The sequence below is a fragment of the Triticum aestivum genome, chromosome 6A (genome assembly GCF_018294505.1).
Source record: "Triticum aestivum cultivar Chinese Spring chromosome 6A, IWGSC CS RefSeq v2.1, whole genome shotgun sequence".
NCBI classification, from domain to species: Eukaryota; Viridiplantae; Streptophyta; class Magnoliopsida; order Poales; family Poaceae; genus Triticum; species Triticum aestivum.
Genome location: NC_057809.1, coordinates 202509624 through 202581712, shown reverse-complemented (window position 1 = coordinate 202581712; position 72089 = coordinate 202509624).

Sequence of the window (72089 nt, the reverse complement as noted above, 5' to 3'; positions counted from 1 at the left end):
GGCAAAGCATGCACAACCAATTCTAGCATCTATCAAGTAATTGGCGATGACTAGGTCATCTATATATGAGTATATTGACTTAGGAGTCAAATGAGAACATTTGATCATAGGTCATACTCATCGTTTTAAGCACAAATGGGGTTACCATTTTTACATAAAGCGTTGTTGTGTTCACACCATTAGAGTTGCTTTAGCTCAATTTTAGAGTAAAGCTCCCCCTAGATGTGAGATCCCCCCTAAGAGGGATGAACTAACCTTGGGTTTTGTCGATGATGACTTCATGTAGGTGTTGAAGATGTGGATGCTCAATGTTGATGTAGATCATTTGGAGCAATCCTTTGGAGTGAGTTGCACTTTCAATACCTACACGGGTTAGTCCCACAAGGAACAAACAAGGATATCCATAGACATAGAGTGATGCACACACAAGATGATGTCTATGAAAGCATTAGGTTACCTTGTCCCTTGTCTTACCAACAAGAGGGTTTGTGACTCCTTGAACTAGTGCAAGATGTGGAAGTTGATTGCACTTGTTCTTGCCAAAATGATAAGAGTGAAGTATGTTGGCGGAGTCACCCTCAAGAACTCTCTAGTTCTTCTTCTTCGGGATCCACATCATCTTGATGGGAATCCTTGGAGTTGTAGTCGTACTTGATGAAGTAGAACTTGATGTAGTCTTGGGAACCCACTTGACCAAGGCCTTGGGTGCTTCTTCAAATGCATCAATTTCCTCTTGAAGCTTATCCTTGCCTTTTTGCTTGTGGTCTTGTGGTGGAAGATCATCTTGAGCTTGTGTCCCTTTGAAGGAAGTAGGATCATACTTCTCTTGTTGAGGAACAAACTTCGTCTTGGGGTATTGATCTTCTTCCCACTCAACTCCATTGGCATTGAACTTTCGTTCAAAACCAACACCTTGGTTCTTCCGGTGCCTTCCTTGCTTGCGTACAATTTCCTCGAATTGCTTACTCCCGGCAAGGCTCTTGTAAACACCTTTCTCTATAATTCCCTTCAATAAGCTATTTTCTTGCTCAAGTGTAACTTGGCTAAGAGAATCATTAGTGGAATCAAGAGAACTACTAGAAGCAACAACATTAGATTTAGCATGATTATTGTTACTACTAGAGGAAGAATCTTTCTTGTTCTTGTTACTAGACTTGACTTGAGGCATGTAAGTGGATAAGAGTAAACGCTTGGCAATGTAAGAAGAACTTTTCTTGCGAAGATCATCATTGATTGCCTTTAAGAACTCATGCTCTTGCTCAAGGTTGAGCTTTTCAAAACGTAATTTCTCATGAGTCCTTAAAAGTTCTCGATGATCTCCTAAGATAGTTTCATGAGCTAACTTAAGAGTGTTTAGTTCTTTAGTTAGAAACTCAATCTTCTCCTTATCATTGTCATTCGTTTTATCTTGATTAGCATGATTAATTGACGTTTCATCATAGTATTCATCACTAGAGTTGTCAACAAGTAAATCATCATCACCTAACAAGTCATCTTCATCACTATTGAAATCAACATACTCGGGGTGTGATACCTTTGGGCCTTTAGCCATGAAGCATCTTCCAAGTCCTTCATTTGGTGAATCAAATATGTCGTAGGAGTTGGTTGACACAAGTGCTAGACCGGCAACACCTTCATCTTGAGTATATTCGGAGTCGGAGTGATAGCTTCTCTCGGAGTGATTGTCGGAGTCGGAGCCGGATACCCATTCACCAACATGAGCTTGATGTCTTCGTTTTGTGTAGCTCCTTGATGACTTGTCCTTCCTTTCCGAATCTTTGCTTCTCCGGGATGTTCTTCGTTCATAACGATCATCTCTACTCCTTCTCTCTCTTGATGGTGATTCTTCTCTTCTACTTCTTCTTTTTGGAGAATCTTCTCTTCTTTTGTAGGGTGCCGTACACTCATTGGAATAGTGTCCGGGTCTTCCACAATTGTAGCAATTTCGCTCTCGACTAGAAGATCTTTTGTCATTGTAGGACCTTGACTTGGAACTTCTCTCTTTGCTTCTACTCTTGTAGAACTTGTTGAAGTTCTTCACCATTAGGCTCAATTCTTCATTGAAGGTTTGTTTCTCACTTGATGATGTGGGAGCTTCACATGAGGCTTTGTAAGCACCACTTGACTTGTTATGGAGCTCCTCCTTATCCTTGAGTGACATCTCATGAGCAACAATTCTTCCAATGACTTCCGTTGGCTTGAGATCTTTGTAATTGGGCATCATTTGAATCAATGTGCATACGGTATCATATTTTCCGTCCAAAGCTCTTAGGATCTTCTTGATGATGAATTTGTCGGTCATCTCTTCACTTCCTAAGCCGGCGATCTCATTTGTGATAAGAGCAAGCCTAGAGTACATTTCAGCGACACCTTCACCATCCTTCATTTTGAACTTGTCAAGCTGACTTTGAAGCACATCCAACTTGGATTCCTTGACGGAGTCGGTACCTTCGTGCATATCAATCAAAGTATCCCAAATTTCCTTTGCATTCTCAAGACGGCTGATTTTGTTGAATTCTTCGGGGCACAATCCGTTGAAGAGGATATCACAAGCTTGAGCATTGTATTGCAGCATCTTCAACTCTTCCGTGGTAGCTTCACGATTTGGTTCTCTCCCATCAAAGAATTCACCTTGCAAGCCAATACACACAATAGCCCATACGGCGGGGTTATGTCCAAGAATATGCATTTTCATCTTATGCTTCCAACTAGCAAAATTAGTACCATCAAAGTAAGGACCTCTACGGTGGTAATTTCCCTTGCTAGACGCCATACTCTCCTAGGTTGTGAAACCAAGGCTATGACTTCCAAAAGCTATGAAAATCAAAGCAAATGGAGACCAAAGCTCTGATACCACTTGTAGGATCAAAAGTATGTCTAGAGGGGGGTCATTAGACTACTTGACAAAATAAAAACTTATCCTTTTCCCAATTTTAGTTCTTGGCAGATTTTAGCAACTTTGGACAAGTCAAGCAATCTTAACACAATTCAAGCAAGCATGCAAAGAGTATATGAGCAGCGGAAAGTAAAGCATGCAACTTGCAAGAATGTAAAGGGAAGGGTTTGGAGGATTCAAACGCAATGGAGACACGGATGTTTTTGTCGTGGTTCCAATAGGTGGTGCTATCATACATCCACGTTGATGGAGACTTCAACCCACGAAGGGTAACGGTTGCGTGAGTCCACGGAGGGCTCCACCCACGAAGGGTCCACGAAGAAGCAACCTTGTCTATCCCACCATGGCCGTCGCCCACGAAGGACTTGCCTCACTAGCGGTAGATCTTCACGAAGTAGGCGATCTCCTTGCCCTTACAAACTCCTTGGTTCAACTCCACAATCTTGTCGGAGGCTCCCAAGTGACACCTAGCCAATCTAGGAGACACCACTCTCCAAGAAGTAACAAATGGTGTGTTGATGATGAACTCCTTGCTCTTGTGCTTCAAAACATAGTCTCCCCAACACTCAACTCTCTCTCACAGGATATGGATTTGGTGGAAAGAAGATTTGAGTGGAAAGCAACTTGGGGAAGGCTAGAGATCAAGATTCATATGGTAAGAATGGAATATCTTGGCCTCAACACAAGTGTAGGTGGTTCTCTCTCAGAAAAAGTAAGTTGGAAGTGTAGGTTTGTTCTGATGGCTCTCTCCATGAATGAAGAGGTGGTGGAGGGGTATATATAGCCTCCACACAAAATCTAACCATTACACACAACTTGCCAATCTCGGTGGGACCGAATAGTTAAACTCGGTCGGACTGATTCAGCAAAGCTAGTGACCGTTAGGGTTTCGGTGGGACCGACATGCAACTCGGTAGGACCGATATGATTAGGGTTAGGGCATAACGTAATCTCGGTGAGACCGATTACACAAACTCGGTGAGACCGATTTTGGTAATAAGCTAACCAGAGAGTTGGTCAGGTAAACTCGGTGGGACCGATCGCTCATTTCGGTGAGACCGAAACATTACGAAGGGAAACAGAGAGTTTACATTGCAATCTCGGTGGGACCGATCACTCATCTCGGTAAGACCGAAATGTTATGAAGGGAAACAGAGAGATTACAATCCCATCTCGGTGAGACCGAGATCCCTATCGGTGAGACCGATTTGCCTAGGGTTTGTGGCAGTGGCTATGACATTTGAAACTCGGTGGCGCCGGGTAGAAAGAATCGGTGGGGACGAGTTTGACTTTTGGTTTAGGTCATATGTGGATGTGAGAAAGTAGTTGAGGGTTTTGGAGCATATTACTAAGCATTTTGAGCAAGAGCCTCATTAAACAACACCTCATCCCTCCTTGATAGTATTGGCTTTTCCTATAGACTCAATGTGATCTTGGATCACTAAAATAGAAAATGTAGAGTCTTGAGCTTTGAGCTTGAGCCAATCCTTTGTCCTTAGCATTTTGAGGGGTCCACTTTTCTCATCCATGCCATGCCAATCATTGAGCTTTCCTGAGATATTAATCTTGAAATAGCATTAGGTCAATGAGCTATATGTTGTTATGAATTACCAAAACCACCTAGGGATAGTTGCACTTTTAGTAGACATGACCGAGACTCATCTCCGCTCAATAACCAATAGCGGAACCTGGATGCCCATATTAGTTCCTACATATTCTACGAAGATCTTTATCGGTCAAACCTCATAACAACATACATTGTTCCCTTTGTCATCGGTATGTTTACTTGCCCGAGATTCGATCGTCGGTATCTAAATACCTAGTTCAATCTCGTTACCGACAAGTCTCTTTACTCGTTCCTTAATGTATCATCCTGCAACTAACTCATTAGTCACATTGCTTGCAAGGCTTATAGTGATGTGCATTACCGAGAGGGCCCATAGATACCTCTCCGACAATCGGAGTGACAAATTCTAATCTCAATCTATGCCAACTCAACAAACACCATCGGAGACACCTATAGAGCATCTTTATAGTCACCCAGTTACGTTGTGACATTTGATAGCACACTAAGTGTTCCTCCGGTATTCGGGAGTTGCATAATCTCATAGTCATAGGAACATGTATAAGTTATGGAGAAAGCAATAGCAATAAACTAAACGATCATAGTGCTAAGCTAACGGATGGGTCAAGTCAATCACATCATTCTCTAATGATGTGATCCCATTCATCAAATGACAACTCATGTCTATGGTTAGGAAACTTAACCATCTTTGATTAACGAGCTAGTCAAGCAGAGGCATACTAGTGACACTCTGTTTGTTTATGTATTCACACATGTACTAAGTTTCCAGTTAATACAATTCTAGCATCAATAATAAACATTTATCATGATATAAGGAAATATAAATAACAACTTTATTATTGCCTCTAGGGCATATTTCCTTCAGTCTCCCACTTGCACTAGAGTCAATAATCTAGTTCACATCGTTATGTGATTAGTTCACATCTTCATGTTTCTAATACCCAAAGGGTTTACTAGAGTCAATGATCTAGTTCACATCGCTACGTGATTAACACCCAAAGAGTGATCATGTTTTGCTTGTGAGAGAAGTTTAGTCTACGGGTCTGCAACATTCAGATCCATAAGTATTTTGCAAATTTCTATGTCTACAATACTCTACACAGAGCTACTCTAGCTAATTGCTCCCACTTTCAATATGTATCTAGATCGAGACTTAGAGTCATCTAGATCGGTGTCAAAAGCTTTTATCGACGTAACTCTTTACCACGAACTCTTTTATCACCTCCATAATCGAGAAATATTTCCTTAGTCCTCTAAGGATAATTTTGACTGTTGTCCAGTGATCTACTCCTAGATCACTATTGTACTCCCTTGCCAAAATCATGCTAAGGTATACAATAGGTCTGGTACACAACATAGCATACTTTATAGAACCTATGACTGAGGCATAGGGAATGACTTTTCATTCTCTTTCTATTTTTTGCTGTGGTCGGGTTTTGAGTCTTTACTCAACTTCACACCTTGCAACACAGGCAAGAATTCCTTCTTTGACTGATCTATTTTGAACTCCTTCAAAATCTTGTCAAGGTATGTACTCATTGAAAAAACTTATCAAGCATCTTGATCTATATCTATAGATCTTGATGCTCAATATGTAAGCAGCTTTACCGAGGTCTTTGTTTGAAAAACTCCTTTCAAACACTCCTTTATGCTTTCTAGAAAATTCTACATTATTTCCGATCAATAATATGGCATTCACATATATTTATCAAAAATTATGTAGTGCTCCCACTCACTTTATTGTAAATACAGGCTTCACCACAAGTCTGTATAAAACTATATGCTTTGATCACACTATCAAAGCATATATTCCAACTCCGAGATGCTTGCACCAGTCCATAAATGGATCGCTGGAGCTTGCACACTTTGTTAGCACCTTTTGGATTGACAAAACCTTTTGGTTGCATCATATACAACTCTTCTTTAAGATATACATTAAGGAATGCAGTTTTGACATCCATTTGCCAAATTTCATAAAATGCGGCAACTGCTAACATGATTCGGACAGACATTTAAGCATCGGTACGAGTGAGAAAATCTCATCGTAGTCAACACCTTGAACTTGTCAAAAACCTTTGCGACAATTTGAGCTTTGTAGACAGTAATACTACTATCAGCGTCTGTCTTCCTCTTGAAGATCCATTTATTCTGAATGGCTCACCGATCATTAGGCAAGTCAATCAAAGTCCATATTTTTTTCTCATACATGGATCCCATCTTAGATTTCATGGCCTTAAGCCATTTCGCAGAATCTGGGCTCATGATCGCTTACTCATAGTTCCTAGGTTCGTCATGGTCAAGTAACATGACCTCCAAAACAGGATTACCGTACCACTCTGGTGCGGATCTTACTCTGGTTGACCTACGATGTTCGGTGGTAACTTGATCTGAAGTTTCATGATCATCATCATTAGCTTCCTCACTAATTGGTGTAGGAATCACTCGAACTAATTTCTGTGATGAACTACTTTCCAATTCGGGAGAAGGTACAATTACCTCATCAAGTTCTACTATCCTCCCACTCACTTCTTTCAAGAGAAACTCCTTCTCTAGAAAGGATCCACTCTTAGCAACAAAGATCTTGCCTTCGGATCTATGATAGAAGGTGTACCCAACAGTTTCTTTTGGGTATCCTATGAAGACACACTTCTTCGATTTGGGTTTGAGCTTATCAGGCTGAAATTTTTTCACATAAGCATCGCAACCCTAAACTATAAGAAACGACAGCTTAGGTTTCTAGCTAAACCACAGTTCATATGGTGTCATCTCAACGTATTTTTAGATGGTGCCCTATTTAACGTGAATGCAGCTGTCTATAATGCATAACCCAAAATGTAGTGGTAAATCGGTGAGAGACATCATAGATCGCACCATATCTAATAAAGTACGGTTGCGATGTTCGGACACACCATTACGCTGTGGTGTTCCAGGTGGCATGAGTTGCAAAACTATTCCTCGTTGTTTCAAATGAAGGCCAAACTCGTAACTCAAATATTTCGTCTCTGCGATCAGATCGCAGGAACTTTATTTTCTTGTTACTATGATTCTCCACTTCACTCTGAAATTCTTTGAACTTTTCAAATGTTTTAGACTTGTGTTTCATTAAGTAGATATACTCATATCTGCTCAAATCATCTGTGAAGGTCAGAAAATAACGATACCTGTCGTGAGCCTCAACACTCATCGGACCGCATACATCGGTATGTATTATTTCCAATAAGTCAGTGGCTCGCTCCATTGTTCTGGAGAATGGAGTCTTAGTCATCTTGCCCATGAGGCATGGTTCACAAGCATCAAATGATTCATAATCAAGTGATTCCAAAAAGTCCATCCGCATGGAGTTTCTTCATGCGCTTTACACCAATGTGACCTAAACGGAAGTGCCACAAGTATGTTGCACTATCATTATCAACTTTTATCTTTTGGCATCAATATTATGAATATGTGTATCACTACGATCGAGATTCAATAAACCATTTATATTATGTGTATGACCATAGAAGGTTTTATTCATGTAAACAGAACAACAATTATTCTTTGACTTAAATGAATAACTGTATTGCAATAAACATGATCCAATCATATTCATGCTCAATGCAAATACCAAATAACATTTATTTTAGGTTCAACACTAATCCTGAAGGTAAAAGGAGTGTGCGATTGTGATCTTATTAACCTTGGAATCATTTCCAACAAACATCGTCACCTTGCCCTTAACTAGTCTCTGTTCATTTTGCAACTCCTGTTTCGAGTTACTAATCTTAGCAACTGAACCGGTATCAAATACCCTGGGGTTAGTATGAACACTAGTAAAGTACACATCAATAATATGTATATCAAATATACTTTTGTTCACTTTGCCATCCTTCTTATCCGCCAAGTATTTGGGGTAGTTCCGCTTCCAGTGACCATTCCCTTTGCAGTAGAAGCACTCAGTTTTAGGCTTAGGTCTAGCTTTGGGCTTCTTCATGGGAGTGGCAACTTGCTTGCCATTCTTCTTGATGTTACTTTTCTTTCCCTTGCCCTTTTAGTTGAAACTAGTGGTCTTGTCAACCATCAACACTTGATGCTTTTTCTTGATTTCTACCTTCTCCAATTTCAGCATCACGAAGAGCTTGGCAATCGTTTCCATTATCCCTTGCATATTATAGTTCATCACGAAGTTCTAGTAACTTGGTGATAGTGACTAGAGAACTGTCTCAATCACTAACTTATCTAGAAGATTAACTCCCACTTGATTCAAGTGATCGTAGTACTCAGACATTCTGAGCACATGCTCACTAGCTGAGCTATTCTCCTGCATCTTGTAGGCAAAGTACTTGTCAGAGGTCTCATACCTCTTAACACAGGCATGAGTCTGAAATACCAATTTCAGCTCTTGGAACATCTCATATGCTCCGTGGCAATCAAAACGTTTTTGAAGTCCCGGTTCTAAGTCGTAAAGTATGGCGCACTAAACTATCAAGTAGTCATCATACCGAGCTTGTCAAACGTTCATAACGTCTGCATCTGCTCCTGCAAAAGGTCCATCACCTAGTGGTGCATCAAGGACATAATTCTTTTGTGCAGCAATGAGGATAATCCTTAGATAACGAATCCAGTCCGCATCATTGCTGCTACTATCTTTCAACATAGTTTTCTCTAGGATCATATCATAAATAAAACGAGGAGCTATACGCGAGCTATTGATATACAACATAGATATGCAAAAACTACCAGGACTAAGTTCATGATAATTTAAAGTTCAATTAACCATATTACTTAAGAACTCCCACTTAGATTGACATCCCTCTAATCATCTAAGTGATCATGTGATCCATATCAACTAAACCATGTCCGATCATCACGTGAGATGGAGTAGCTTTCAATGGTGAACATCACTATGTTGATCAGATCTACTATATGATTCATGGTCGACCTTTCGGTCTCAGTGTTCTGAGGCCATATCTGCATATGCTAGGCTCGTCAAGTTTAACCCGAATATTCTGCGTGTGCAAAACTGGCTTCCACCCGTTGTATGTGAATGTAGAGCTTACCACACCCGATCATCACGTGGTGTCTCAGCACGACGAACTGTCGTAATGGTGCATACTCAGGGGGAACACTTATACCTTGAAATTTTAGTAAGGGGTCATCTCATAATGCTACCGTCGTACTAAGCAAAATAGGATGCATGAAAGATAAACATCACATGCAATCAAAATATGTGACATTATATGGCCATCATCATCTTGTGCCTTTGATCTCCATCTTCAAAGTACCGTCATGATCTCCATCGTCACAGGCATGACACCATGATCTCCATCATCTTAATCTTTATCAATGTGTCGTCACATGGTCGTCTCGCCAACTATTGCTATCGCATAGCGATAAAGTAAATCAATTATATGGTGCTTGCATCTTATGCAATAAAGGGACAACCATAAGGCTCTCGCCAGTTGCCGACAACTTTAACAAAACATGATCATCTTATACAACAATTTATATCTCATCATGTCTTGACCATATCACATCACAACATGCCCTGCAAAAATCAGTTAGACGTCCTCTACTTTGTTATTGCAAGTTTTACGTGGCTGCTACGGCTTAGCAAGAACCGTTCTTACCTACGGCATAAAAACCACAACGTGGTATGGTGATTGCTTTTTGATCTTCAGAAAGAACCCTGTTCATTTAATCCGATTCAACTAAAGTTGGAGAAACTGACACCCGCCAGCCACCTGTGTGCAAAGCACGTCGGTAGAACCAGTCTCATGAACGTGGTCATGTAATGTTGGTCCAGGCCGCTTCATCCAACAATACCGCCGAATCAAGAAACAACTAGTGACGACAAGCAATATGTATATACCCACGCCCACAACTCCTTTGTGTTCTACTCGTGCATATAACATCTACACATAGACCTGGCTCGCATGCCACCGTTGGGGAATGTAGTATTTCAAAAAAATTGCCTACGCACATGCAAGATCCATCTAGGTGATGCATAGCAAAGAGTGGGGAGAGTGTGTCCATGTACCCTCGTAAACTGAAAGCGGAAGCGTTTAGTAACGCAGTTGATGTAGTTGAATGTCTTCGCGATCCAACCAATCCAAGTACCGAATGCACGGCACCTCCGCGATCTGCACACGTTCAGCTCGATGATGTCCCTCGTACTCTTGATCCAGCTGAGGTTGAGGGAGAGTTTCGTCAGCACGACAGCGTGATGATAGTGATGATGAAGTTACTGACCAGGGCTTCGCCTAAGCACTACACCGATATGACCGAGGTGGAAATCTGTGGAGGGGGCACCGCACACGGCTAAGACAACTGTCAAATTGTGCGTCTATGGAGTGCCCCCCTCCCTCGTATATAAAGGAGTGGAGGAGGGGAGGGTCGGCCCTCTCATGGCGTGCCCAAGGGGGGGATTCCTACTCCCAGTAGGAGTAGGTTTCCCCTTCCTAGTAGGAGTAGGAGAAGAAGGAAGAGAGAGAGAGAGGGAAGGAAAGGGCCCCCCACCCAATTCGGATTGGGCTTGGGGGAGGGCGCCCTCCACCTGGCTGCCTCCTCCTCTCTCCCACTATGGCCCAATAAGGCCCATTCATTCCCTGGGGGGTTCCAGTAACCCCCGGTACTCCGGTAAATGCCCGAACTCATCCGGAACCATTCCGATGTCCAAACATAGCCTTCCAATATATCGATCTTTATGTATCGACCATTTTGAGACTCCTTGTCATGTTCGTGATCACATACGGGACTCCGAACTACCTTCGGTACATCAAAACACATAAACTCATAATACCGATCGTCATCGAACGTTAAGCGTGCGGACCCTACGGGTTCGAGAACTATGTAGACATGATCGAGACTCATCTCCGGTCAATAACCAATAGCAGAACCTAGATGCTCATATTGGTTCCTACATATTCTACGAAGATCTTTATCGGTCAAACCGCATAACAACATACGTTGTTCCCTTTGTCATCGGTATGTTTACATGCCCAAGATTCTATCGTCGGTATCTCAATACCTAGTTCAATCTCGTTGCCGGGAAGTCTCTTTACTCGTTCTGTAATGTATCATCCCGCAACTAACTCATTAGTCACATTGCTTGCAAGGCTTATAGTGATGTGCATTACCGAGAGGGCCCAGAGATACCTCTCCGGCAATCGGAGTGACAAATCCTAATCTCGATCTATGCCAACTCAACAAACACCATCGGAGACACCTGTAGAGCATCTTTATAGTCACCCAATTACGTTGTGACATTTGATAGCACACTAAGTGTTCCTCCGGTATTCGGGAGTTGCATAATCTCATAGTCATAGGAACATGTATAAGTTATGGAGAAAGCAATAGCAATAAACTAAACGATCATAGTGCTAAGCTAACGGATGGGTCAAGTCAATCACATCATTCTCTAATGATGTGATCCCATTCATCAAATGACAACTCATGTCTATGATTAGGAAACTTAACCATCTTTGATTAATGAGCTAGTCAAGTAGAGGCATACTAGTGACACTCTGTTTGTTTATGTATTCACACATGTACTAAGTTTCATGTTAATAAAGCTCTAGCATGAATAATAAACATTTATCATGATATAAGGAAATATAAATAAAAAACTTTATTATTGCCTCTAGGGCATATTTCCTTCAGATTTCCCCCTCCGAGAGGGAAGTTCCCCCGACGGAATCACTCCGCCAGAGGGCAAAAGTGCTCCTGCCCAAGTTATGCCTCGAGATGGTGGCGCTCCATCCCGAAAGTCTTCTCTAATTTTTTCTATATCAAAATGCCTTATATACCAGAAGATGGGCACCGGAGGTGGGCCTGGATGAGCACAACCCACTAGGGCGCTTTTGTGCTCCCTGGCATGCCCAGGTGGGTTGTGCCCACCTGGTGGGCCCCCTCTGGTACTTATTGGCTCCAATATTTCTCATATATTCCATAATAAATATCTGTAAAGTTTCAGCTTGTTTGGAGTTGTGCAGATAGGTGGCCTGATGTAGCTTTTCTAGGTCCAGATTTCCAACTGTCGGTGTTCTCCCTCATTGTGTGTACCTTGCATATTATGAGAGAAAAGGCATTAAAATTACTCAAAAAGCATTATTATGCATAAAAACATCATAAATAATAGTAGAAAAACATGATGCAAATTGGACTTATCGACTCCCCGAAGCTTAGACCTCGCTTGTCCTCAAGCGAAAACCAAAATCGAAAAACATGTCCACATGCTTAGAGAGAGAGGTGTCGACAAAAACAAAATACAGACATATAAGCATCATGTAGATTATTATAACATCGACAAACTTAAACATAAGATTTTCATCATAGAACTTTTATCATAGACTTCTCATGAATAAGTAACAAATCATCACACTATCGAAGTATAAAGCATAAACTCTATTAGAAACCAACAAACCATGTTCTCAGTCAACTTTGCAACTACAATTCATCATCTTTTCAGGAAGGGTCACGTATTGGAGCCTTTAGGCAAGTTCACATACTCAACCATCATTTAGTCTTCTATGATTGCTAACACTCACCGCATACACATGAGCAAAATGTTTCAACCGGACACATAGAAAGACAGGGGCTTATAGTTTCGCCTCCCAACGTATTCACCTCAAGGGTGATGTCAACAATAATAATTTATGCCACCCATATTCAACTGGACATATGTGCCTAGATCTTTCCTCACTACATGATGCTTGCCAAAGGAGAAAAATAAAAGGGAATAGGGAGAAACTTTGACTCTTGCATAAAAGTAAATACATAAAAGTAAAAGATAGGCCCTTCGCCGAGGGAAGCAGATGTTGCCATGCGCTTATTTGTTTGTATGCTCAACCCCTTAGTGCAAAAGAACATCACATTGTATTGCCCCTTGTGATGGCAACCTTTATTATGCAGTCTGTCGCTTTTATTATTTACCATCACAAGTTCGTACAATGCTCAATTTTCTCTTACACTAAATGATCTCACACTTTTAGAAGCAATTTTTATTGCCTTATTGCACCGATGACAACTTAGTTGAAGTATCTGACTCAATCCTTAGGTAGGTATGGTGGACACTTGAAAATAATATTTGGGTTTAAGGGTTTTTGGATGCACAAGTAGTATCTATACTAAGTGCGGAATTTTGGCTAGCAAAGACGGGGGGCAAGCATCACATGTTGAAGGATCTATGACAATATAACTTCTATGTGAATATGAACAAACATAAATCATTAAGTTGTCTTCCTTGTCCAACGTCAACAATTTTGGCATATAATATTTTGATGGGGGCTCTGATATGTCTCCAACGTATCTATAATTTTTGATTGTTCCATGCTATTATATTACCAACCTTGGATGTTTTATATGCCATTACATGCTATTTTATATGATTTTTGGGACTAACCTATTAACCTAGAGCCCAGTGCCAGTTTCTGTTTTTTCCTTGTTTTAGAGTATCGCAGAAAAGGAAAATCAAACGGAGTCCAATTGACCTGAAACTTCACGGAACTTATTTTTGGAAAGAAAGCAATACAGGAGACTTGGAGTGCACGTCAGGGGATCAACGAGGAAGCCACGAGGCAGGGAGGCGCGCCCACCCCCCTGGGCACACCCTCCACCCTCGTGGGCCCCTCGTGGCTCCCCTGATGTATTCCTTCCGCCTATATATATCCATATACCCTAAAACGATCGGGGAGCACGATAGATCGGGAGTTCCGCCGCCAGAAGCCTCCATAGCCACCGAAAACCAATCTAGACCCGTTTCAGCACCCTGCCGGAGGGGGCAATCCCTCTCCGATGGCCATCTTCATCATCGCGGTGCTCTCCATGACGAGGAGGGAGTCGTTCTCCCTCTAGGCTGAGGGTATGTACCAGTAGCTATGTGTTTGATCTCTCTCTCTCTCTCTCTCGTGTTCTTGAGGTGGTACGATCTTGATGTATCGCGAGCTTTGCTATTATAGTTGGATCTTATGATGTTTCTTCCCCTCTACTCTCTTGTAACGGATTGAGTTTCCCCTTTGAAGTTATTTTATCGGATTGAGTCTTTAAAGATTTGAGAACACTTGATGTATGTCTTGCCGTGCGTATCTATGGTGACAATGGGATATCACGTGATTCACTTGATGTATGTTTTGGTGATCAACTTGCGGGTTCCGCCCATGAACCTATGCGTAGGGGTTGGCACACGTTTTCGTCATGATTCTCTGGTAGAAACTTTGGGGCACTCTTTGAGGTTCTATGTGATTTGTTGAATAGATGAATCTGAGATTGTGTGATGCATATCGTATAATCATACCCACGGATACTTGAGGTGACATTGGAGTATCTAGGTGACATTAGGGTTTTGGTTGATTTGTGTCTTAAGGTGTTATTCTAGTACGAACTCTAGGGATGTTTGTGACACTTATAGGAATAGCCCAACGGATTGATTGGAAAGAATAACTTTGAGGTGGTTTCGTACCCTACCATAATCTCTTCGTTTGTTCTCCGCTATTAGTGACTTTGGAGCGACTCTTTGTTGCATGTTGAGGGATAGTTATATGATCCAATTATGTTATTATTGTTGAGGGAACTTGCACTAGTGAAAGTATGAACCCTAGGCCTTGTTTCAATGCATTGCAATACCATTTACACTCACTTTTACCATTAGTTACCTTGCTGTTTTTATAATTTCAGATTACAAATACCATTATCTACTATCCATATTGCACTTGTATCACCATCTCTTCGCCGAACTAGTGCACCTATACAATTTACCATTGTATTGGGTGTGTTGGGGACACAAGAGACTCTTTGTTATTTTGTTGCAGGGTTGCTTGAGAGAGACCATCTTCATCCTACGCCTCCTACGGATTGATAAACCTTAGGTCATCCACTTGAGGAAAATCTGCTACTGTCCTACAAACCTCTGCACTTGGAGGCCCAACAACGTCTACAAGAAGAAGGTTGTGTAGTAGACATCAGGCTCACAATCACAAAAGATTTCTAGGATAGTATATTTATATGTGAATCTTCTCTTCCCTTATTAATTCTTTCATGAGTTGCATCATTGACCAATGCTATGTTTGTCAATCTCTAATAAAATTTTCTACTTGTACTTTTCCTTATCTGGTGTCATTACCTACCATAAGATTGGCATATGATATTTTTCATTTATTTCCTTTCTTTTTATTGGAACATGAAAGTAAAGAAAGCAAAAACTCAAACTAAACTTTATTATATATCTCGCACACAATTACAATGATAGATCACTAAGCAAACTCTCTAAAAGAAAGGATCGAACTAAACTTTTATTCATCTAAAGCAAAAGATAACTATGGATCGAACTAAGATAAGTAAAGGCAAAAAGATAGTGGGGTGATACGACACCGGGGCACCTCCCCCAAGCTTGGCGGAAGCCAAAAGGGGAGTGCCCATACCCGATACTCAATTTTCTTTTGGTGATGAAGAAGGTGGTGGTGATAAAGTAGAGGGGGTCTTGTCCTCGGGTTTCCATGGCAGAGGTCCACCATCACAGGAGGAAGAATGAGTCTCACGCCTGCAACTGGCAGCCAAACTCATACCTTTAAACCTCACCTCATATTCAAAGACTTGGTTTTGGAGATCGTAGATCTGGCTTTGGAGGAAGTTGATTTGCTCTTTGAGGGTGAATACGATGTCCTTCATGGACTTGCCATCCACCTTGAGATCACGGGTGAAGTCCGTGATCATGAGGTGATTAGCATTGAGTCCACGCTCCACCATCCCCTTGCACCGGAAGACCTCCTGCTCCATAGCTTCAACCCTGGCCTCCATGGTTCATGCCCCCTTGGGACCTTGCACATCGCGGATGTGCAGCACCCCTTCATGCATCTGGATGACCTGAGGGTGCTGCACCACCTCCCGCAAATATAGATTGATGAGGTTCTTGAAGAACTTGTCCTTGGAGGAGCTTGAAGCGTCCATGGTGGATGGGATCTGATAGAAAACATCAAGGAAAAGAAAACAGAAGATTTCTCCATGATACAGCGGTCAATAGGTTCGAGGGGTATATAAAGATTTTTTATCTTGGGGACCAAGCAAGCTGTAGAAAAACGGAGTCCGGAAGGTACCCGAGGTGGGCAGAACCCACATGGGCGCGCCTGGCTTGCAAGGCGCGCCCTAGTGTCTTGTGCCCACCAGGGCGCACTTCCTGGTAGTTTCTTATTTTCCTAATTTTTGTTATATTCCAAAACTGACAGAAAATATTTTTGCATATTTTTCGGAGTCCGTTTACTTACCGTATCACATACCTCCTCTTTTTAACGATTCTGGAGTGTTCCTGAAGGACTCTTTTATGTGTTCTTTCGGTGTCATAGTTTGGATAATATTACTTTCAACATTAATTGGCGTACCTGAGATATAATGTTTTATTCGTTGCTCATTACAACCTTCGAGTTAGTACCTTCAACATTATTTATTTTGATAGCTCCAGACTGATAAACCTCCTTGATAACATAGGATCCTTCCCATTTGGAGAGGAGTTTTCCTGCAAAGAATCTGAAACGAGAGTTGTACAAAAGAACATATTCTCCAACTTTGAACTCATGCTTTTGGATTCTTTTATCATGCCATCTTTTAACTTTTTCTTTAAGTAGCTTGGCATTTTCATAAGCTTGGGTTCTCCATTCATCTAATGAGCTAATATCAAATAACCTCTTTTCATCGGCAAGTTTAAAATCATAGTTGAGTTCTTTAATTGCCCAATATGCTTTATGTTCTAACTCAAGAGGCAAATGACAAGCTTTTCCATAAACCATTTTATAAGGAGATATACCCATAGGATTTTTTATATGTTGTTCTATAAGCCCAAAGTGCATCATCTAATTTCTTAGGCCAATTCTTCTGGGACCTATTGACAGTATTTTGAAAAATTAATTTTGTTTCTCTATTGCTAAGTTCAACTTGACCACTAGACTAAGGATGATAGGGTGATGCAATTCTATGGTTAACATCATACTTGGCAAGCATTTTACGGAAAGCACCATGAATAAAGTGTGAACCACCATCAGTCATTAAATATCTGGGGACCCCAAACCTTGGAAAAATAACTTCCTTAAGCATTTTAATAGAGGTGTTGTGATCAGCACTACTGGTTGGAATAGCTTCTACCCACTTAGTGACATAATCAACAGCAACAAAAATAGGTGTATACCCATTAGAGGAAGGAAAAGGTCCCATGTAATCAAATGCCCTAACATCAAATGGTTCAATATCAAGTGAATAATTCATACGCATTTCTTGACGCTTACAGATATTACCTATTCTTTGACATTCATCACAAGACAAGACGAACTTACGAGCATCCTTGAAAAGAGTAGGCCAATAAAATCCAGATTGCAATACCTTGTGAGCAGTTCTGTCTTCCGCATGATGCCCTCCATAAGCTTCAGAGTGACATTTCATTAGGATTTGGCCCTGTTCATGCTCAGGTACACAACGTCTAATAATACCATCTACTCCTTCTTTATAAAGATGTGGGTCATCCCAAAAGTAGTGTCTTAAATCATAGAAGAATTTTTTTTTCTTTTGTTGGTATGTAAAGCTAGGTGGTAAATATTTAGCAACAATGTAATTAGCATAGTCAGCATACCAAGGAGTGTTATGAGAAACATTTATTGCAGCTAACTGCTCATCGGGAAAACTATCATCAATAGGTAATGGGTCATCAAGCACATTTTCAAGCCTAGACAAGTTATCAGCTACGGGGTTCTTAGTTCCTTTTCTATCAGTGATATGTAAATCAAATTCTTGTAGCAAGAGAACCCATCGAATAAGTCTAGGTTTAGCATCTTTTTCCCAAAAGATATTTAATAGCAGCATGATCGCTGTGAACAATTAGTTTCGAATCAACAATGTAAGATCTAAATTTATCACAAGCAAACACCACTACTAGAAATTCATTTTCAGTAGTTGCATAATTTCTTTGAGCATTGTCTAGAGTTTTACTAGCATAATGAATAACATTTAGTTTCTTATCAACTCTTTGTCCTAGAACAACACCGACAACATAATCACTAGCATCACACATAATTTCAAAAGGCAAGTTCCAATCAGGTGGTTGAATGGTACGTCTCCAACGTATCTATAATTTTTTATTGTTCCATGCTATTATATTATCTGTTTTGGATGTTTTATATGCATTAATATGCTATTTTATATGATTTTCGGGACTAACCTATTAACCTAGAGCCCAGTGCCAGTTTATGTTTTTCCTTCTTTTAGAGTTTCACAGAAAAGGAATACCAAATGGAGTCCAAACGGAATAAAACTTTTGTGATGATCTTTCTTGGACCAGAAGACACCCAGGAGACTTGGAGTGCAAGTCGGAAGAGCCACGAGGCGGTCACAAGGGTGGAGGGCGCGCCCCCAACCTTGTGGGCCCCTCATAGACCTCCTGATCTAGATCTTCCTCCTATATATACTCTTGTACCCCAAAAACATCCAGGGGAGCCATGAAACCACTTTTCCACCGCCGCAACCTTCTGTACCCATGAGATCCCATCTAGGGGCCTTTTCCGGCATCCTGCCGGAGGGGGATTCGATCATGGAGGGCTTCTACATCAACACCATTGCCTCTCCTATGAAGCGTGAGTAGTTTACTTCAGACCTACGGGTCCATAACTAGTAGCTAGATGGCTTTCTCTCTCTCTCTCTCTCTCTCTCTCTCTCTCTCTCTCTCTTCGATTCTCAATACCAAGTTCTCCTCGATGTTCTTGGAGATCTATTCGATGTAATACTCTTTTGCAGTGTGTTTGCCGAGATCCGATGAATTGTGGATTTATGATCAGCTTATCTATGGCTATTATTTGAATCTCCTCTAAATTCTTTTATGCATGTTTTGATATCTTTGCAGGCCTCTTCGAAATATTGATTTGGTTTGGCCAACTAGGTTGGTTTTTCTTGCAATGGGAGAAGTCCTTAGCTTTGGGTTCAATCTTGCGGTGCTCGATCCTAGTGACAAAAGGGGAACCGACATGTATTGTCTGGTTGCCATCAAGGATAACAAGATGGGGTTTTCATCATATTGCTTGAGTTAATCCCGCTACATCGTGTCATCTTACTTAATGCGTTGCTCTGTTCTTATGAACTTAATACTCTAGATGCAGGCAGGAGTCGGTCGATGTGTGGACTAATAGTAGTAGATGCAGAATCGTTTCGGTCTACTTGACACGGACATGATGCCTATATTCATGATCATTGCCTTAGATATTGTCATAACTTTGCGCTTTTCTATCAATTGCTCGGCAGTAATTTGTTCACCCATCGTAATAATTCCTTTCTTGAGAGAAGCCACTAGTGAAACCTATGGCCCCCGGGTCTATTTTCCATCATATATGTTTCCGATCTACAATTCAAGTTTCCTATTTACTTTCTTTTGCAATCTTTTACTTTCCGTTCCATAAACCAAAAATACCAAAAATATTACTTTACCGTTTACCCATCTCTATCAGATCTCACTTTGTGAATAACCGTGAAGGGATTGACAACCCCTTTGTCGCGTTGGTTGCAAGTTGGTGTTTGTTTATGCAGGTATTCGGTGGCTTGTCGTCTTGTCTCCTACTGGATTGATACCTTGGTTCTCAAACTGAGGGAACTTACACTACTTTGCTGCATCACTCTTTCCTCTTCAAGGGTAAAACCAATGCAAGCTCAAGAGGTAGCAAGAAGGATTTCTGGCGCTGTTGCCAGGGAGATCTACGCCAAGCCAAGACATACCAAGTAACCATCATAAACTATCATCCCTTGCATTACATTATTTGCCATTCGCCTCTCGTTTTCCTCTCCCCCACTTCTAAAATGATTTTTGAAAATATTTACCTTTTCTTCGCCCTTCTTCCATTCGTCTTCTTCGTTTGCCTTTTGTGTGCTCATGTGTTGGATTACTTGCTTTGTCATGATGGCTCAAGATAAAACCAAATTGTGTGACTTTTCCAATACCAACAACAATGATTTTATTAGTACTCTGATTGCTCCTGATGCTAATGCGGAATCTTGTGAAATTAATACCGTTTTACTGAATCTTGTTATGAAAGATCAATTTTCCAGCCTTCCCAATGAAGATGTCGCATCCCATCTTAATAATTTCGTTGCTTTATGCGATATGCAAAATAAAAATATATGGATAATGATATTGTTAAGTTGAAGATATTTCCGTTCTCGCTTAGGGATCGCGCTAAAACTTGGTTTTCATTTTTGCCTAAAAATAGTATTGATTCATGGAATAAGTGTAAAGATACCTTTATTTCCAAGTACTTTCCTCCCGCTAAGATCATCTCCCTTAGGAAGGATATTATGAATTTTAAGCAACTTGATCATGAACATGTTGCACAATCTTGGGAGAGGGTGAAATTGATGATTAGAAATTTCCCTATTCATGGTTTGAATTTGTGGATGATTATACAAAATTTTTATGCCGGATTGAATATTGCTTCTAAAAATCTTTTAGATTCGGCCGCGAGAGGCACTTTTATGGAAATTACTTTATGAGAAGCTACTAAACTCCTAGATAATATTATGGTTAATTATTCTCATTGGTATACCAAAAGATCTTCCACTAGTAAAAAAGTGCATGCGATTGAAGAAATAATGTTTTGAGTGGAAAGATGGATGAGCTTATGAAATTGTTTGCTAATAAGAGTGCTCCTATTGATCCTCATGATATGCCTTTGTCTACTTTGATTGAAAACAATAATGAATCTATGGATGTTAATTTTGTTGGTAGGAACAATTTTGGTAATAACACGTATAGAGGTAATTTTCCTAGGCCGTTTCCTAGTAATTCCTATAATAATTATGGTAATTCCTACAAAAATTCTTATGGAAATTATAATAATATGCCCTCTGATTTTGATAATAGTGTTAAATAATTTATTAGTTCGCAAAAGAATTTCAATGCTTTGATTGAAGTAAAATTACTTAAGATTGATGATTTGGCTAGAAACGTGGATATAATTTCTCTTGATGTTGATTCTTTGAAACTTAGATATATTCCACCTAAGCATGATATCAATGAGTATCTCAAAGCCATGAGAATTTCCATTGATGAGTGCAAAGAAGGAACCGCTAAGATGCGTGCTAGGAAAGATTGGTTTATAAAAGCGTGTTCTTCTAGTTTCCGTGAAAATAATGATGAAGATCTTAAAGTGATTGATTTGACTCCTATTTAATATTTGTTTTCAAATGTTAATCTTGATAAAGATGGGACTGGAGATGAGTCAACTTTAGTTAGAAGGCGTGCCAATGATTCGGAGTTTTTAGATCTTGATGCAAAAATTGATAAAAGTGGGGTTGGAGAGGTCAAAGCTTTAGATATAAATGAACCCACTCTCTTGGATTTCAAGGAATTTAATTACGATAACTGTTCTTTAATATATTGTATTTACTTCTTGCAATCCATGTTGAATTCTCCTCATACTTATAATCAAAACAAAGCTTTTACTAAGCATATCGTTGATGCTATAATGAAATCTTTTATAGAAAAGCTTGAATTGGAAGTTTCTGTCCCTAGAAAACTTTATGATGAGTGGGAACCTACTATTAAGATTAAAATTAAAGATTATGAATGCTATGCTTTTGTGTGATTTGGGTGCTAGTGTTTCCACGATTCTGAAAACTTTATGTGATGTGTTAGTCTTCCGTGAATTTGATGATTATTCCTTAAATTTGCATCTTGCGGATTCCACTATTAAGAAACCTGCGGGAAGAATTAATGATGTTGTTATTGTTGCTAATAGGAATTATGTGCCCGTAGATTTCATTGTTCTTGAAATAGATTGCAATCCTACATGTCCTATTATTCTTGGTAGACCTTTCCTTTGAACGATTAGTGCAATTATTGATATGAAAGAAGGAAACATTAGATTTCAATTTACTTTAACGAAAGGCATGGAACACTTCCCTAGAAAGAAAATTAAATTGCCTTATGAATCTATTATGAGATTCACTTATGGATTGCATGCCAAAGATGATAATACTTAGAACTATTCGTGTTTTTATGCCTAGCTAGGGGCGTTAAACAATAGCGCTTGTTGGGAGGCAACCCAATTTTATTTTTGTTCTTGCTTTTTAGGTCCCGTTTAGCAATAAAATTTTCATCTAGCCTTTGGTTAGATGTGGTTTCGTGTTTTAATTAGTGTTTGTGCCAAGTAAGACCTTTGGGATAGCTTATGGTAATAGTTGATTTGATCCTTCTGAAAAATAGAAACTTTTGCACCTAGAAGATTAGTTTTAATTTTTAATAGAAGCGTGATAAAATACTGATTATTTTTGCAGAGGATTTATAAACACATTATATAGGACTTCCTAATTTATCAAAAAATTTGAAGTTAAATAAGTATTCGAAATATCCACATTGCTACAGACCGTTCTGTTTTTGACAGATTCTGTTTTTCGTGTGTTGTTTGCTTATTTTGATGCATCTATGGCTAGTATCGGGGGGTATGAACCATGGAAAAGTTGGAATATAGTAGATAATACACCAATATAAATAAATAATGAGATCACAACAGTACCAAAAGTGGTGATTTATTTTCCTATACTAACGGAGCTTACGAGATTTTCTGTTGGAGTTTTGTGTTGTGAAGTTTTCAACTTTTGGGTAAGGATTTGATGGACTATGGAATAAGGAGTGGCAAGAGCCTAAGATTGGGGATTCCCAAGGCACCCCAAGGTAATATTCAAGTATGTAAAAAATCCTAAGCTTGGGGATGCCCCGGGAAGGCATCCCCTCTTTCATCTTCATCTATCGGTAACTATACTTGAGGCTATATTTTTATTCACCACATGATATGTGTTTTGCTTGGAGCGTCTTGTATGATTTGAGTCTTTGCTTTTTAGTTTTCCACAATCATCCTTTCTGTACACACCTTTTGGGAGAGACATGCATGAATCGTGATTTATTAGAATGCTCTATGTGCTTCACTTATATCTTTTGAGCTAGGCAATTTTGCTCTAGTGCTTCACTTATATCTTTTTAGAGCACGGCGGTGGTTTTATTTTATATAAATTGATGAACTCTCGTACTTCACTTATATTATTTTGAGAGTCTTTAGAACAGCATGGTAATTTGCTTTGGTTATACAATTAGTCCTAATATGATAGGTGATACGTCTCCAACGTATCTATAATTTTTGATTGTTCCATGCTATTATATTATCTGTTTTGGATGTTTATGGGCTTTATTATACACTTTTATATTATTTTTGGGACTAACCTATTAACCGAAGGCCCAGCCCAAATTCTTGTTTTCTTGCCTATTTCAGTGTTTCAAAGAAAAGGAATATCAAACGGAGTGCAAACGGAATGAAACCTTTGGGAGGGTTATTTTTTGAATGGAAGCAATCCAGGAGACTTGGAGTAGACGTCAGGGAAGCTTCGAGGAAGCCACGAGGCAGGGAGGCGTGCCCTACCCCCTAGGCATGCCCCCACCCTCGTGGGCCCCTCGTGGCTCCCCTGACCGACTTCTTTCGCCTATATATATCAATATACCCTAAAAACATCAGAGAGCGGAATAGATCGGGAGTTCCGCCGCCAGAAGCCTACGTAGCCACCGAAAACCAATCTAGACCCATTCTGGCACCCTGCCGGAGGTGGGAATCCCTCTCTGGTGGCCATCTTCATCATCCCGGCGCTCTCCATGACGAGGAGGGAGTAGTCCACCCTCGGGGCTGAGGGTATGTACCAGTAGCTATGTGTTTGATCTCTCTCTCTCTCTCTCGTGTTCTTGAGGTGGTACGATCTTGATGTATCGCGAGCTGTGCTATTATAGTTGGATCTTATGATGTTTCTCCCCCTCTACTCTCTTGTAATGGATTGAGTTTTCCCTTTGAAGTTATCTTATCGGACTGAGTCTTTAAGGATTTGAGAACACTTGATGTATGTCTTGCATGTGCTTATCTGTGGTGACAATGGGATATCACGTGATCCACTTGATGTATGTTTTGGTGATCAACTTGCGAGTTTCGTGAACTTATGCATAGGGGTTGGCACACGTTTTCGTCTTGACTCTCTGGTAGAAACTTTGGGGCACTCTTTAAAGTTCTTTGTGTTGGATGAATAGATGAATCTGAGATTGTGTGATGCATATCGTATAATCATACCCACGGATACTTGAGGTGACATTGGAGTATCTAGGTGACATTAGGGTTTTGGTTGATTTGTGTCTTAAGGTGTTATTCTAGTACGAACTCTATGATAGATTGAATGGAAAGAACAGCTTCGTGTTATTTTACTATGGACTCTTGAATAGATTGATCAGAAAGGATAACTTTGAGGTGGTTTCGTACCCTACCATAATCTCTTCGTTTGTTCTCTGTTATTGATGACTTTGGAGTGACTCTTTGTTGCATGTTGAGGGATAGTTATATGATCCAATTATGTTATTATTGTTGAGAGGACTTGCACTAGTGAAAGTATGAATCCTAGGCCTTGTTTCAACACATTGCAATACTGTTTATGCTCACTTTTACCACTTTCTACCTTGCTGTTTTTATGTTTTCAGATTGCAAAAACCATCATCTACCATCCATATTGCACTTGTATCATCATCTCTTCGCCAAACTAGTGCACCTATACAATTTACCATTGTATTGGGTGTGTTGGGGACACAAGAGACTCTTTGTTATTTGGTTGCGGGGTTGTTTGAGAGAGACCATCTTCATCCTACGCCTCCCATGGATTGATAAACCTTAGGTCATCAACTTGAGGGAAATTTGCTACTGTCCTACAAACCTCTGCACTTGGAGGCCCAACAACGTCTGTAAGAAGAAGGTTGTGTAGTAGACATCAACAGGCATCCAAGAGGGATATAATAAAAACTTTCATATAAAGTGCATTGAATACTATGAGAAGTTTGATTCCTTATGATTGTTTTGAGACATGAAGATGGTGATATTAGAGTCATGCTAGTGAGTAGTTATGAATTTGATAAATACTTGTGTTAAAGTTTGTGAGTCCCGTAGCATGCACGTATGGTGAACCGTTATGTGATGAAGTCGGAGCATGATTTATTTATTGATTGTCTTCCTTATGAGTGGCGGTCGGGGACGAGTGATGGTCTTTTCCTACCAATCTATCCCCCAGGGAGCATGCACGTAGTACTTTGTTTTGATGACTAATAGATTTTGCAATAAGTATGTGAGTTCTTTATGACTAATGTTGAGTCCATGGATTATACGCACTCTCACCTTTCCGCAATTGCTAGCCTCTCTAGTACCGCGTAACTTTCGCTGGTATCATAAACCCACCACATATCGTTCCTCAAAACAGCCACCATACCTACCTATTATGGCATTTCCATAGCCATTACGAGATATATTCCCATGCAACTTTCCACTGTTCCGTTTATTATGACACGCTCCATCATTGTCGTATTGATTTGCATGATCATGTAGTTGACATCGTATTTGTGGAAAAGCCACCTTTCATCATTTTTTATACATGCCACTCTTGATTCATTGCACATTCTGGTACACCACCAGAGGCATGCATATAGAGTCATATTTTGTTTTAAGTATCAAGTTGTAATTCTTGAGTTGTAAGTAAATAAAAGTGTGATGATCTTCATTATTAGAGCATTGTCCCATGTGAGGAAAGGATGATGGAGACTATGATTCCCCCACAAGTCGGGATGAGACTCTGGACAAAAAATAAAATAAAATAAAATAAAAGAGGCAAAAAATGAGAGAAGGCCCAAATTAAAAAAATAAGAGAAAAGAGAGAAGGGACAATGTTACTATCCTTTTGCCACACTTGTGCTTCAAAGTAGCACCATGATCTTCATGATAGAGAGTCTCCTATGATATCCTTTCATATACTAGTGTGAATTTTTTATTATAGAACTTGGCTTGTATATTCCAATGATGGGCTTTCTCAAATTGCCCTAGGTCTTCGTGAGCAAGCGTTTTGCTCGTGTGTATGCGGTGAGTGTTATAAATCATAGAAGATTATATGATGGTTGAGTATGTGGAGCTCTTACTTAAACTCTGTTGAATAAGTTGAATTGCATTTGCTTGGTGACTGAGAACATAGGTTGTTGAGTATCAAGAGAATTCATTGTTCGAACCTTAACATGTGAATTGGTTGCTACTTTAAACATGAGAAATTTTATAAGAAAAGAGTTGTTGTCATGATGCTAGGAAAAGTGATTGAAATTATCATTGATCAAACTTATGCACTTTGCTAGCATTCACAATTCATAAATTATTTCTTTTATCATTTACCTACTCGAAAACCCTCAGGTTAACCTAGATTAGAAGTTCCGCCGCCGCAAGGCTCTGTAGCCACCAAAAACCAAACTAGACCCTTTCCGGCACCCTGCTGGAGGGGGGAATCATCTCCGGTGGTCATCATCCCGACGGCCACCACGATGAGGAGGGAGTAGTCCACCCTCGGGGCTGAGGGTTTGTACCAGTAGCTATGTGTTTAATCTCTCTCTCTCTCTCTCTCGTGTTCTTGAGATGTCACGATCTTGATGTATCGCGGGCTTTGTTAATAGGGTTAATTATCCTTTTGCCCTCAGTGGTGTCCATGTGCTCAGTTTTGCCCTCAGATGCGAATTGTCCTCAGTTTTGCCCCTAGTCCGAGCACAGCAACTATGATGAGGCCAAACGGCCATATTTGAGTCCATTCCGTCCGCCGGCGTTGGTGGTTGTGGGTCCGGAGCTTACACGTGGGACCGCGTGGACGTGGGTCCAGAGCTGACATGTAGGCCCGTGCAACTAAATCCCCAAATCATTGGCAACCCATCCGCCCGGTCGGCTGTCCTGCGCCGCCACCGCCACCTGCGCCGCGGCCAGCACCTGCCCCGCCACCAGCTGCACGGCCTGCTCCACCGCTACCTCCATGCGCCTATGCTCCATGGCTACCTGTGACGCCCACCACCTTCTTGCGACGCCACGGGTGGGGCGCCCGCCACCTGCTCGATCCGCGGCGCAGCCTCCTTCCGTGCGCCCGGCCGGAGCGCTCAAAGGTGGGGGGCTGCTGGAGCTATTTAAACTAGGAGGAAGAACCCTAGGGCGAAATGGTGAGCAGCGGCGACCCCGGAGTATTTGGCGAGGCAGGCATCGGGCCGGAGATCCGCCGCGTCCATGACTGGGTTCCCAAGGGGTAAGTCTCGCCTCTTTTTTAGATTGAGCTTAGTTGTGCATTTGAACACTCGATTCGAGTAGGTTTGCCCAATTAGTGTGCTGATTGCGTCTTTGTTTTTCGCCGGTTAGGATGGAGTTGCGGTTTGCTTTCATGGTGCACATTAGAAGGGACCGGTACATGTTTGATGCAAAGGATAAGAAGAAATACCAAGGAGGTTTTGATTATCGGTTTCCAATGGCTAGTAATTGGAGTTTCAGACAATTTGGGGAGGTAATTTGTAGCCAATATCCTTGGGGTTTGCTTGATGAAGTGGTATACAAATACTATGATGGGGAAAAGAATTGGGTGACAGTTAGTAATGATGAAGAGCTAGCTACCATGTTTGTTAGGCATAAAGAGAAAGATAATTTTCATGTGAGCTGCAAGTTGATGTGCTTGAGCAGGCATTTGGACCTAGGATGGCGGGTGCAACATCTCGGGGAGAACCAAGTCGTCGTAATGGCATCTCTAGCCAGAACAGTTCAGTTGGTGCATGGCGACGTGGTGGCTCGACAAGTGTGGGCAACAGCAGTAGGGTCCCCCTTGAAGTGGAGCCTGATGGCTACAATTCTGGGGTTGATGAAGAAAAGCTATATTCTGATGTTATTCGGAATTTACGATGGGCACCTCGGACTGAAAATCAAGATGAGGCTCACAATGCAGTCCGTGTGGATGATGACGCGATGGGTGAGGACGAAGACCTTGCAGCTGTTGAATGGGACCCTTTGAACCCTCATATGGAAGAAGGTACAGTTTTTGCATCCATGAATGAGTGTAGAAATGCACTTGTGACATACTGCATCAAGGTAGAACGTACTTTCAAAGTTGACAAGAGTGATCAAGTACGTTACAGAGTGCACTGTCCGACTGAAGGTTGTACATGGAGGCTGCTTGCATCTAAAATGCGGAATAGCACTAATGTTCAGGTCAAAGTGAACCCTTTTAAGCACACATGCCAGGAATCAACCCTTAGGAAGGATACAATCAGTAGAGCCAAGTCAAGATGGGTGGCAGAAGAAGTAAAGAAGTGGGTGAAAGAAAACCAGCAAGTGGGTCCAAAGGAATTGCAGAAGAACATCAAAGATAAGTTCAAGATAGATTTACCATACATGAGGTTGTTCAATGGTAAACAACATGCTATGGATTCTATTTATGGTAACTGGCAGGAAAGTTTTCAATTGTTGTATTCATTCAAAGGTGAAGTGGAGAGGACAAGCCCAGGTAGTATTGTAGATATTGATCACCACACCGTGGAGTACACATTCAGGGGAGTGACAAAGACCAAGGAATGCTTTAGGAGGGTTTTTGTCTGCTTTGAGGCTTGTCGCCGGGGTTTTTTGGCAGGCTGCAGGCCTTATTTGGCTATTGATGCCACTTTTCTCACAGGGAGGTTTAAAGGACAGTTAGTAGCAGCTTGTGCAGTTGATGCACATAGTTTTGTATTTCCAGTTGCCTATGGTGTGCTGGAGACAGAGTCTGAGGAGAGCTGGACTTGGTTTTTGCATAATCTCCGCCGGGCTATTGCACATCCCAATGGGTTGGTCATTCATACAGATGCCTGCAAAGGTTTAGAAGTGGCCGTGGACAATGTGTTCCCTGGAGTAGAGCATAGGGAATGCATGCGTCACCTTGCTGCAAATTTCATGAAGAAATTCAAAGGAAAGGTGTATACCGACAATTTATGGCCAGCATCTTTGACATGCAGTGTGAAGAAGCACAACTACCACTTGAGGCAGTTATACATGAATCCCAAAGTGAAAGAATACTTGGAAACACACCACTCCAAGTTATGGGCCAGAAGCCAATTCAGTGAAGTGAGCAAAGTTGACTATGTGCACAATAATCTAGCAGAGTCTTTCAACTCAACGATCCGGAAACTAAAGGGTCATTATGTGGTGGATTTGCTTGATAGGATAAGGATAGAATACATGCAGAAATTTCATTATCGTGCAGGAATAGCCGAGGCAAAATTCATGGGCCACATTATCATCCTTGCCGTGATGAATGAACTGAAGCAGAAGACAATAGGCTTGGAAATGAACATGACTCTTTGCTCGGGTACCACAATAGAGATATCATATTTGGATAAAGAGAAGAGGGAATGGAGATATCTAGTGGATTTAGAAGCTAGAACTTGCAGTTGTAGGCAATGGCAGATACTGGGTTGCCATGCATTCATGCCTTTTTTTCATCACTTCTCTCCCAGGTCCAGCATGGAACATACAGCAGCATGTGCATGATTACTACTCTGTTGCAAGGTTCAAAGCCACATATGCTTATGCCTTGCCTGCTATGGAGGGAAAACAACAATGGGACATGGTGGACCCTGGATTCAAGCTTTGCGCTCCAATTCTGAAGAGAGCAGCAGGTAGACCAAGGAAGAGTCGAATCAGACCTCGCAGCGAAGGAGCTGGACTTGGAGCAAGGAAGCGTAAGTGCACAAGGTGTGGTGGGTCTGATCATTTTGGTAAGTATTGTGATAACACAGTAGATCCAGCGTTCGAAGAGAGTTTCGATGAAGGCTTCGATGAAAATGTTGGTCAGCAGCCGGTTGCCTCAACAGATGATGAAAATGATGGTCAACAGCCGGTTGCATCAGATGAGGATTTTGACGAGGTTCCAAATGATGATGGTCAACAGCCGCATGATTTTGACGATGATCCAAAATATCCTCCAAATAATGATTCAAGTGAGGCTCCAAATGGTGATCCAAGTGAGGCTCTAAATGGTGATCATGGTGATCCAAGTGAGGCTCCAAATGATGATCCAAGTGAGGCTCCAAATGGTGACCAACCTTCTGTTGTTGTGAGTTCTGCTAGGTATGTAAATCTTGCAAGGGTCAAATACTACTGTACATCTATCACTTGACATGATCTCATTACCGTTTATGTTTTGCACAGCTCTATGGTAGGTTTGAAGAAGACGCGCAACGTACCGACAACCAAGAGAAGAAGAGAAGAAACAATGAGCACAAGGTGCACGAGGAGCAAAGTGATGGCAAGAAGCTCAAGGAACAGACAGAAGCCCCAACGCTATCTATGAATAATTATGAAACATTATGAATAAGGGATGATGTTGTATTATGAAACATTTATCACTTGACATGTTGTATTTCTGTTGGATGATGTTGGACCTATGTTAGAAGTATGTTTGACATGATGTTTAAATATCTGTTGGATGATGTTTGAATGAGCACATGGTTTTTCCTTTTTTGATTTTTTTGAATTTTGTTTTGCTCATTTAAATTCTGGTCAAACCTAACTTTGACCAAGATTTAAATAAGTCTAAAACATCAAAATGAAAAACTAAGCCTGGATACTTCTTAGTCAATCCAAAATGAAGTTGTGGTGAGCTTTTTGAAATTTTCATGAAAAATGTGCTAAAAAGAGGGGTCCAAAGGTAGGGTAAACGGCCTCATTTCTAAGCAAAAAAATTTCGACCTTGTCTAAATCAGCCAAATAACTTTCCTACACATATATTCTATATGTACAGACTATGTGCGCTGGTTTTTCCATTTTTTGATTTTTTTAAATTTGTTTTGCTCATTTGAATTCTGGTCAAACTTAACTTTGACCAAGATTTAAACAAGTGTAAAACATCAAAATGAAAAACTAAGCCTGGATCCTTCTTAGTCACTCCAAAATGAAGCTGTGGTTAGTTTTTTGAAATTTTCATGTTCATTTCCCCAAAACACTTCTCTTCACTTCATACAAGAGAGTTTGAGATACTCGAGATATCATACAATACACATGAACTTATCATTTAAATGTATGTAAAGCTTGTTTATCAACTTAAATCGTTAGTATATGACATAAGAAGACTATGTGCGCAGGTTTTTTATTTTTCTGATTTTTATTTAATTTATTATGCTCATTTGAAATCTGGTCAAACATAGCTTTGACTGCTCCAAATCCCTCCCAAACCCCGCTAACCCTAGCGTTGAACAAGGACTGTTCATCTAACCCTAGCGGCGATCAAGGGCCGTCAATCTAACCCTTCTAGAAGGAATCTGCGGGGAGGAGGGGGGCGATCCACGAGATGCAATCTGATTGGCTGGGAGACCCATTGTTTTTTTAACAAATACCGGGCGCGCTGGATGGACCGTTGGGCCATCTCATGCTCTGGGCCTAATACCGCAGTAAATAGCCCGTCTCAGCCTTTCCAGGCCTTGCATGCATGGAGGCGGCGACGTGGGTTTGCATGCGCGGGAGGCGGCGACGTGCATGCATGCGAGCGAGGCGAGCGAGGCGCGCTAGGTGAGCTAGGCTAGCAAGGCGAGCTAGGTGGTTCAGTGTAGTGGTTCAGGGCAGCGATTCACATGCACCGCCCGGTCAAAGAGCTATGCAGTGATTCAGATGCACGCACGCGCCCCATGCATCGTTTTGTGCAAAAATTTAAGTGTGCAAAACGTAACGGATACACACACGCGTTCGGATTCACACACGCACCGTTCTCATCCTTTCTCTCTTCCTCTCCCATGCACAACCTATAAATGGGGTGCGTCTCTTCCTCTCCCACCCACAAGCCAAATCCGATCCTCTCCAACTTCAAACACCCAAGCGACCGAGCCCTCCCCAAGCGAGACCAAGTGAAGATGCAGTTCAACGGGCCGACCTTCAACCGTCCGCCTGTCGTGCCGGAGCTGCGCTACCCACCGGGCGTGCTCGTGGAGAGGGAGCTCCGTGTGTGGGCTATTTCAAGGTGGAGGGGTTCCGTCGAACTCACCCGCGCCTTCCTCGGAGCCGGCTATGCCCACCTCCCATGGGGCTCGCCAAGGATGTTCACCCTCAACGAGGTTCGTGACCGCGGCGGCATCCTCCTACTGCTCACGGTCACCTTCACCAACCCGTTTGACGCGCGCGAGCTCCTCGGCCAAGTCTTTTGGTGCGGCTGCGAGGCCATCTTCTTCACCGTCTACAACATCTACACCAACTACGAGCGCATCTTCCCCGCTCCAGGCCAGATGCACTCCCTTCCCTACGACGAGGAGGAGGAGGTGTGAAGATGAAGACGGTGTTGAAGGGGCGCGCGCGGCCAAGGTGGAAGAAGAAGGTCAAGATGAAGATGTTCAAGCCCGGAGTCAAGCTCGTCATGTTTTGTTTTTTATTTTGTTGCTTTTCTATGTCGTGTCGTGTCGTGTCATGTTTCGTCATGTGTCTGTGAACTGTCCGTGAACTTATCATAGTTATTGCAATGGTACGGTGTGTTCCATCTTATCTAAGTTATTAGGGTTTATTATGTGTGTTAAAAAATGTCCGTGCCCAAACATATCATTTCTTCCCTAAACAAGTCATGAAGTTCGAGAACTTGTGGTTTTCATTAATGAAAATCGGAGGGGGTGAGAAGCCCTCTATTTCATTCAAACAAAAAGTCATGAACTAACATGCAAATTTATTCCCTTTAAATCCTAAACCAAGTGCCACTCTAACCCTAAACCAAGTGCCACTCTAACCAAAATCATGTGGTAGTGCAACATACATTTTCAACCTTCCAACCCTCCAAAATTTAAGTGCAAAACAATGGAAAACCACTCTCACGCGTGTGCAAACATTCACGGTCTCACTATTTTTTTAAAAAAATTCACAATCTCACTATGTATACCTTCCTTCCCTATCCATGTCAAAGTCTTGCCATCTGTCCTAGCGGTTACCAGCACAGCCCTAAACACCACAAACCCACGCGGTCCTGGGTTCGAGTCCCCAGCCGCACCAATTTTTTGTGCATTTTCCACCCTTCATTTTTTTAGACAAATTATGTTTTTCTCAATGTAATGCCCTTAAAAATTGTTCATTTATTTTGGCACCTGGCGTAAACCTCTACCAGAGCTGAGGCACATTTTCCATGACATTTTGGTCTTTGATTTAAATCACGGTGTATTTGAATTGGATTAATTAACAGATCCAAAAAAATTCTAACCTTAATTGTTTGGCTATGGAATAATTCAATTAGCTTCCACAAAAAGTTCCAGCATTATGATTTACTGCCTAAATTAAATCAGAATAGAAAACAGAAAAATACGCAAGAGAACCCCCGAATGGGCCTAATTGGATGCAGTTGGCCCATTAGTCTAGCCTGCACTTGGCTCTACGCTCTGAATTTGGCCCAAGAGCAACCATTTTTTTGGACAGAAAGGCAGAGCAGAGAGCTGCATTTCATTGATCAAAAGTTTCTGAATTCCTAATTTCTTCACTTTTTTCCAACATATTTAATGTTGGTCACTTCTTCTCTTTTTGTTTCAACATTTAAACAACTTTAACCAACATTTAAACTAGGTGGATTTCTCAAACAATTTCAAGATTACAAATTCCTCCATAATTCATGCCTTTCCATACATTTTCAACATTACAACCAGTGCGATTACCATACCTACAAATGCCCAAAAGTATTTGCAAATGGGTATTGGTAGTGCTTGATCTTCAAGCTTCCTAACCTTCTTCTTCAACATCCTAAGCTCAACAGCTAGCTCTTTGTCAGTGCGTGCTTCGCCCTCCATCCCTTCTTCCGGAGCTTGTGGTGCGGCCACTACCGTTCGTGGCAGCATGCGCAACCATTCTTCATGCTCTTCTTGCAGTTCATTCATCAGAGTCTTGGCCAGAGCATCGACCCAAAGAAAGAAGCATGTCACCTGCATGAACACCAAACAGATCAACCCATTGCTCAAAGATCCCGACCAAGAAAATGGTGCAATTTCCCCGATTCTTACCCCATTCTCGCTGCACACGTAGAACGGACGATTCTGGTTCCTTGGTGTCTGAGAAACCCTCCAATCAACGCCCGCCCGGCACCGCGGACAGACGAAGACAGGCATGTCCACACGCGCCCGGCTCTGCATCCGCGAGGTGGCACGGGAGCTTGAGGAAGACATGAAGCTCGGAGCCGAAGGGATCTCAACGCCGCCGCGCCCTCCACTGCTAGCTTCCCACCGCCACGCCCTCCACAGCTAGCTTCCCGCCACCGTGCTCTCTCTCTCTCGCCGTGGTCACTGCCGTGCTCTCTGTCGCCGTGGTCACCGCTGTTGTCGCCCGCTTATATAGCACACCCGCTAACGGCTCTCTACTCAATGGCTCTCTGCTGGGTCCCACAAGCCACGCGTGCAACGGTCTGAATAAAATTGGCCGTTTTTGTCGCCTGGTCCCACCTGTAAGGGCCGAGTCAAAAGGTTGACCTGACGGAGACGGCAGAGTTCATGGAACGAGTCGGTGCGCACGGACTAGGGGCAAAACTGAGCACAATTCGCATCTGAGGGCAAAACTGAGTACATGGACACCACTGAGGGCAAAAGGATAATTAACCCTTGTTAATATAGTCGGATCATATGGTGTTTTCCCCTCTCTATCTTGTTGTGATGAATTGAGTTTTTCCCTTTGAGATTTCGTTGTTGTCGGATTGAATACTTCTATGGATTTGAGAACACTTGATATATGTCTTGCAATTGAATACTCATGGTGACGATGGGGTATCGTATTGATTCACTTGATATGTGTTTTGGCACTCAACTCGCGGATTCCCGAGGTGACATTGGGGTAATCTATGCGCAGGGGTTGATGCATGCTCTTGTATTTGTTTCTCCGGTAGAAATCTTGGGGCACTCTTTGAAGTTCTTTGTGTTGGATTGAATATTATGAATATGAATTTTCTTTGGTGTTATTTTAGTACGAACTCTTGGTTAGATCGATTGGAAAGAATAGCTTCGTGTTATTTTAGTACGAACTCTAGGATAGATTGATCGGAAAGAATAGCTTTGAGGTGGTTTCGTACCCTACAGACAATTCTGTCTTATGTTCTCCGCTAGATATGAACTTTAGAGTGATTCTTCGTTGCGCGTTGAGGGATGGTTATATGATCCAATTATATTAGCACTATTGAGAGATTGCACTAGTGAAAGTACATACCATAGGCCTTGTTTTTAAGCATTGTAATACCGTTTTTGTGCCCGTTTACTATTTGCTACCTTGTTGTTTTTATTTATTCAGATTATAAAAATATATTTCTACCATCCATATTATACTTGTATCACCATCTCTTCACCAAACTAGTGCACCTATACAAATTACCATTGTATTTTGTGTGTTGGGGACACAAGAGACTTTTTATTATTTGGTTGCAGGGTTGTTTGAGAGAGACAACTTCATCCTACGCCTCCCACGGATTGATAAACTTTAGGTCACCCACTTGAGGGAAAATTGTTACTGTCCTACAAAACTCCGCGCTTGGAGGCCCAACACGTGTCTACAAGAATAAAGTTGTGTAGTAGACATCAAGCTCTTTTTTGGCGCCGTTGCCGAGGAGGTGAGTGCTTGAAGGTATATCTTTAGATCTTGCAATTGAATCTTTTAGTTTCTTGTTTTATCGCTAGTTTGGTTTATAAAAAGAAAATTACAAAAAATGGAATTGAGGTTGCATCATATTATTGGTCATCTTTATAATATGTTTCTTGAAAATGATGGTTCGGAAAATTGTGCTCAATTGATAGAAGAAGAATTCTATAAAATATTTGGCACAAAATCTTTCAATGACGAGCATGATTGCAATGTTGTTGGTATGAACTCTATGAATATCCATGATGCTAATGATATGCAAAGCCATAAGCTTGGGGATGCTATATTTGATGAAGATGATATTTTTAGTTCCCCAAGTTTTGATGAGAAAATTTATTATGATGATTGCATGCCTCCTATTTATGATGATTATATTGATGAAAGTGGATTTGGAGAGGTGATGACTTTATTTAATGATGAATCCACTATTTTGGAAGAGGTTGCATTTGATTATGACAAAAAAGTTCCTATATATGATAATCATGGTGATGAAATTTATGCTATATTGAATAATGATAACCATGAAACTTGTCATCATCATTTTAATTTCCCATCTCATGAGAGTTATTTTGTTGAGTTTGCTCCCACTACTATGAATGAGAATAAATTTGCTTGTGTGGAGAGTAAGAAAATTTCTATGCTTGTGGATCATGAAAAGAATGCTTTATGTGATAGTTATATTGTTGAATTCATTCATGATGCTACTAAAAATTGTTATGAGAGAGGAACATATGCTTCTACATATCTCAACAATATCAAGTTTCCCCTCTTTCTGTTGAAAGTTTTGATGTCATGCTTGTTTTACCTTCCTATGCTAGTTGATTCGTGTTCCCATAATTTGTTTGCTCAAAAAATCCTGATGCATAGGAAGTGGGTTAGGATTAAATGTGCTAGTCATATGATTCATGATGCTCTCTTTATGTTTCAATTATTATCTTTTATGTGATCATCATTGAAATAATCATGCCTAGCTAAAAGGCATTAAAGAAAAGCACTTGTTGGGAGACAACCCAACATTTACCCCTACTGGTTTTATGTGTTCACATGATTAGGCTACTATAGTAATCATGTTTTATTGCTTTCGTTTCAATTAAGTGACAAGTAAGACCTTTGGGATGGCTTACGGTGATAGTCGATTTGATCTTGCTGAAAACAGAAACGTTTGCGCTCGGGAAAACAATTCTCATTTTTAACAGAAGCGTGATAAAATGCTGATTCTTTTTGAAGATGATTAATAGACAAATTACCCAGGTTTTACTGTTTTTTTCAGAATTTTTGGAGTAGCAGAAGTATGGTTGGAGTACAGATTACTACAGACTGTTCTGTTTTTGACAAATTATGTTTTCAATGCATAGTTTGCTTGTTTTATAATTTACATGGCTTATATTGCTCAATATAAATTGTGGAAATGAAATGCTATAGTAGGCCTGAGAACAATTATGAATCTTGCCTTTTACAATACCAAAAGTGAATTGGTTTGCTCTTTATCATACTAACCTATCTCACAAAGTTCCGTTAAGTTTTGTGTGATTGAAGTTTTCAAGTTTTGGGTGAGATGTCGATATGAGGAGAATAAGGAGTGACAAGACCCTAAGCTTGGGGATGCCCAAGGCACCCCAAGGTAATATTCAAGGAAGATCCAAGCAACTAAGCTTGGGGATGTCCAAGGCACCCCAAGGTAATATTCAAGGAAGATCCGAGTAACTAAGCTTGGGGATGCCCCGGAAGGCATCCCCTCTTTCGTCTTCAACATTATCGGTAACCTCACTTGGAACTATGTCTTCATTCGTCACATGATATGAGTTTTACTTGGAGCGTCATTTTATTTTGTTAGGATTTTCTTGCTGTTGTTTAGAATAATGTTTTTCATCTTTTATTTCAATAAAAGTGGCAGGTATAGCCTTCATCATGCTTATTTTGCAAGCCTACATGTTGCTGTTTCAAAACAGAAAGTTTATCGATGTTGCAAAACTTTCCTAGAAAAGTCAGAATGTGATAAAATGTTGAAATTTTTTGCAAAATGATCTCTGAGAAATTTTCTACAGTGTGGAAAATTTCCATAACTTTTGGAGTTAGGGAAGTATTGACACTCTTGCATTCTTTACAGACTGTACTGTTTTGGCAGATTGCTATTATGCTTGCATTGTTTACATATGTTTGCTTGTTTAATGATTCTATTTGAGGATAGGACTATTAAATGTGCAGAGGCATTTAGTATGCAATGTTGAATAATAATTTTAGTGATTTTCTACAGTAGAGAATGATAAGATTTTTGCATTGGTTTATACTAACTTATCTCACGAGTTCTTGTTGAGTTTTGTGTGGATGAAGCTTTTGAGATTTAGGAAAATAGTGATATGAGAAAAATTAAGGAGACACAAAAGCTCAAGCTTGGTGATGCCCAAGGCACTCCAAGATAATATTTCAAGAAGTCTCAAGCATCTAAGCTTGGGGATGCCCCGGTAGGCATCCCACCTTTCTTCTTCAACAATTATCGGTTGAGCCTAAGTTTTTGCTTCTTCACATGATGTGTGCTATTCTTGGAATGTCATTTTATTTTCATTTTGCTTGTTGTTTTAATAAAATACTTAGATCTAAAAGTTTTTAAATAAAATAGAGTCCTCAAATAGTTACCAGCGAGGCTAGGTAAGCGGCATTCACATCCCGTCAACGAAGCTCTTTTCTATGTCATTTACTCTTGTGCTTCACTTATATCCTATGAGTAAATTGTTGAATAAATTGAATGTCAGGAAGTTGAAATCATATCATGCCTACTGGTAGCTTCACATTGGGTTTAGAAAGTGAAATCTTTTGGGGCTTGACAATCACAATATTGGTCATACAAGCAATTCACGCATAATTAGTATAAGGAAGAGAACTTTCACATATAAATACACTATCATGAAAATATTTTGTGATTGTGAGCCCCAGTCAAAATATTATATGCCAAAATTGTTGACATTGGACAAGGAAGACAACATAATGGTTTATGGTTGTTCATATTCACATAGAAGTTATATTGTCATAGATCCTTCAACATGTGGTGCTTGCCCCCCATCTTTGCTAGTCAAAAATTCCGCACCAAGTAGAGATACTACTTGTGCATCCAAAAAACCCTTAAACCCAAATCTTATCTTCAAGAGTCCACCATACCTACCTAAAGATTGAGCAAGATCCTTCAAGTAAGCTGTCATCGGTGCAATAAGGCAATAAAAATTGCTTCTAAATGTGTTAGATCATTTAGTGTAAGAGAAAATTGAGCGTTGTACGAACTTGTGATGGCAAAGAATAAAAGCGACTGACTGCATAATAAAGGTTGCTATCATAAGGGGCAACATAACATGACGTTCTTTTGCACTAAGGGGTTGAGCATACAAACAAATAAGCGCATGGCAACCTCTGCTTCCCTTGGCGAAGGGCCTATCTTTTACTTCTATGTATTTACTTTCATGCAAGAGTCAAAGTTTTTCCCTCTATTCATTTTTTATTTTTCTCTTTTGGCAAGCGTCTTGTGGTGAGGAAAGATCTAGGCACATATATCCAGTTGGATATGGGTAGCATGAGTTATTATTGTTGACATCACCCTTGAGGTGAATACGTTGGGAGGCAAAAATATAAGCCCCTATCTTTCTATGTGTCCGGTTGAAATGTTTTGCTCGTGTGAATGTGGTGAGTGTTAGCAATCATAGAAGACTATATGATGGTTGAGTATGTGGAGCTCTTACTTAAACTCTGTTGAATAAGTTGAATTGCAATTGCTTGGTTACTGAGAACATAGGTTGTTGAGTATCAAGAGAATTCATTGTTTAAATTCAAACACAGGATCACCTTTAGGTGGAGGAGGACCTCCTAGAGTTTCAATATGCAAATTGTGTTTAAGCAGAGGACATTGTTCAAAGAAAATCTTATCTATTTCACTTCTTTCATGCATATGTAAATCATTTTCATGGTCAAGCAGATATTGTTCTATAGGATCAGTAGGAGGCACAACAATAGAAGCAAGACTAATTATTTCGTCCTTACTAGGCAATTCTTTTTCATGAAGCTTTCTACTAAACTTGGAAAAATTAAACTCATGAGAATCATCACCAAAGCTAACACCGACAATTTGTTTCTCACAATCAATTTTAGCATTAATGGTGTTCAAGAAAGGTCTACCAAAGATAATGGGACAAAAGTCATCTTGTGGGGAACCAAAAACAAGAAAATCAGTAGGGTACTTTATTTTCCCACACAAGACTTCAACATCTCTAACAATCCCAATTGGTGATATAGTATCTCTATTAGCAAGTTTAATAGTAACATCAATGTCTTCTATCTCTGCGGGTGCTATGTCATTCATAATTGCTTGATATAAGGTATAGGGAATAGCACTCATGCTAGCACCTATGTCACATAAACCATGATAACAGTGATCTCCTATTTTAACTGAGACAACGAGCATGCCAACAACGGGTCTATGATTATCCATTCTATCGAGCTTGACAATTCTAGTAGCTTCATTACAGAAGTAAATAACATGCACATCTACATTTTATTCCAAGAGATCCTTAACCATAGCAACACTAGGTTCTAGTTTGATTTGTTCGTCAGGTTTGGGTGTTCTAATATAAATTTTGTTAACCATGGTTGAAACTTAGCATGTTCCTTTATCCTGACAGGGAAAGGTGGTTTCTCAATATAAGCAGTAGGAACAACTGGGTCAACATTATAAAGTATAGTTTCTTCTTTAGCTAGTTTCGGTTCTTTAATCTCTTCTTTAATAGGTGGGTGATATTTAAACCACTTCTCCTTAGGGAGGTCAACATGAGTAGCAAATGATTCACAAAAAGAGGCTACTATCTCAGAGTCAAGTCCATATTTAGTGCTAAACTTTGGAAAAGCATCGGTATTCATAAAAGATTTAACACAATCATACTTAAGCTTAATACCTGACTCTTTACCTTCATCAAGCTCCCAATCTTCGGAGTTGCGTTTAATTCTTTCCAAAAGATCCCACCAGAATTCAATAGTCTTCTTCATAAAAGAACCAGTTCAAGAAGTATCGAGCATGGATTGATCATTACGAGAAAGTCGAGCATAAAAATACTGAATAATAATTTCTCTTGAGAGCTCATGATTGGGGCACGAATATAACATTGACTTAAGCCTCCCCCAAGCTAGAGAGATACTTTCTCTTTCACGAGGACAAAAATTATATATGTAATTTTGATCACAATGAACTAGACGCATAGGATAAATTTTGGTGAAATTCCAATTTCAATCGATTCCAATTCCAAGATCCAATATCATCGCATAGCTTATACCATGCCAATGTTTTTCCCTTCAAAGATAAAGGGAAAACCTTATTTTTAACTTCATCTCTGGGTAAACCTGCAAGCTTAAAGAGTCCACAAATTTCTTCCACATATATCAGATGCATATCAGGATGTTCGGTTCCATCTCCTGCATAAGGCTTAGCTAGAAGTTGTTCTATCATACCCGAAGGAATTTCATATTCAATATTTTTAGTAGGTGCAGTAGGTTGAGGGGTAGATAATTGTGGTTCCGGTCGAGGTGAAGATACCCCGAAACCCCCCCCCCCCCTCAAAGGATTGTTTTCCATAGTAACAAGTGAGAATAAATTTCAGCATACTATATAAATGTTTCCTTACCAATTTCCACTTACCAAAGGCTCTTCACTCCCCGACAATGGCGCAAAAAAATTCCCTTGATGACCCACAAGTATAGGGTATCAATTGTAGCTCTTTTCAATAAGCAAGAGTGTCGAACCCAACGAGGAGCAGAAGGAACTGACAAGGGGTTTTCAGCAAGGTAGTGTCTGCAAGGGCTGCAATTGTAAGTAACAGAGTAGTTTGATAGCAAGATATTTTGTAACGAGCAAGTAATGATAATAGTAACAAAAGTGCATCAAGGTAGCCCAATCCTTTTGAGACAAAGGACATGCCAAAACGGTCTCTTATAGTAAGCAAAGCGTTCTTGAGGATACACGGGAATTTCATCTAGTCACTTTCATCATGTTGATTCAATTTGTGTTCGCTACTTTGATAATTTGATATGTGGGTGGACCGATGCTTAGGTTCTGTTATTACTTGAACAAACCTCCTACTTATGATTAACCCCCTCGCAAGCATCCGCAACTACGAGAAAAGTATTAAAGATAAATCCTAACCATAGCATTGAACTTTTGGATCCAATCGGTCCCTTACGAAATAACACATAAACTAGGGTTTAAGCTTCTGTCACTCTCGCAACCCATCATCTAATACCTACTCCACAATGCATTCCCTTATGCCCAAATATGGTGAAGTGTCATGTAGTCGACGTTCACATGACACCACTAAGGGAATCACAACATACATACTATCAAAATATCGAACACATATCAAGTTCACATGATTACTTGCAACATGATTTCTCCCATGACCTCAAGAACGAAAGTAACTACTCACAAATGATAAACATGCTCAAGATCAGAGGGGTATTAAATAGCATAATGGATCCGAACATATAATCTTCCACCAAATAAACCATATAGTAATCAACTACAAGATATAATCAACACTACTAGTCACCCACAAGCACCAATCTATAGTTCCGGTACAAAGATTGAACACAAGAGATGAACTAGGGTTTGAGAGGAGATGGTGTTGTTGTAGATGTTGATGAAGATTGCCCTCCCCAAGATGGGAGAGTTGTTGGTGATGATGATGACGATGATTTCCCCCTCCGGGAGGGAAGTTCCCCCGGCGGAATCACTCCGTCGGAGGCAAAAGTGCTCCTGCCCAAGTTCCACCTCAAGACGGCGGCGCTCCGTCCCAAAAGTCCTCTCTAATTTTTTCTAGATCAAAATGACTTATATACCAGAAGATGGACACCGGAGGTGGGCCTGGATGAGCACAACCCACCAGGGCGCACCTGGGCTCCCTGGCGCGCCCAGGTGGGTTGTGCTCGCCTGGTGGGTCCCTTCTGGTACTTATTGGCTCCAATATTTCTCAAATATTCCATAAAAATCTCCATAAAGTTTCAGCTTGTTTGGAGTTGTGCAGAATAGGTGGTCTGACATAGTTTTTCCAGGTCCAGATTTCTAGCTGCCGGAATTCTCCCTCTTTGTGTGTACCTTGCATATTATGAGAGAAAAGGCGTTAGAATTACTTCAAAAAGCATTATTATGCATAAAAGCATCATAAATAACAGTAGAAAAACATGATGCAAAATGGACGTATCACAGCGGCAGGCATCGTATTGCAGTTGTCCATCTCGTCGGTAGGCTCCTCCTCCTCCTCTGCCTCTTACTGAGCGCGCTCGGCAGAGGAGAGGTTGCCAGAAGTAGTACAAAGCCCCTCCATAGTAGTAGTATTTAGGGGCTATTTTGTTCAGTTCATCTGACTATAGATGTGGTGGAACTGTACAACATACTTAAAATTAGCTAGTATATATAGTTGAACTAGCTATTTCAGTACGCGGTTGGCAATAGTTGGGGAAAAGTTTGGTCGGTTCAGTTTTCGAGTTGAACTGTTCGTATGAATTAAGAACGACTGCTTAATCTATGAATGAAATCTATGCTTAATTACTGAATTTTAGTTGCAAAATTTTGATAGTGCTAGTGATTTTTAGCTGTATATTTTGACAAATCGCAATGTTACAAGGATTGACAAATGGCAATGTTACTAGATCAACAAATGTCAATCGTTCCGGTTTGGCAAATGGCAACATACCCAATATGACAGATGCAAATCTTACCAAATTGTTTGTATGTGGTTGCACACGGGTCATCCAAAACAACCGTTTGCGTTGAAGGGATGCACAAATCCTTCTCGGCGCATTTTCTCTTGGCTTCCTGGGGAAGCTGTCGGTTTGTATACGGGTGTTCTAACTAAAACGTTTGCAATCAAGAGCTGCAAAAATCCTGCTCTGTGCATTTTCCATTTGCTTCCTGGGGAAGCTGTCGGTTTGCATACGAGTGTTCTAACTAAAATGTTTGCGATGAGTGTTTATAATTAAAAGCCGTATTAAGCTGCGGCTTGGGTGCCATTAATGGAGAGGATGCAAGCAAGGCATGCAGCCATGGAAGTCAAAGGGCTCGCTTCCCAGTGAGCTTGCGCGGTGTACAGCTCGCGCGCTTCGCGGTGAGCCTGCGCATTGGAGTACAGCTCGCACGCCCCCCGTTAGTCAAGCACCTATCCACACGACACCTCCTAGCCATTAAAAGAGTGAGGCATGGCGTCACATGAATGGTTAACAGAACGCATACGATTTAAATTATACAAAATGTTTGAGATGTTATAGTGGCAGCTATTTGTTTCAAAATGCCTTTGTTGGATGTTATTTGAGTGCGCCTTCTCTCAAAATGGACATGAAAAATACCATAGCATGTCGGGTGCCATTCCATGATAGCATGCCAAGTTTCATGAATTTCAGATGAGTTTTGGATTTACTAGAATTTAAAAACAAAGTATCTCAACATTTTGCCGGCAATCAACAGTGCCCTGGTGTTTGAAATTCATTGCCATTTTTTGCATGGAACCTAAGCATGCACCCAGGAACACAAATTTGATTTTTCAACCAATTTATATGCATTGGAGCATGTGCATGTAGTTCGAATTTGAATTATGCACATAAAATGCCTACAAAACCCAGTTAATGTATACAAATGTCCAAACGAACCCCAAGAAATTCCAAAATTTAACAAAACACTCCTGTTGTTCTATGTTGACACTAGTAATTTTTTGAAAGCAATAAGAGGCAACGGATATTGTTTCGTCCCCAAAGGAGGCACGTTCCCTACCGAAAACATCACGCTTGTTGTGAGAAGCTCTGGTTTGTGAGACGCTTATACCCAAACCTGCCCCAAATGGGACAAAAAATTTACCACGGCATGTTGATGCCACTCCATGATAGCATGCCAAGTTTCATGAATTTCAAATGAGTTTTGGATTTACTAGAATTTAAAAACCAGGTATCTCAGTGTTTGCGGCCGAGTGACGGTGGCAGGGTGTTTGACATTCATTCCCATTTCTTGCATGGGACCTAAGCATGCAACCAAGGACACATATTTGATTTTTCAACCAATTTATATGCACTGGAGCATGTGCATGTACTTCAAATTTTAATTATGCACATAAAATGCCTAGAAAACCCAGTTAATGCATAAAAATGTCCAAACGAACCCCGAAAAATTCCAAAATTTAACACATCACTCCTGTTGTTCTATGTTGACACTAGATATTTTTTGAAAGCAATAAGAGGAAATAGATATCATTTCGTCCCCAAAGGTGGCACCTTCCCTACCGAAACCATCAGGCTTGTTGTGAGAAGCTCTGGTTTGTGAGAAGATTATACCCAAACCTGCCCCAAATGGGATAAATTTTTTACCACGGCATGTTGATGCCGCTCCATGATAGCATGCCAAGTTTCATGAATTTCAGACGAGTTTTGGATTTACTAGAATTTAAAAACCAGATATCTCAATGTTTGCGGCCGAGTGACGGTGGCAGGGTGTTTGACATTCATTCCCATTTCTTGCATGGGACCTAAGCATGCAACCAAGGACGCAGATTTGACTTTTCAACCAATTTATATGCATTGGAGCATGTGCATGTAGTTCGAATTTGAATTATGCACATAAAATGCCTAGAAAACCCAATTAATGTATAAAAATGTCCAAAGGAACCCCGAAAAATTCGAAAATTTAACACAACAGTCCTGTTATTTTATGTTGAAGCTAGATTTTTTTTGAAAGCAATAAGAGGCAACGGATATCGTTTCGTCCCCAAAGGTGGCACGTTCCCTACCGAAGCCATCATGCTTGTTGTGAGAAGCTCTGGTTTGTGAGAAGATTATACCCAAACCTGCCCCAAATGGGACAAATTTTTTACCATGGCATGTTGATGCCGCTCCATGATAGCATGCCAAGTTTCATGAATTTCAGACGAGTTTTGGATTTACTAGAATTTAAAAACCAGGCATCTCAATGTTTGCGGCCGAGTGACGGTGGCAGGGTGTTTGACATTCATTCCCATTCCTTGCATGGGACCTAAGCATGCAACCAAGGACGCGGATTTGATTTTTCAACCAATTTATATGCACTGGAGAATGTGCATGTAGTTCATGTTGGAAATATGCCCTAGAGGCAATAATAAATTAGTTATTATTATATTTCCTTGTTCATGATAATCGTTTATTATCCATGCTAGAATTGTATTGATAGGAAACTCAGATACATGTGTGGATACATAGACAACACCATGTCCCTAGTAAGCCTCTAGTTGACTAGCTCGTTGATCAATAGATGGTTATGGTTTCCTGACCATGGACATCGGATGTCGTTGATAACGGGATCACATCATTAGGAGAATGATGTGATGGACAAGACCCAATCCTAAGCCTAGCACAAGATCATGTAGTTCGTATGCTAAAGCTTTTCTAATGTCAAGTATCATTTCCTTAGACCATGAGATTGTGCAACTCCCGGATACCGTAGGAATGCTTTGGGTGTGCCAAACGTCACAACGTAACTGGGTGGCTATAAAGGTGCACTACGGGTATCTCCGAAAGTGTCTGTTGGGTTGGCACGAATCGAGACTGGGATTTGTCACTCCGTGTAAACGGAGAGGTATCTCTGGGCCCACTCGGCAGGACATCATCATAATGTGCACAATGTGATCAAGGAGTTGATCACGGGATGATGTGTTACGGAACGAGTAAAGAGACTTGCTGGCAACGAGATTGAACAAGGTATCGGGATACCGATGATCGAATCTCGGGCAAGTATCGTACCGATAGACAAAGGGAATTGTATACGGGATTGATTAAGTCATTGACATCGTGGTTCATCCGATGAGATCATCGTGGAACATGTGGGAGCCAACATGGGTATCCAGATCCCGCTGTTGGTTATTGGCCGGAGAGTCGTCTCGGTCATGTCTGCGTGTCTCCCGAACCCGTAGGGTCTACACACTTAAGGTTCGGTGACGCTAGGGTTATAGAGATATTAGTATGCGGTAACCCGAAAGTTGTTTGGTGTCCCGGATGAGATCCCGGATGTCACGAGGAGTTCCGGAATGGTCCGGAGGTAAAGATTTATATATGGGAAGTCTTGTTTTGGTCGCCGGAAAAGTTTCGCGCATTATCGGTATTGTACCGGGAGTGCCGAAAGGGGTCCGGGGGTCCACCAAGGGGGTCCACCTGCCCTGGGGGGCCACATGGGCTGTAGGGGTGTGCGCCTTGGCCTATATGGGCCAAGGGCACCAGCCCCAAGAGGCCCATGCGCCAAGAGATAAGGAAAAGGAAGAGTCCTAAAGGGGAAGGCACCTCCTAGGTGCCTTGGGGAGGATGGACTCCTCCCTGGCCGCACCCTTCCTTGGAGGAAGGGGCAAGGCTACACCCCCCCTCTCCCTTGGCCCTATATATAGTGGGGGGGAAGGGAGGGAAGCCTAACCTAAGCCCTGGCGCCTCCCTCTCCCTCCCATGACACATCTCCCTCCTCCCGCAGCGCTTGGCGAAGCCCTGTTGGAATCCCGCTACTTCCACCACCACGCCGTCGTGCTGCTGGATCTCCATCAACCTCTCCTCCCCCCTTGCTGGATCAAGAAGGAGGATATGTCGCTGCTCCGTACATGTGTTGAATGCGGAGGTGCCGTCCGTTCGGCGCTAGGATCATCGGTGATTTGGATCACGACGAGTACGACTCCATCAACCCCGTTCTCTTGAACGCTTCCGCGCGCGATCTACAAGGGTATGTAGATCCACTCCTCCCTCATTGCTAGATGACTCCATAGATTGATCTTGGTGACACGTAGGAAAATTTTGAATTATTGCTACGTTCCCCAACAGTTCAAATTTGAATTATGCACACAAAATGCCTAGAAAACCCAGTTAATGTATACAAATGTCCAAACGACCCCCGAAAAATTCCAAAATTTAACACAACAGTCCTGTTGTTTTATGTTGATGCTAGATTTTTTTGAAATCAATAAGAGGCAATGGGTATCGTTTCGTCCCCAAAGGTGGCATGTTCCCTACCGAAAACTATCAGGCTTGTTGTGAGAAGCTCTGGTTTGTGAGAAGCTTATACCCAAACCTGCCCCAAATGGGATAATTTTTTATCACATCATGTTGATGCCGCTCCATGATAGCATGCCAAGTTTCATGAATTTTAGATGAGTTTTGGATTTACTAGAATTTAAAAACCAGGTATCTCAATGTTTGCGGCCGAGTGACGGTGGCAGGGTGTTTGACATTCATTCTCATTTCTTTCATGGGACCTAAGCATGCAACCAATGACACATATTTGATTTTTCAACCAATTTATATGCACTGGAGCATGTGCATGTAGTTCAAATTTGAATTATGCACATAAAATGCCTAGAAATCCCAGTTAATGTATACAAATGTCCAAACGAACCCCGAAAAATTCCAAAATTTAACACAACACTCCTGTTGTTCTATGTTGACACTAGAGGTGTGGGTGTGTTGTAGCCTCCTTTGTGTACCCAAATTGTGCAATGACGTGGATGACCACTGTAACAAGGAAAATTCGAACCAAAATTTTTGACGTTCAAACTCATCACACACGGGTTAAGCTATCTGAATCATTTCTAATGTTCACATATCATACACAGTTCTGAATAAGGGACCGTGTCTGATGAGACTTTGCGCGCCAGTTTTTTCACTGAATTGATTCCAAAATTTCGGCTTCCGCGGAAATATCTACCTTCCCGCCCCCTCCCCCTTACCAAAAGACACATTTCCCCTATTTCTGCCTTCCTTTTCAAGTTGAAACCTTCACTCCTTGCTTGCAGTGCCGCCTCCTCGCCGGCGACCCTCCTTCATGCTGCTCGGCCTTGTCTATCCAGGCAGGTAATCCACACCCGACCCCATCCTCCTCGTTCCACATCCCACATGCCCCGACCGCTGGCACCACACCTTCCACCCAAATCACTGACCCCTCCGCCAAATAAGCGCCACCCTAAGCCATGGTGCACGCAGTATAGCCAGGATCTCGAGGAGCATATGGCAGCGGAGAAGCAAATCGCGGCCGCACGCACGGATGCGGTCGCGATGGCTGCCATTCGTGCCGACCACCTGATCTTGGAGGAGCACCTCGCCATCGAGGACACCATCGACGCCTTGCACGCCGCCGACGCAATGCAGTTGGCTGCTTTAAATGACAGTTCATGGGCACCCACAATGCGGAGGCCTCGCCCTCTTCCACGTCCAAGGAGCCAATCGTCATCGATATCTCCGACAATGAGGAGTATCTTGTCTTATTAGCTCACTATAAGGACCCATGTTTAGTTTGCTAGCTACTGCCTTTCCTTAACAAATTCTAGTGAATTGTGCTATCTACTTTTACCATGCAATCCGTTGCTCTAGTGTATATGTTCTATATGTCGTGCAATGTGGTGCTCACTTATTAACTGTTTGGTTAATTAGTTGTCGTGTTTAGTTAACTGTTTGGTTCAATTCTGCAAATGTGATATTCAATTCTTCAGGGTGCAATTTTGTATTGTCTTCCATGTGAGAAAGAAATTGATGTCTTCTTTATAAAATACATGGGAAACAAATACAATTGCTATATTTACAAGTTGTCAAGCAAGCTTGGTTTGGTTAACCGTCTGATCTTCTAGTATGTTATACATTGTGCAATGTGGTGCTCAGTTAACGTTTGGTTCATTTGTTGTGGTGTTTAGTTAACTGTTTGGTTCAATTCTACAATGCGATGTTCAATTGATGTGGGTGCATTCTGTTATTTATACCATGTGAGAAATAAATCAAATTTGGTTGTACTAAATACATGAGAAACAAATACAATTCCTATATTTCCAAGTTGTTAAGCATGCTTGGTTTGGTTAACTGTCTGATCTTCTATTAGGAGTATATTATATTGTGCAATGCGGTGCTTAGTTAACGTGTGGTTCATTTGTTGTGGTGTTTAGTTAACTGTTTGGTTCAATTCTGCAATGTGATGTTCAATTGTTGTGGGTGCATTCTGTTACTGTATACCATGTGAGGAATAAATTGAATTTGGTTGTACTAAATACATGAGAAACAAATACAATTGCTATATTTCCAAGTTGTTAAGCATGCTTTGTTTGGTTAACTGTCTAATATTCTATTAGGAGTATGTTATATTGTGCAATGTGGTGCTTAGTTAATGTTTGGTTCATTTGTTGTGGTGTTTAGTTAACTATTTGGTTCAGTTCTGCAATGCGATGTTCAATTGTAGTGGGTGCATTCTGTTACTGTATACCATGTGAGGAATAAATTGAATTTGGTTGTACTAAATACATGAGAAACAAATACAATTGCTATATTTCCAAGTTGTTAAGCATGCTTGGTTTGGTTAACTGTCTGATCTTCTATTAGGAGTATGTTATATTGTGCAATGTGGTGCTCAGTTAATATTTGGTTCATTTGTTGTGGTGTTTAGTTAGCTGCTTGGTTCAATTTTGCAATGCAATGTTCAATTATCATGGGTAGAATTTTGTATTGTTGTGCATGTGAGGAATAAATTGAATTTGGCTGCACTTAATACATGAGAAACATATACAAGTGCTATATTTCCTAGTTCTTAATCATGCTTGGTTTGGATAAATGGATTTTCCATGTGGCTTGAATTAATCTGATGAATCTGCAATGTGCTTATTTTTCATCAACATATTTTGCTGATAGCATGCGAACCCTTACTTAACCTGATGACTAACTACCTTATATGTGTTGCAGGGAAACAATGGGAAGCACTGAGATTTACAATCGAGGTTTGAACATGCATGGTCCTTTGTCTAATAGCACATTATTGTGCAATTGCAGGAACCATTCTAATATTTAGGTTTTTAACAATTTGGGCTTGCACATGTAGGTCCTGTTGTTAGAGGTTTTGACCCACTGTTCGACCCTTTTTGCATATGGGAAAATGAGTTGTCCATGAATATCAGTCAAGTCAAGAAACTTAGAAAGATTGTTAGGATAAAGAAATTAGCAACAAAAAACAACAAGATCTTTGTCTTCACAATGAAGAAGACACCAGTTCACTTCAGGATGGTACTAACTATTATACCTTGCCTTTTTTATTCCTTTGCCCCATTTCTAATATAGAGAAGATATTTATGCACATCCTTATTTTCAGGCCTTTCCAAAGCAGTTCACTGATGATTACCTCTCAAACCACCTGTATGGTCAGGAGGCGAGGAAGGTATTCATACAACACCCACGGTTCAATATTGAAGTGTTCCTGAAGAGGACGAAGGATGGACGGTCAATCATCCACATGCACTGGCCTAAAGTTGCAAAGACCTTCAACATCAATGAAGGCTCAATATTCGTCTTCTGCTTCAGCAGTTTTACATATGAGATACATCTGTCTATGTACCGTCTATGATGCTAATTTCGAAAGGTTATATATGTTGCATGTGAAACTTGGTGCTGGTGCAGTTGTGTAATGGGGTAGCTGAGTCCTGAAGTTATATGATGATGTACTCTAATATATTTCAATTATGAAAATGAAATATATTGTGTGCTTAATATGAAATGTCAATTAGATTAATAAATGGATTATTAATAATAGGATAATTAGCCTGCTAATTGGGTTTTTCTGTTGCAAACGGTTATTGAGAAAACACTGCAGGCGATGACCTCAGCCAACGCACATAGTTTCTAGGAATAAACCGTGTTGGATTAATGAACAATCACACATGACATCCTCTTAAAAACTGTTTGCGTTAGGCCACCTGGCGCAAATGTTTACCACATATAAACTGTATGTAATGGACAACCTTTGCCACATAGTTTCTTCTACGCACCATGTGTGATGCATTCAATAACGCAAACGATACAATTGTTAATACCATGTGCAATGGAAACGATATCACAAATGATTTAAGGGGAAACATTGTGTGTGATGTACCTATGAACAGAAAAGTTTTCCTTCGAGCGACTGTGTGGGATGTATATACGAACGGAAACGTTTGGCAGGGACTGACTGTGTGGGATGTACTTACGACCGAAAATGATTTCGCATATATAATTGTATTTTTTGAGCACTACTGTACGTATAACCGTATTTGATCACTCACAGGTCGCACACAACCTCATTTTGCCGAGCGTGTATGCCAGGACGGCATATCCCGACGGTTTCTAGGTCGTGTGGGAAGGACCCCCCTATCACCCACACTCACTAGGCGACGGTTACAAATGCCGTCGTGGAAAGGGGTTAAAAACCGTTTGTATAGCACCTCGCTATACTAGTGTATAATAGCATAGAACCGTCAAAAATTGTAGATGCGTTGGAAACATATCAAGCATCCCCACACTTAATTCCTGCTTGTTCTTGAGTCGGTAAATGATAAAAACAAAAAAAATGATGTGGAATGCTACCTAACATGTTCATCATGTAATATTTCTTGGGTATGAATATTAAGATCCAAATGATTCAAAGCAATAGTCTATAATTTGATAAAAGACATCAATACTCAAGCATACCAACAAACAATCATGCCTTTCAAAATAAAAATGCTAAAGAACTCTATCCCTAAAAAATCATATAATCTTGTCATGCTTCATCTTCTTAACACAAAGTATTTATCATGTACAACCTTGATGGCAAGCCGAGCAATTGGTTCATACTTTTTAACGCGCTTCAGCTTTTTCAACCCCCACGCAGTACATGAGTGCAAGCCACATACACAAAAAAGGAAGATAGTATCACATCAACGCGGCTAATCAATGGGCTATGGAGATGCCCATCAATTGATGTCAATGCAAGGAGTAGGGATTGTCATGCAACGAATGCACTAAGAGCTATAAGTGTATCAAAGCTCAAACTAAAAATTAAGCGGGTGTGCATCCAACTTGCTTGCTCAGGAAGACCTCGGGCATTTTGGGAAAGACCGTCATCGAAATATACAAGCCAAGTTCTATAATGAAAAATTCCCACTAGTATATGAAAGTGACAACATAGGAGACTCTCTATATAAAAAACATGGTGCTACTTTGAAGCACAAGTGTGGAAAGGATAGTAACATTGCCCCTTCTCTTTTTTTCTCTCATTTTTTGTTGGCTCTTTTTAGCCTTTTTTTATTTCCCCACCGGGACAATGTAGTAATAATGATGATCATCACACTTGTATTTACTTATAACTCAATATTACAACTCAATAAAGCTGAAACATATGACTCTATATGAATGCCTTTGGCAGCGTACCGGGATGTGCAATGATACTAGCATAACATGTATGATAATGATGAATAGTGGCTGAGCCACAAATACCATGTCGGCTATATGATCATGCAAAGCAATATGACAATGAAGGTGTACGTCATAATAGTGGAATGGTGGAAGTTGCATGGCAATAATATCTCGAAATGGCTACGGAAATGCCATGATAGGTAGGTATGGTGGTTGTTTTGAGAAAGATATAAGGAGGCTTATGTGTGATGGAGCGTATCATATCACACGGTTTGGATGCACCGACGAAGTTTGCACCGACTCTCGAGGTGAGAAAGGGCAATGTACGGTACCAAAGAGGCTAGCAAATTGTGGAAAGGTGAGAGTGCATATAATCCATCGACTCACATTAGTCATAAATAACTCACATACTTATTGTGAATGTTTATTATCCCTTGAAGCAAATTACTACCATGCATGTCCCTAGGGGGATAGATTGGTAGGAAAAGACCATCGCTCCTCCCCGACAACCACTCATAAGGAACAAACAATAATAAATCATGCTCCAACTTATTAGCATAACTAGAGATTATATATACGTGCATGCTTTGGGAATCATAAACATTAACACAATATTCTTACTAAACCACAATCATTTACTAGTACCTCCCACATATTACCATCTCAATATCACAAAACTATTGCAAGGAATCAAACTTATCATATTCAGTCTGCATGAAAGTTTTTATTATATCCCTCTTGAATACCTATCATATTAGGACCAATTTCATAACACATGCATATTAACATTACTATTTATTAGACTCTCAAAAAGATATAAGTGAAGCATGAGAGTGCAACAGTTTCTTTAAAATATAACCACCACCATGCTCTAGAAGATATAAGTGAAGCACTAGAGCAACTTCCTAGCTCAAAGAATATAAGTGAAGCACATAGAGTATTCTAACAAATCACGAATAAATGTGTGTACCTCTCAAAATGTGTGTGCAGAAAGCAATGATTATGGTAAACTAAAAGGCAAACAAAGCAAAGACTACTTAATACAAGACGCTCCAAGCAAAACTCATATCATGTGATGAATAAAAATATAACTCCAAGTAGTATACCAATGGATTGTAGACGAAAGAGGGGATGCCATCATGATCTCACCCAGAACTTGAAAACTTGAGCACACAAAACTCAATAGGAACCTCGTGAGATTCGTTAGTATAATAAGCAAATCATAAACTTTAGGTCCTATTATAAAACTCATTCATATTTTATTATTGCATAATACCTACTGTATCTAACTTCTCCTTGACTTATACCACCGATATAATCCATAGATTCATCAAAACAAGTAAACTATGCAACGAAAACAGAATATGTCCAAAATAGAACAATTTGTAATGATCTGAACAAACACAATACTTCTGTAACTACAAAAAATTCTGTAATTTTAGGAAAAGGTGGGCAATTTTTATATCAATAATTTTAAAAAAAATCATAATTTTATCACGTCCGATGAATTTTAAAAATTCCAGTACTAGGCGCAAAACTTTCAGTTTTTTCACGGAATCAAGTCAACTATCAACCAAATCACCCGAAGGATTTACTTGGCACAAACACTAATTGAAACATAAAAACACATCATAACAGTAGCATAATTTTGTGAACACTCAAAAACAGAAGAAAAAAACAAGAAAAATAAGATAGCTATTGGGTTGCCTCCCAACAAGTGCTATTGTTTCACGCATCTAGCTAGGCTTAATGCAAAATTTCAAGTATTGTCATCTTTAGTTTTCATCCCATAGATGGCCCTCATAATTGATTCATATGGTGGCGTAATTCTCTTTCTAGGGAAGAATTCCATTACTTTCTTTAATGGAAATTGGAACCTTACGTTTTCTTCTTTCATATCTGTAAGTGCATCTAGTGCCACCCCTAGTTGGTTTTGGAGTATTGATGACAAACCTGGTTGAGGGACTAATGTGTTTGTGAGAATTGCAGGATAACACAGGTAGAAGTCCCTCATTGATTCGGTTTTCCTACCAGAGATGACCCCTAAAATGAATGAAGACATTGAAGTAAAAGATGGTATGTGAAGACATTCACATTGAAGACTATGACAAGAGAAGACATCGCATCAAGACTATGGAGCGCGAAGACTTAGTTGTTTCGTCGTTCCTTTTCTTCTTTGTTGAGTCATAGGAACCACCATACTGTTAAGTGGGGCCCAAGTGAACCAGTCAGAATGACTGAAGTGATGCTTAACCAAATCCTATGTCTTTGAGTGAAGAATATGAGAGCAAATCTTGTCCAGAGTTGGATAAGTCAGCTTTGCTTGTAGCCCAAGTAAAGTTGTCGTGTGTGTTTGAAATCTGACCGTTGGAACACGTGTCAGTTCCTTAGTGACCAAGGGTCATTTCGGACAAATCAGGTCGGGTTGCCTAGTGGCTATAAATAGCTCACCCCCTACAACCATAAACGGTTGGCTGCTCAGAGTTAGTGCACGGCTTTTGTCGTTTGAGAGCAACCCACCTCGAAGCCTTTGAGAGAGAATTCCTTGCGAGGATAAAGCCCTAAACACCCAGAGCCAAAGAGTGTTAGGCATCACTTAAGTCTTCCTGTCTGTGTGATCTGAAGACTTATTACACTTGAGGACTGTGAATCCTCCAGCCGGTTAGGCGTCGCGTTCTGAGCATCCAAGAGTCATTGTGGATCGCCGGTGAACAAATTCTGTGAAGGTTTGGAAGTCACCTTGAAGACTTACCAGAGTGATTGGGTGAGTGTCGGTGTCAAAACCGGCGGATCTCGGGTAGGGGGTCCTGAACTGTGCGTCTAGGCCGGATGGCAACAGGAGGCGGGGAACACTTTGTTTTACCCAGGTTCGGGCCCTCTCGATGGAGGTAATACCCTACTCCTGCTTGATTAATATTGATGATATGGGTAGTACAAGAGTAGATCTACCACGAGATCAAGGAGGCTAAACCCTAGAAGCTAGCCTATGGTATGATTGTTGTGTAAGGAGTTGATCGCCTACGGACTACAACCCTCTGGTTTATATAGACACCGGATAGGGTTAGGGTTACACAGAGTCGGTTACAATGGCAGGAGATCTTGAATATCCGCATCGCCAAGCTTGCCTTCCACGCTAAGGAAAGTCCCATCCGGACACGGGACGAAGTCTTCAATCTTGTATCTTCATAGTCCAGGAGTCCGGCTGAAGGTATAGTCCGGCTACCCGAACACCCCCTAATCCAGGACTCCCTCAGTAGCCCCCGAACCGGGCTTCAATGACGACGAGTCTGGCGCGCAGATTGGTTGGCATTGCAAGGCCGGTTCTTCTCCAAATCTTGTGTACCTGTAGGAATAATGTCCGATTTTTGTAATGTAGTGCTCCTCGGCTTCCATGCCCAATAATGGCCGTCTTCCACGTGTTCAAACAAATGCGAAAATCTGGGGCATTTTTACATCCACACCCCTAGCCATATAAACGAGCCGCCTATTTAAGGGGATGGGGATTTAGGTCCAAACCACATCTTCTCTTTTCCGCGAGTTATCATCAGAGCGCTCCCAGCAAAGGTCCATTCCAACATGACCAGCCGTCGCAGCTCCTCCCCTCGCCCCTCCGGTCCCAAACCCAGGGACTGGGAGAGTTGCACCATCCTGCATAGCAAGTTAGCATCACTTCAGGCCAAGGGATTCCTCCCTCAGGCATACATGGTCCCGGTCCGAGCCGGTCTCGCCACCTATAATGGCGGAAAACAAGCGGAGAGCACCCCCAATCCTTCTAAAGGAGAGCGGGTGTGCCTCGTCCCCTATCTAATAAGGGGACTGGGATTTCCAATTCACCCATTTCTCCGCGGGCTTCTGGAGTTCTACGGCCTCCAGCTGCACAATCTCACGCCCTCCTCCGTACTGCACATTGCGGGTTTCGTCGCCCTTTGCGAGCTATTTTTAGGCGTTGAGGCTCATTTCGCGCTGTGGAAGAGGTTATTCTGCCTGGTGCCCCGTTCTGAAAAGGGGTCTATATATCAAGTGGGCGGAGCCGAAGTATGGCGCATCGCCGGGACCGGATACCTATTCGGAACCCCAAAGAAGGCGTCCGAGGACTGGCCTTCGGAATGGTTTTACATAGATGACGTCCCGCTACCGGACCCTATCCGGGTCGGTCTCCCTGAGTTCAACAGTGCTCCATTGAGGAAACGCTTGAGCTGGCGTCCGTGGAGCTCTCAGAGAGAAAGTGACAGAGACGTCCTTTACCTGATGGGCCGGATAAGACTGTTGGCTCATTCCGGACTAACCATGATTGGAGTCATGGCCGCATGCATTATGCGGGGGGTGCAGCCGCTTCAATATAGAGGCCACCCCATGTGGGATTTCAACAGGGAGGATGACGCCACACGTTACGATCGTAAGGGGCCGGCCTCAGCCGCCGCCTTAGTAAAGATCTTATCCTCTTTGTATAAGGGAGAAAAGGAGGAATTCCTCCGCGTCAATCCACAGGCCGGATTTACTATGTATGATCCTCCAAGTTGGGTAAGTGAATAATTGCGCTTGCCCGTTTGTTCTATACTCCCACGGTTAGATATGTAGTCTGACGACTTCAGTGCAGGAACTGCGACAGGAGGTAAAGGATATAAACAGCCGCCCTCCACAGCCCGAGGACCCAGAACGGTCCCTCGATCCGGACTCCGAAGAGGATCCGGACATATCGGTGGAGCTTATCGACGGGGTGTTCCATCAGCTAAGCAAGGACAATACCTTGGTAGCCATCATGGCTGATTACCCAGGGTTAATCCCGGCCTCCCAGGTGACAGAAACCGGAGTCTCATTCCCTCGAGAGAGATTGCACTCTCGCGTATTCTTCTGACGACAACCGTGTTTTGCAGGGGAGTTTTCCGGGGCAGGAGGCCGAACCTGCGGTGGCTAGCCAACGAGGGGCCGCAGGGCCCCGTGGGGAAAAAAGGAATGAAGTCCGGACTGAGATGCCGGCGCAAAGGTATAGTGCACCCTCTGTTTCCCTGGAGTTATTCTATCAGGGCATATTAACGTTCGTGCTATCTTCAGAACGAAGAGACCTCGCCGGACTACATCCGGAGAGGTTGCCAATCGCGCCTCCACTAGCCAGGCTCCAACGTCTGGCCAGGAAGCAGAGGCGAGCACAAGGCGCGCACCGGACGCTCCTCCGACAGAGGATGCGGACAGGCTGTCTGCCACAAATTCTGAAGTGGAGAGTGCCATGAACCACAGGCGTCGCCGGACAGTTCTACGCGACGCTTGTTTCTCCCAAGAGGCTTTAGATGCCTTTAATTCGGGAGATGCGTACCTCCGTGCCGCTCAAAATGGTTTAGCCAGAGCCACGAGAAGTATGTAAAAGACATACGGGTAAGAAAATTTTGGTCAAATATATATATACCAGTAGCCCCCGAGACTTGAAACAGTTAGAGCAACTGATTTAAGGATCATTTAACATGCAGGTTCTTACAGAGAAGAATACTGTACTGTCCCAGGAGCTGGAAAAGTGCAAGGCCCAACTAGAGGCCGCACTAGCCGCAGTAGGGGAGTCCAAAGAGACCCCCTCAGGTAAGATACACTTCGAAAGATTAGTATTGTGCGGTGTGGGTGCAAACCTGACAGATCATATTGCAGATGGCGCCGGACTCGATCCGGACAAGCAACAACTCTTACGCCAGCTAAAGGCCGGTGAGAGTATGTTGACAAAGGTGAGGTGAGAGAAGAATGATCTTCAGGATGCCAACACCAAGCTGGACGTCAAACTTAAAGATGTTCGTGGCCAGCTGTCGGACTCCACGAAGGAGAATCAGTGGCTTCGACGCGGCATTTTTAGTAAGTGCTTGAACGAACTTTGAAAAAAGAGTTCGGCGAGGAAGTCGACTAACAGAGTAATGTCTGTAGGTATGCTCACAGGTCGTCCTGCAGAGGAGATGCCCGGTTCTACGGGTGACCTTCTTCCCAAACTCATGCAACTGCACGAGCGGATTCGGCAGGCGATGCGGGGTGTTGTCCAAGCCTTATGGCCTGCCCACTCCATGCCCGAGGGCCTTGGAGAGCTTGCGGAGAAGCTGAAGGGAGCTCGACGGCGCTTCCAGTTGTGGAAGATATCGGCCTGCCGACAAGGCGCTAGGGAAGCCTGGGCCATGGTGAAGACCCGTTTTATGAAGTCGGACCCAAACCACATGGCCGAGGTCGGACTAGTGGGGCCTGACGGGAAGGAAATCCCTGTGAGCTTAGTATACGGCCAAGTAGAGTTGGCCGCGAAGTATTCCCAGCAGGACTGTAAATTAGACAGCCTGTTAGATGGTATAGAAGAGGAATACAATCAGTCAGAATGACTATGTAATTTTGAATTGACATGTGTAATGCCTTCTAGCCGGATTGTAGATCGTTTGTCGTTGCCGACCTTTTCGCTTCAACCTCGGGACCTGGCGGTCCGGAGTGTGTCCGAATACCATAGCGGTTATATAAGAACCGTGGTATGCGTGGAGACCAGGCGTGGGGGTCATTAGTGCTTTATCAGACAAGTGCCCAACTAGTTATGTTATATTACATGGTTAGTAAGAAACATCTTCCAGAGAGAATAGCTCCGTTAGGGGTTCCTTTCGCTGGGAGGCATGCCCTAAAGTGCATGTCCGGAGTGCGTAAAAAGACGCAGAAAAAAGCATCTGGGGGAGCATAAAATGAGTAAAAAAATCATCTTTTATCTCACCGACCGAATATTCCCTTAAGAACGCTAGCTTTCGGCTTCACCCAGTCTGAGGTACACGTCCGGCTGACCCAGCAGTAACAATCGCAGAGGTGCTCCCTTTACCGCCTAGCCGAACAATCAGGAACATAGGGGTAAGCACAGGAGCCAGGCAACCCAGCTTGGCCAAAACTTAAGTCATATCGATGCATATAATGGTGAAGAAAAAGGTACATGCGGAAGTTTGACGCATGTGTTGGGCATGAAGCCCGTATAAATAAGCTTCTGTTAAAGAAGCCCCGGGGTTTAATGAGCGTGAGTGGCGCGTCACTAGATAAGCCTTTAAGGGCTATAAAAGAAAAGAGGGGAAGGAGAGAAATGTAAGACAGAAAAATGGAAAAAATGGACAGAGGAAGGAGACGAACACAGAGTCCGGCGCTAGGCATAGAATCTTCGGAGACGGGTGGCGTTCCACGGGTTCGGCTCGAGTCGGTTATCCGACGCATCTCGCAGGCGGTACGCCCCGCCAGTCAGGACTTGGTCGATTATGAATGGACCTTCCCACTTGGGCTTGAGTTTGTCCTTTTTCTTATCCGGCAGGCGTAGAACTAGTTCGCCAACATTGTAATTTTTGGCCCGTACTTCTCTGCTTTGATATCTTCGGGCCTGCTGTTGATAGAATGCGGAACGGGCTTTTGCCACATCACGCTCCTCCTCCAGGGCGTCCAAGTTGTCCTGCCGATCGAGCTCGGCTTCTCTTTCTTCGTACATGCGCACTCTAGGTGAGTCATGAATTATGTCGCAGGGCAGAACTGCCTCTGCACCGTACACCATAAAAAATGGTGTGTATCCGGTGGTGCGATTTGGCGTGGTCCGCAGCCCCCATAGCACGGAGTCGAGCTCCTCTACCCAATGCATGTTAGATTCCTTGAGGGACCGCACCAGTCTGCGTTTAATGCCGCTCATGATAAGACCATTTTCACGTTCGACCTGGCCGTTGGTTTGTGGGTGATAGACGGAAGCATAATCGAGCTTGATGCCCATGTTTTTGCACCAGAGTTTTACCTCGTCGGCGGTAAAGTTTGTACCGTTATCAGTTATGATGCTGTGGGGGACGCCATAACGGTGTACAACCCCGGATATGAAGTCTATCACAGGTCCGGATTCGGCCATTTTAACAGGCTTGGCTTCTATCCATTTGGTGAATTTATCCACCATGACCAGTAAGTATTTTTTCCTATCGGTCCCACCTTTAAGGGGTCCGACCATGTCAAGCCCCTAGACCGCAAAAGGCCAGGTGATGGGTATAGTTTGGAGTGCGGTGGGTGGCATATGGCTTTGGTTGGCAAAAAGTTGGCAACCAGCGCATCGTTGGACTAAGTCCTGAGCGTCTGCCCGGGCCGTCGGCCAATAAAAGCCTGTACGGAAAGCCTTGCTAACAAGGGACCGAGCAGCGGCGTGGTGACCACCAAGTCCGGCATGAATTTCAGCCAGAAGGTTCCGCCCTTCCTCTTCGGAGATGCACCTTTGAAGGACTCCGGTAGTGCTTTTCTTATAAAGCTCTCCCTCATGGACTCTATAGGCTTTAGATCGCCGCACTATGCGGCGGGCCTCGTTTTGGTCCTCCGGGAGTTCCTGCCTAGTAAGGTAGGCTAGGAATGGTTCTGTCCACGGGGCGATGACCGCCATTATTACGTGGGCTGAAGGTGTAATTTCATTGGCAGAGCCTCCAATTGTGTCAGATTGTTCGGTGTCGAGTGGTGCGGCTGGGTCTGGGCTATTATTTGTGGGTTCCCCCTCCCATGCTATGGATGGTTTGAACAATCTTTCCAAAAAGATGTTGGGGGGGACCGCATCGCGTTTTGCTCCGATGCGTGCCAGGACGTCCGCTGCTTGATTGTTTTCTCGGGCTATATGGTGAAACTCCAGCCCTTTGAACCGAGCTGACATTTTTAGGACGGCGTTGCGGTAAGCTGCCATTTTTGGGTCCTTGGCGTCGAAGTCTCCATTTATTTGGGATATCGCGAGGTTTGAATCCCCGCGTACCTCTAGGCGCTGGATACTGCTATCCGAAGACCATGTAGGAGGGCCTCATATTCGACTGCATTGTTGGAATCCATGTACATGATCTGGAGCACATATTGGACTGTGTCTCCTGTGGGGGACGTCAGGACGACGCCAGCCCCCAGTCCGGCCAACATTTTGGAGCCGTCGAAATACATAATCCAGTTTGAATATGTGCCGTACTCTTTAGGGAGCTCGGCCTCCGTCCATTCTGCGACGAAGTCGGCAAAAACTTGTGATTTAATAGCTCGCCGTGGCTTATAGGTTATGTCGAATGGGAGGAGCTCGATGGCCCATTTTGCAATCCGGCCCGTTGCATCGCGGTTGTTGATAATATCGTTGAGTGGTACTTCTGAGGCTACTGTTATGGAACACTCTTGAAAGTAGTGTCGTAGCTTCCGGGATGCCATGAATACCGCGTATGCGATCTTTTGATAATGCGGGTACCGTGATTTGCATGGAGTGAGGACAGTGGATACGTAGTAGACCGGCCTTTGAAGGGGGAATTTGTGTCCATCCGTTTCCCGCTCGACAACGAGCACTGCACTGACAACTTGATGTGTTGCTGCAATGTACAATAACATTGGTTCGCCGGTGTTCGGCGCTGCCAGGACTGGGTTTGTTGCCAATATGGCTTTTATTTCATCAAATCCGTCCGTGGCGGCCTCCGTCCACTCAAAGTGTTCGGTGCGCCGAAGGAGGTGATAGAGGGGTAGTGCCTTTTCTCCCAAGCGGGAGATGAAGCTGCTTAGAGCCGCCACGCACCCGGTTAATTTTTGTATTTGTTTAAGGTCCTTTGGGACATCCAATTGTGACAAAGCTCGGATCTTGGCTGGGTTTGCTTCAATTCCTCTACCGGGTACAATGAAGCCCAAGAGCTTTCCGGCTGGAACGCCGAAGACGCATTTTTCTGGGTTGAGCTTGATGTCATATTGTCGGAGGTTATCGAATGTAAGCCTCAAGTCGTCTATTAGAGATTCGACATGTCTTGATTTGACGACCACATCATCCACATACGCCTCCACTATTTTGCCGATCTGGTTTGCCAGACATGTCTGGATCATGCGCTGATATGTTGCGCCGGTGTTTTTCAGCCCGAAGGGCATTGTGTTAAAGCAGAATGGGCCGTATGGTGTGATGAATGCTGTTGCAGCTTGGTCTGATTCTGCCATTTTGATTTGATGGTATCCGGAGTATGCGTCAAGGAAGCACAACGAATCGTGCCCTGCGGTGGCATCGATAATTTGATTGATGCGGGGGAGGGGGAAGGGATCCTTTGGGCAAGCCTTGTTAAGGTCTTTAAAATCGACACACAGGCGCCATGATTTGTCCTTCTTTGGTACCATCACCAGGTTTGCTAGCCAGTCCGGATGTTTTATGTCTCTAATGAATTCGGCCTCCAATAGCTTGACTAGCTCCTCTCCCATAGCCTGTCTCTTGGGTTCGGAAAAACGCCGAAGGGCTTGTTTGACAGGTTTGAATCCTTTTAGGATATTTAAGCTGTGTTCGGCCAGCCTGCGTGGGATCCCTGGCATGTCTGAAGGGTGCCAGGCAAAAATGTCCCAGTTCTCTCGTAGGAACTCTCGCAGTGCGGCGTCTACATCAGGGTTCAGTCGTGCCCCGATGGAAGCTGTTTTATTGGGGTCCGTTGGATGGACCTGGAATTTGACTATTTCGTCAGCTGGCTTGAAGGATGTGGATTTGGATCTCTTATCGAGTATCACATCATCCCTGTTAACCGTGGAGCGCAGCGCAGTCAGTTCCTCGGCCGCTAAGGCTTCGGATAGTGCCTCAAGGGCTAATGCGGCCGTCTTATTTTCGGCGCGGAGTGCTATGTCCGGATCACTAGCTAGAGTGATAATTCCATTTGGCCCGGGCATCTTAAGCTTCATGTACCCATAATGGGGTATTGCTTGGAAGATTGTGAATGCTTCCCGCCCTAGTAAAGCGTGATGTCCGCTCTTAAACAGGGCCACCTGAAACGTGACTTCTTCGGACCTGTAATTATCCGGCGTGCCAAACACCACATACAGTGTGATTTTTCCTGTGCAGCGCGCTTCCCGACTGGGGATTATTCCTCTAAAGGTTGTGCTGCTTCGCTCGACGCGGTTCCAGTCTATTTCCATTTTTGAAGGGTTTCCTCATAAATGAGGTTCAGTCCGCTGCCTCCATCCATGAGCACCTTGGTGAGGCGAAAGCCGTCCACTATGGGACTGAGGACCAATGCGGCTGGTCCTTGGGCTGTTCGGAGTCTAGGTTCATCACTTGCGTTGAAGGTAATAGCAGTGTCGCTCCATGGATTTATTGTTGCAACTTGATAGACTTCGGCGAGGCTGCGGAGTGTTCTTTTTCGCATATTGTTTGATGCGAAAGTCTCGAAGACCGTGAGAACGATACTGGTGTTCTCGGGATGGTTTTCTGCGGCCTCCAGAATTAAGAGATCCTCGCCAATTTTGGCCACCTGCCGGAGTGTCCAACATGCTCTAAGGCTGTGAGTTGGTGTGGCGTCCTCTGTACTGTGAATTCTACAGGGTCCATCAAGCCACCTTTCCAGTACAGTTCCATGCCCTGTAGAGGGTTTTGGCTTTTTGGTGTTTATCCCGGGTGTCCTATGATGATGCACCCTCTTAGTTCGGACGGGATTACTATTCAAGGCCGGATTATCCCAAAATTTTATTTCGGTTTTCCAGGCGCTTTCCATCGCACAGTATTTTTGTACTATGGACGCCAAGTCAGCGAAGCGTGTAATATCACGGCGACTTACGGCGTTAAGGATTCCCTCGTCCATGCAATTACTGCAAAAAATTGAGATTGCGTCTCCCTCGCGGCAATCATTTATCCTGTTCATAAGCAGGAGGAATCTGGCCCAGTAATGATGTACTGTTTCCTCGGGCCTCTGCCTGATTTGGGAGAGATCGCTTATGTTCGGGTGGGCGGGTGTCGTTGATTCTGGAACCTCACCCAATCCAAGATTCGGAGGCCGAAGAGTTTCCGAACTCTGAAGTTCGGGTTTTTGGATGTTGTCCAGTGAATCTGGCCCGTTGCCTGATCCTAAGCTCAGGTCTTGAGTTATATCTCCCCCTCCGCGGGTATCCGGCTTGGAGGGGTCGGGAATTCAGACGTAGCTAGTCCTTAAAATAGATGAAGGGTCGCCGCACAGCGTCTCTACCACGGCAACATGGTGGGTGACTTGGGGAGAGTTAATTTCTCTTAGATCGGGTTTAAGCCCAACCTGGTCGTAATCCGTAGCGACCCCCAAGGCGGCGATGCGATCCAAGAGCTTGTTTACGGAAGAGAGCTCCATTGGATCTAGCTGCTCGACGAGCTCCGAGCTGACGTGTAGGTTGCTTTTGATGACCCGAGAGGTCACCGTCGGCGCAACAGTCGAACCGGAGGGTTTGGCCGACAGCCAAGGCTCCCTTAGCAACGGCGCCGTCTTTAAAGATGGGAGGAGGCATCCTTCCTGATTGTGACAGCACAGAGGAACTCTCAATGAAAGCACCAATGTCAGTGTCAAAACCGGCGGATCTCAGGTAGGGGGTCCCGAACTGTGCGTCTAGGCCGGATGGTAACAGGAGGCGGGGAACACTTTGTTTTACCCAGGTTCGGGCCCTCTCGATGGAGGTAATACCCTACTCCTGCTTGATTAATATTGATGATATGGGTAGTACAAGAGTAGATCTACCACAAGATCAAGGAGGCTAAACCCTAGAAGCTAGCCTATGGTATGATTGTTGTGTAAGGAGTTGATCGCCTATGGACTACAACCCTCCAGTTTATATAGACACCGGATAGGGTTAGGGTTACACAGAGTCGGTTACAATGGCAGGAGATCTTGAATATCCGCATCGCCAAGCTTGCCTTCCACGCCAAGGAAAGTCCCATCCGGACACGGGACGAAGTCTTCAATCTTGTATCTTCATAGTCCAGGAGTCCGGCTGAAGGTATAGTCCGGCTACCCGAATACCCCCTAATCCAGGACTCCCTCAGCGAGGACTGGGTGTCCTTAGCTCAAGGGGAATAAGGTGAAGACGAGGTATTCTAAGTTGAATCTCAGCCTCCCTAACCAGACGTACAGTTGTCACAGCAACTGGAACTGGTCCAACAAATCATTGTCTTCAATGAGTCACTGGTTTCATCCTTCCCACTCCTTTACTTACTGTTGGCCCTGGTGAAGTCGTTGCCTGATTGCATTATCTTTTGTCTTCATTGAGTGACTGCTTGTTCTGATTGGCTTCACAATATCTTCCTACCTGATATTTACTACCTAGCTGCTATTAGTTATTGTGCTTTCACTTCATTGAATACTTGACTATGGTTTGCCTAGTGTAGTCTACCTTCCGCTGCATGGTAATAGGTTTATTTCTATCGTTTGTCTTTGAAACTTCCATGTTTTGAAGACTTTCATAAAAATCACCCATTCACCCTCCTCTAGTCGATCACTAGCACTTTCAATTGGTATCGGAGCAAGGTACTCCCTTGTTCTGTGTGATTCGGTTTAACCACCTGGAGTTTTAGCTATGTCGACTACAGGGATAATCAAAGTCTCCGCTGCGTGCCCAATCTTCGATGGAACTGAATATCCCTACTAGAAGAATAAGATGCGCATGCATCTTGAAGCCATTGATGTCGACCTATGGTATGTCGTCAAGAATGGCGTTCCCAGGGCTGGTGAAGGTGTCACCACTGCTGATGTCAAGAAGTTCGTTCAACTGGACTCCACTGCCAAGAACATCATCTGTGGTCATCTGACCAAAGGACAGTATGGCCATGTGAGTGCTTTGGAAACATCTAAGCTAGCCTGGGAATGGCTCTCCAAGGTCAATGAAGGCGTCTCAACCCAGAGAGATCAGAGAATCAGTGTCCTTCGCAACCTCTTCAACCGCTTCAAGAGAAATGACAATGAAAATGTTCAGCTCACGTTTGATCGACTCACTTACATCACAAATGAGCTTCAAGCCCTCGGCGCCACTGAGATCACCAAGCATGAAGTCGTCAAGACACTCCTGAGATCACTTGACAGCTCATTTGACACCCTAGCCCTGATGATTCAAGAATGTCCTGACTTCAAAACACTCGATCCGTCTGACATACTTGAGAGGTTCAACACACACGAGTTTCAGCTTTCTGAGAAAAGAGACATCTATAGTGCCAACTATGGGCGAACTCGTGCCTTGAAGGAAAAAGCTGTCTCCTCATCTGAAGAAGAGTCTGACAACAGTTCTGATGATCCTAAAGACATTGGAAAGGAGCTTGTTATGCTTGTGAAGAAGTTCCAAAAATTCACCAAGAAGAAAGGCTTCAGAAAGTCCTCACGATCAAGCTCAAGGAATGATGAAGCTTCTGCTCATGACTACAAGAAGAGAACATGCCACAAGTGCAAGATACCTGGCCACTACATCTCTGAGTGTCCGCAGTGGGACAATGAGAACAAGAAGAAAAAGAAGAGCAAGGAGTATGATTCTAACGACAAGAAGAAGAAGAAGAAATACTCAAAGTCTTCTTCCAAGTCCTCCTCAAAGTCTTCATCACACAAGAATAGCTCATCTGGCAAGGCACGTGCGTTTGTTGGCAAGGAAATGGATTCAGAGGAGGAGTCCGCTTCTGAGGATGCGGAGGTGGAGTCTGAGGAGGAGTCTGATTCTGGCGTTGCGAGTCTGGCTACGGCATACGTTGCCAAGTCCATCTTCAACACTGAAGACAATGACTTCGTCACCGACACCGATGCAAATGACAAGGACTACTCCGCTCCTACCTACTACTTCATGGCACGCGGTGCCAAGGTAAACACACGCACTACTCACTATCAAACTTCCAGTGAAGATGACTTTGATTGTGGTTCCAAACCCAGCTACAAAACACTTGCTAAAATTGCAACTGAACAACAAAAAGCTATGGAATATAGTCAAAAATTGTTAGACAAAAGTGATGACCTGTTAGACGCTGAAATGACTCGATCTCAGTCCTTAGTTGAAGACATAAAAAATCTTCACGTTAAGTATGAGGAACTTGAAAGTCATCATGAAACGCTCTCAACAACTCATGAAAAACTTTCCTATGATTATCTTCAAAGGAAGCAAGATCTTGAGAAATTGAGAGCGGCTCATGAAGATCTTCAAAAGGAAAACGAGTCACTTCGTGCCAAACAGATCAGTTCCGCTCAGGAAGGATTTGAACCACCATGTCTTAAGTGTATTGAGCGTGACAACACTACTTCTGTTGCTGGTTGTTCTACTGCTGCTACTATTGCAATATCTTCAACTGCTGATGTGCCAACTAACCCCTCTGCTGAGGATGCCACTGCTATTGCTGATGAGAATGCTAGGTTGAAGACATTGCTTGAAACAGGGATGTTCAAAAGCCTCAAAGGGCATCAGACACTATGTGATGTCCTCAAAAGGCAGATCCTGAACTGAAACCCTAGGAAAGAGGGTGTTGGGTTCGAAAGGAAAATCAATGCTAATGGCTCTTACTGGAAACCTGAGCAGTACCCCAAAACCACATGGGTTGCTGCAAAGGGACCTTCAGTGGATCCATCCACCCTATCTGGCTTCACTTGTGCTAATCCCATTGTTATTGATGAATCCATTGATGCAAACTATAAACTGTTTAAGAATCAGAATGGTGAAGTGTTTGCCAGGTATATTGGTACTAACTGCTGGAATGGGCCGCCTATGAAGAAGGTATGGGTGCCAAAAAGGTGTTTGGAGAATCTTCCTGTGAATGTCGTCATGACACCACAAGTGAAGAAGACAAACCCCAGACCACATGCTTCATATGGTCCAAAGGCTTCATACAGACAGAGGACTCACCTAAGTCGCACTAACGCAAATGTTTTGCAGGGAAACCTTACTCAGGCCTATGAATATGAGCGCGTTTCATCAAACCGCCATGTTCATAAGACCAAAAACTATTCTGCCTATTCTTATGAGTACTATTGTTCACCTGCAAGACTTTTTGCTAGGGCTCCAAAGCCAAAGTTCTCAGATGCTGCACTTAGACTCATTGCTTCGAAGCCACCCTTGAAGATGTGGGTGGCTAAGAAAGCTTAACTCTCTTTTGCAGGGAAAGGTCTCCAGTCAAAAACCAAAATCATCTGAAGCTATTGCTGGGGACCTTAAACATCTTGTAGGGCGCAAGATTAAATGCCCAAATGGTCTTATTATATATTTTGTTCCTGAGTCGCTTGCTACTTGCCCTATCAATCCTAACCTCGATCTAAGCTTTCATAATCCACTTGCCCGTCAAATGTTTTTGCTTCACAATTCTCTTCGTGAAGCCTATCCCCCTAACTGCACTGTAGGGTACGACACCAGCTGCTTCAGAATGGATTATTGATAGTGGGTGTACTAATCACATGACTGGCAAGCGAAGCCTTCTTATGGACTCAACCTTACGTCCATCTGACAAAAGTCACATCACATTTGTTGACACTGGTAAAAGTAAGGTATTGGGTCTAGGTATAGTTGCAATCTCAAAGGATCAACACATGGATAAAGTCATGCTTGTTGAATCCCTTGGTTTCAACTTAATGTCTGTCTCGATGCTTTGCGATTTAAACATGATTGTGATGTTTGGAAAATATCGTTGCCTTGTTCTAATGGAATCTGACAAGTCTCTAGTGTTTGAAGGGTATCAGAAAGATGATTTGTACGTGGTAGATTTCTCAGCAGGACCACAACTTGCCGTATGTCTTCTAGCAAAAGCTTCAGAATGCTGGCTCTGGCATCTGAGGCTAGGGCATGCTGGCATGAGGAACTTGCACACTCTTGCAAGAAAGAAGCATGTCATAGGCATCGAGGGCGTCAAGTTCAAGAAGGATCACTTATGCGGTGCCTGTGAAGCAGGAAAGATGACGAGGGCCAAGCATCCCTCGAAGACAATCATGACAACGACTCAACCCTTCGAACTGCTGCACATGGACCTTTTCGGTCCCACTCATTACTCAACTCATACTACTACTGCTTGTCTCTATGGCTTTGCCATTGTTGATGATTATTCAAGATATACTTGGGTGCATATAATCCTATACAAGACTAAAGTGCAGGATGTCTTCAGACGCTTCGCCAATCGAGCAATGAACAACTATGGCGTCAAGATAAAGCACATCAGAAGTGACAATGGCACTGAATTCAATAAAAATGGCCTAGATACGTATCTTGATACTTTGGGCATCAAACTTGAATTCTCAGCTCCGTACACGCCACAGCAGAATGGCGTCGTCGAACGCAAGAACAGAACACTTATTGAGATGGCTCGGACGATGCTTGATGAATACAAGACTCCAAGAAAATTCTGGACTGAAGCCATTGATACTGCATGCCATATCATCAACCGTGTTTATCTTCACAAGCTTCTGAACAAGACATCCTATGAGCTCCTTACTGGCAAGAAGCCAAATGTCAGTTACTTCAATGTATTTGGTGCCAAGTGCTGGATCAAGGATCCACATCACACTTCAAAATTTGCACCAAAAGCACATGAAGGTTTTATGCTTGGATATGGAAAGGATTCGCACTCCTACAGAGTCTTCAACCTCTTTCACTACAAAGTGGTTAAAACTATGGATGTGCGGTTTGATGAGACTAACAGCTCGCAAAGAGAGTACCTGCCAAATGTGCTAGATGAAGTTCCATCCAGTGAATCAATCAAACTTATGGGAACTGGAGAAACCATACCATCTGAAGCTCAGCCTGAAGAGGGACTTATCATCTCCGCACCTGATCAACCTGAAGACAATGCTCAGCCTGAAGACAATCCCTCTAACGATGACAATGATCAGCAAGAGCAAAATCTTCGTCCTGTACATCCTCGTGTTGCAAATGAAGTACATATTGAGAGAATAATTGATAGCATCAATGCACCAAGTCCACTCACTCATTCAAGGGCAACACCGCTAGCAAATTTCTGTGGGCACTTCACATTCGTTTCAATATCTGAACCCAAGAAAGTTGATGAAGCCTTCATGGAACCTGAATGGATTCAAGCTATGCAAGAAGAGCTTCAACAGTTTGAGCTGAATAATGTATGGGAATTGGTTAAGCGTCCTGATCCTCGCAAGCACAATATAATAGGCACCAAATGGATATATCGCAACAAGCAAGATGAGCATGGTCAAGTTGTCAGAAACAAAGCTCGTCTCGTTGCTCAAGGATACACTCAAGTTGAAGGGATTGACTTCGATGAAACATTTTCTCATGTGGCTAGACTTGAAGCCATACGCATACTGCGGGCCTATGCAAATCATCATAACATTCTTTTGCATCAAATGGATGTGAAGAGCGCTTTTCTCAATGGAAAGACTGACGAAGAAGTGTATGTTGCACAACCGCCTGGCTTTGAAGATCCAAAACATCCTGACATGGTGTACAAGCTCAACAAGGCACTGTATGGCCTCAAACAAGCCCCTAGGGCTTGGTATGACACACTCAAAGACTTCCTGAAGAGCAAAGGATTCAAACCTGGTTCCCTCGACCCCACTCTCTTCATGAAGACATATGATGGTGAACTGTTTGTGTGCCAAATATATGTGGATGACATTATCTTTGGCTGCACCAATCAGAAATACACTAACGAGATTGGATATATGATGCAAGAGCAATATCAGATGTCCATGATGGGTGAGCTGAAGTTCTTCCTTGGTCTTCAAATATGTCAGCAATGCAACGGCATCTTCATATCTAAAGAGAAATATCTCAAAGATTGCCTGAAGAAATTTGGGATGCAAGATTGCAAAGGCTTCACGACGCCAATGCCAGCCAAACATCATCTGGGTCCTGACGACAATGGTAAGGAGTTCGAGCAAAAGGTATATCGCTCCATGATTGGTTCTTTGCTTTATTTATGTGCATCTAGGCCAGATATCATGCTTAGTGTTTGCATGTGTGCCCGGTTCCAAGCGGCACCAAAGGAATCACATCACTTAGCTGTGAAGCGAATTCTCAGATATTTGGCTCACACCCCAACACTAGGATTATGGTATCCAAAGGGCTCAGAGTTTGATCTAGTTGGATTCTCGAATGTTGATTATGCTGGTGACAAGGTGGATCGCAAGTCTACATCAGGTACATGTCATTTTCTGGGACGATCACTTGTATGTTGGTCTTCAAAGAAGCAGAACTGTGTATCTCTCTCCACTGCTGAATCTGAATACATTGCTGCTGGATCTTGTTGTGCTCAGCTTCTCTGGATGAAGCAAACATTCAAAGACTATGGCATTCATCTAAAGCA